Source organism: Ammospiza nelsoni, chromosome W, assembly GCF_027579445.1.
Source record: "Ammospiza nelsoni isolate bAmmNel1 chromosome W, bAmmNel1.pri, whole genome shotgun sequence".
Lineage (NCBI taxonomy): Eukaryota > Metazoa > Chordata > Aves > Passeriformes > Passerellidae > Ammospiza > Ammospiza nelsoni.
In genome coordinates, this window is record NC_080668.1 from 6,449,198 (window position 1) to 6,521,286 (window position 72,089).

Consider the following 72,089-nt stretch of genomic DNA (forward strand, 5'->3'; position numbering starts at 1 on the left):
TTAATATATTCATAATCTCCAGGCTGTATGTTATGTACTGGTCTATCTAACTCCCTGCTCCGGGTTCCAGCCACGTGTTTCTCAACTTCTCTGAGCTGTTTGCTTAAAGCCACCATGTAGGTGGCCAGTGTTACCTCCTCAATGTGGGTGGACATTCCCTTTTGTATTCCACAGGGTCTTCCATAGAGTATTTCAAAAGGGCTCAACTTTTCTTTAGCTCGAGGTTTAGTTCGAATTTGCTGAAGTGCCAGTGGAAGAGCTTGGGGCCAGGGTAGATTAACTTCCTGCCCCAGTCTTACAATCTGCTGCCTAATCAAATGCTTCATTTTCTCCACCTGGCTGCTCGACTGGGGGCGGTATGGGGTGTGAAGTTCCCAATCTATGCCCAGGTGGCTACTAATCTGTTGCACTATTTTGGAAATGAAATGTGATCCTCTATCCGAGGACATAGTGGCTGGAACTTCGAAGCGTGGTATTGTTTTTTGTAATAATACTCTGGTTACCTCTCAAGCTTTTACAGTTCTGGTGGGGAATGCTTCTGGCCACCCTGAAAATCTATCTGTCAACACCAGTAAATACCGATACCCCCCTTTCCTTGGAAGTTCTGAAAAGTGAATTTGCCACTGTTGTCCAGGCCCATGGCCTCTCCCAATCTGACCGAGTTTCAGCCTGGGGATATTTTTGGGGTTAGTCTGGAGGCAAAGATCACACTGTTGGGTCACTTGAGTAATAGTGGCATATAAATTCCTAGCAACAATTCTTTCAATCAAGTAGGTGTATAGGGCATCTATTTCCCAGTGTGTTTTCTGGTGTTCTTCCCTTACTAGTGACCACAATAAATGGGAAGGGATTACCAGCTTCTCTTCAATGGTAGCCCACCCTTCTTGGTTATACATCCCTCTTTGATCTTCAATCAATTTTCTATCTCTCTTATTATATTCTGGCTTACCTTCAAGGGAAATTTGTCCATCTGGAATTAGGGCTCTTTCAGTAGCTACCTCACCTTTTGCTGCTTCTTTTGCCTCTCTATCCACCAGCTCCTTTCCTTCTTCCAATTCTGAGCTCACGCTTTGTTGTGTCTTAATATGCATAATTGCTACCTTTTCAGGCAGCTGAACTGCTTCTAGCAGCTGGATTATCTCTTGTGCATGTTTGATGTTCTTTCCCTGTGAGGTCAACAGTCCCCTCTCTCTCCAGATGTCTCCATGTGCATGCACAACTCCAAATGCATACCTCGAGTCTGTATAAATGTTTACTCTCTTTCCTTTTGCCATTTCCAAGGCACGGGTCAGGGCAATTATCTCAGCCTTCTGTGCAGAGGTACCTGTTGGTAAGGGTCCAGATTCTATTACTTCTCTGCAGGTGGTCACTGCACACCCAGCATGTCGCTTCCCATTGGCAACGTAGCTGCTCCCATCAGTGAACCAGGTCTCTGCATTGTCCAAAGGAGTGTCCTTTAAGTCTGGGCAGCTGGAGTAGGTAGCTTCAATAGTCTCCAGGCAATCATGGTGTACTGCTTCTCCTTGATTTCCACTGAGAAAGGAAGCTGGGTTGACAATATTAGTCACCACTATCTCTACATCATCTTGCTCTACCATGATGGTCTAGTATTTCAGAAACCTCTGTGGTGAAAGCCAGTGGCCACCCTTTACATCCAGTACTGCAGACACTGTGTGGGATGTTACATCGCTTTGCAAGGGTTCCTCAGGGTGAGAGAGATAGACGAGAAACTTGGCTTCATGATCAGAAGGCTGGATTTATTAATTTATTATATAATACATTAAGACTATACTAGAAGGAATAGAGAGAAAAGTTCAGAAGCTGCTATGCTAAGAACAGAATAGGAATAGAAAACAAGGGAGCTCTCTGTGAATCTGTCCCAGGGAGCTTGGCTCTGATTGGCCCTTAATTGTAAACATGGAACATGGGCCAATCATAGGTGCACCCGCTACATTCCACAGCAGCAGATAACAATTGTTTACATTCTTCTTCTGGGGCCTCAGCTTCCCAGAAGAGGAAAAATCCCAAAGAAAGGATTTTTATGAAAAAATGTCTGTGACAGTGGGACACTAGCACAGTAACTTTTTGTCAGAGGGTAAACTTGCGTGCCTCTTGAATATTCAGCACAACTGCTGCTCCAGCTCTGAGGCAACCTGGTCATCCTTTGGCCATTGCATCTAGTTGCTTGGAAATGTAAGCAACTGCCCTCCGATATGGACCCAAGTCCTGAGCCAGTATTCCCAGGGCAATTCCCTGCCTTTCATGGGAAAATAGAAAGAATGGTTTAATTACATCTGGAAGTCCCAAAGCTGGAGCTGACATGAGGGCACTCTTTAGCTGGTGAAAGGCCTTTGTGGCTTCTTTTGTCCCCTGGAGATCTCTGTTTCCATCGGCAATAAGAGCATAGAGGGGTCTGACAAGCAGTCCATAATTATAAACCCACAGCCGGCACCACCCTGCCATGCCTAAGAAGGTTCGGAGTTCTTTTATTGTCTGGGGTTTTGGGGTTTGGCATATGGTTTCCTTGCGAGCCTGCCCTAAAGTCCGTTGCCCAGCACTGACCTCGTACCCCAGGTAGATTACTTTCTGTTTCACTACCTGAGCCTTTTTCTTTGATACTCTGTATCCTTGGAGTCCTAGGAAATTCAAAAGGCTTACCGTCCAGGCCACACATGCTTCCCTCGTCCGAGTGGCTACTAGAAGATCATCCACGTACTGCAAAAGTCTTCCTTCTTCCTGTGGAGCTTCCCAGGACTCCAGATCCTTTGCAAGTTGCTCCCCAAACAGAGTGGAGGAAGTTTTTGAAGCATTGGGGCAATCTCAACCATGTGAGCTGGGTTTTGCGCCCACTTTTAGGGCTTTCCCATTTGAATGCAAAAATTTTCTGGCTGGCTTCATGTATGGGGAGGCAAAAGAAGGAATCTTTTAGATCTAAAACAGTAAACCAGGTTAGCTCAGGTGTTAGCCAAGTTAATAAAATATATGGATTGGCTACTACCAGATACCAATCTTCTGTTACTTTATTGACAGCCCTCAAATTCTGTACTGTCAGGTATGACCCATCAGATTTCCGAACAGGTAAAATGGGAGTATTGAAATCAGATTGGCATTGTTTCAGTAACCATAACCACAGGAAATTTTCAATTATTGGGCTGATTCCTTCCCTGTCCTCTTTCTTTAGGGGATGCTGCTTAATTATCACTGGTTGTGTCCCCTCCTTGAGTTTTGTTACTATAGGGGAGGCATTTTTCGCCCTTCCCAGTACATCAGAGGCCCATACCCCGAGAAATACCTGACTTAGTATTTCTTCATCAATTTCTTCCTTGATTTCAATAGCTGTTAAGGTTAAACTTAATACCTCTATGTACTTTTGAGCATTCGCCTCCAGAGTAACCTCTCCATTTTTGAATGTAATGGTTGCTTGTAACTGCTCCAATAAATTTCTGCCTATAAGTGCCTTTGGTGAATTGGGCATGTACAAGAATTTATGAATACCCCATTGTTTTCCCAATTTATACCTCAAAGGATTTCAAAAATATGCCCTTTCAGACTAGCCAGTTGCCCCCTGCACTACAACATAATAATTTTCCACAGGTACTAAAGCTTTATTTAAAATTGAATATGTAGCTCCCGTATCAACCAAGAATTCCACCCTTTTCCCTTCTTCCCCCAGCCTCATTGTTATAACCAGTGGATCCTCTGGGGCAGAATCCCCCGGTCCTCCTCAGTTGTTTTGTACGTGTGCAGCCATTTGTTGGTCACCCCGTCTCCGTTCTGGGCATTGATCTTTCCAGTCACCAATTCTTTTGCAGATTGCACACTGGTTCCTGCCCAGCCGAGGTGGTCCTTGTCTGTGTGGTCCCTGGTTGTATTTTCTTTGCCTTTCCTCCTGTACCACTGCCACCAACCTTTTCATTCCTTGTTTATATCCTTCTTCCGGGTTACTGAACACCCTCCAGGCTTCCTCTAGCAAGGCTTTGAAATTTCTCTCTTCTGGTCCCTGAATTTTCTGAAGTTTACGTCTAATATCTCCAGCAGACTGCCCCAAAAATGAATTAACTAATTGATTTATCCCTATCTCACATCCTGGATCCAATGATGTATGATGACGCATACCATCCCCTAAACGCTCTTAAACTCAGATGGAGTCTCAGAAGGCCCCTGCTTAAGGGAGTATAAGACAGACCAATTTATGGGTTTTTGAATAGCTCTTTCCACCCCTGTTGCTATCTAATCTTGATAATCTGCTAATTTCTTTACCTCTGCTGATATATTAGGATTCCATTCTGGGTCTTGGAGGCAGAAATGTTCCTTTACATCTGGCTGCTTGCTCTTGCAATAATCCTCTGCCAAAGTCCCTGTTGTCTTTAAGATCAACTGTTTTTCCGTTTCAGTGAAAGCATCCAGTAGTAACTGGATGTCAGCCCAATCTGGGTTGTGTTACTTGATAGCATATCGTAGACGTTTGGCAGTAAGTATCGGATCAACACGATAATTCCTAGCAATCCTTTCCCATGCCTGTAAATCAAAAGTGGTAAATCGAACTTTAATCATTAATCTCCCTCCTTCTTGTCCCACTGCCTCTCGCAGAGGGGCCTGTAACACTACTTGCCTCTTAGTTCTAGATGCAACTGGACTGTTGGGGGGGGTTGGATTCTAGTGGATGTGCCTTCCCCACCTGAGTCCTCCTCCTTTTTAGGGAAGCTCCCTTCCTCTTCATCCTCATCTTCAACCTCCTCAACCTCCCTCCTCCTAGGAGGAGCTTTCATCCACTCAGATGTATCTCATTTTTGCTCCTCAGAATGATAGACCTTATCTGATCTCATACACCGTTGTCCTATACTACATGCTGAACAACAACATTTGATTTGGCCTCTCTTTGCCTTGTTTTCCTTTTCAAGGGCCAAGACCAGTGGATCTGAGGGCGGTCTGATCCCACAGTCCATTTGCCATTCTTGGTGATTTGTTAAAACAAAAAACATATCAGCATACAAAACCTCATCCCATTTACCTTCCTGTCTTAAAAACAACATTAACTGCAGTAAGGTATCATAATCTAAGTTTCCAGTGGGAGGCCACTTTGCTCCATCCTCTAACCTGTATAAGGGCCACCAGCATGTGCAATATTGGATTAGATCCTTTTTATTCTCAGATCCCCCCCTGCTGGTGACTTCCTTCCAGTGGGTCAAGATCCACCCCAAGGGGCTAGTCTGAGGGACTTCCTTCCTCTGGTTAGTTCCAGCTATCTCCTTCTCCTTGCCCTATCTCGCTTCCACCCAAACCTCTCTTCACAGAGCTTCACAGTAGTTTCCCAGTCTTCCTCTCACACATAGCTCCAGGTGGCAGGTATCAGATGTGACTTCCCACACACAAGCTTTAAGATCTTAGGTTCTGAATTAGCTTGATCAGGAAATTTTAATTTACACTCGGGGCATGTGCCCTGATGCTTATTAGAACAGCAATACCAGCGTTTCTGACAAACTCCGCACTGCAATAATACCCACGAAGCATGCCAGCCTCTTGATGCACCAAAGGCTCTCAGGAATTGCCCGCAGAGGCAGGCTATTCAGTTTATCACAGGGAACTCTAAATCCTCTACAGCAGGTTGTTCCCAGTCCAGACTTAGTACAGTACCAGCTGAAGTCCTGTAGAGGCCCTCCAAATGAACTCGTTCGTCTCTTCTATCTATCCAGTAATTCACAGGATTCACAAACTCCCAGGGGTTGAATTCAAACCACCGGGGCAGATGAACCCCTTGGCTTCGTCTAGCCACAGTAAAACCATGCCCAATCTACACCACAAATCACCACCTTTACTCAATGATCGTTGTCGTGGTTTGACCGGAAATGGAACATCTGGGATATGTTGTTTTATTACTACACCTGAGTGGGTGCCGTGATGAGAGAGAGAGAGACGGTGAATCTTGTTTCTTGAATCAGAAGGCTTGATTTATTAAGATATTATATATATACATTATAGTGATACTAAAAAGAATATAGAGAGAGGTTTGCAGAGCAGCTAGCTAAGCTAAGAAGAGATAGAACAGAAATCCGCAACAAAGTTGTGGCCAAGGACTCAGTCCCCTAGCTTAAACTGGTGATTGGCTCTTAATTATAAACATAGAAAATGAGCCAATCAAGGTGTTCCTGTTGCATTCCACAGCAGCTGATAATAATTGTTTACCTTCTCTTCGGGGGCCTCTGGCCTCCTGAAGACGCAGAAATCTGAAAGAAAGGATTTCTGTGAAGAAATGTCTGCGACATCTCACCTTTCTAAATTGTATAAAAATAAAAGACAAATGCTGATGTGGAATGAACAGGAAATTCCTTCACCTATAAAATACAGAATACTAACAATTCACTAAAACAATCCTACAATATAAGAAAATTGCAAAATACAATGTAAAGAGAATTTGAGTCCATGCAGCTGAGTTGCAGGAACAGTCCAAGAGCCGAAGTTGTTTCCCTTGGAATATCTGAGAGTCCTTTTGGTCCTGAAACAGACTTCTGCAAAAGAGTTCCATCAATAGTTATCAAAAACCATTGACAGTCTTAATACAATTTTAAACAATTTAAAACAATTTGTACAATTTTGAAATGTCCTTTCTGGCCTTTCAGTGCTTCAGCGCTTCAGAGCTGCTGCCCTCTATTTTCAATCTTTTTTGTTTAATTTTTTTTTTTTTTTTTGATCGAAAAGCAAAAGAGCAGCAGCCAGCTGAGCAGAGCAGTGCCAGAGAAGGAAAGGCCCTGGGGGTCCTGGCCCATACTGGACCAGGAACCCCAAAACTGGCTCACACAGGGGGACCCGGACCGGTAGGAAAAACCAGAATCCCCAAAAACATAAGGAGGCAAAGTGATGGCTCTGGCCCAGGAACCTCCTGGGCCCAGCATCCCAGGCCAAACTCATAAGGAAGGCTCTGCATTCCCGCAGGCCTGAACCCTGCTGCCAGCACAATGGCAGCACGGGTAGTGAGATGCTTCCTTTCCCCTAAACCACTGAGGCATGCCAGCAGCAGGGAAATAGAAGCTGCCCCGAGAATCTTCATCTCAGGTCTGGGAATGTTTGTTTCCCACAGGATCACGGCACCACCCCCACTGGGCTGGGGACCAAAGGCAAAACTTTTGGGAGCCCCCTCCCCCTCGCCGCTAGGGCACAAGAGGGGCGGCAGAGATGGCAGCCTCCATGGGACAGCAACCGAAACACCACCCCCAAAACCGCCGAGCTTGAAAGCCAGCAGCCGGACTGCCACAAGAGTCAGCTGGCGGGCAGCCCCCACTCCACTGAAGGAGAGACCAGCCTCCGGGGCCGCTTCCTGGGGCGGGCCCGGGGCTGGCGGGCCGGCCATGGGGGGCGCCGGGCCGGGGTGGGGGCCCGTGGGGCTGTGGGTGACGCTGGGGCTGGCCTGGAACGCGGCAGTGACTCTGGCCGAGGAGGAGCCGGCCGAGGAGGGAATCACGCTGATCGTGGTATCAGCTGCGGGCTGCTCCAAGGGTCCCGCAGGTTCAACGGCGTTTTCAGCCCCATCCTGAACAGGAACTGTCTCGGCTGGAGGAGGCGGGGACGCGCAGGAACACGCTGTTGCTGCGTCCCTTGGCTCTGAAAGCGGCGGCAGGCACGGCAGCATCGGAGCTTGGAGAAGCGGCGGAGCGTCGCTGTTGCTTAGCAACAGGTCAATCGGCGAAAGTGCTGGCTCTTCTGCCTTCTCCGACGCTGAGCCGGAAGCTGGAGACGCATCCTCGTCGCCTAGCAACAGCTCAGGGACCGGAAGTGCTTCTTCAGTCTCCAACGCAGGCTCTTGCAGGGGCGTGGAGGAAGCCTCAGAGACCGGTGCCGCCCCCATGTCTGAAGGCGGAGTCTGAGAGGCCGGCGCTGGCTTGAGCGGCCACTCCCATCCCCCCGGAGAGAGAGAAGGGGGGGAGGAGAAGGGTCCATCTGAGCATGCTCCAGAGAAAGAGTAAAAAAAACTTCTTCGCGCTGCGAAGTTTCGCCCCCCCCCGCCGTGAAGCAGGGGGGGCTGGGAAGAAAAATGTCCTCCCCCACCGCGTCTTCTGCCAAAGGTGGTGGAAACTGAGCTTGGCCATAACAGTTAGAGATCCATTGAAACCAAGCTGCTCTGCGTTTCAGAACAGGGAAAAGCTTTATAAATGCTGGGTAGATAGAAGGCAACACGCGTCCCTCAATGTAGACGCGCTGGATAATGGAGTCCATGCACTCCCAGACTAAAGCATCCAAAGCATACAGAATATCAGCAAAGAACCCAAAAAGCTTTGCCCATCTAAAGAACCCATAGATATCTGTTTTGACAAAAGGAAACCGTCTTCCCTGCACCAATATTTCCAGAGGGCTATGAGTTTTTCCTCTGAAGGGGAGAATTGAATCTCTTCTGGCAAGGCATGTGTCTGCCAAACGAACAGCCACAAGCTACGAAGGGCTGGTTCATCAGGGATAGAAAAGTGAACAGTACCTTTTGAAAGAGTCCAGCTTGCTCTGGCCAGCTCCACAGGTCTGCTGCTCTTTTCCATCATCTTTCCTGATGGTTTTCCAGAAGAAAGTTCTCTTTGTGGTCAGCCTTGGCTGTGAACACTGTCCAAATCAGGATCTTCGGTTCTTCAGCTCCTGGCTTGAATCCACTTTCTGAGGTCACTTCAAAGCAACCCTCAAATGCTACACATACAGGATTTTTACCCAGTGCAGCAATTTTGCTCCTCTGGTCTTATCAGATTAATTTTTGCTCTTACACGAGGGGTCACCAGATATTACTGGGCCTTTGTGGGCGCTGCTGGTGAGAGAGAGAGAGACGGTGAATCTTGTATCTTGATCAGAAGGCTGAATTTATTAATATATGATATAATACATTATAGTTATACTAAAAAGAATATAGAGAGAGGTTTGCAGAGCAGCTAGCTAAGCTAAGAAGAGATAGAAAAGAAATCCGCAACAAAGTTGTGGCCAAGGACTCAGTCCCCTAGCTTGAACTGGTGATTGGCTCTTAATTATAAACACAGAAAATGAGCCAATCAAGGTGTTCCTGTTGCATTCCCCAGCAGCTGATAATAATTGTTTACCTTCTCTTCGGGGGCCTCTGGCCTCCCGAAGACGCAGAAATCTGAAAGAAAGGATTTCTGTGAAGAAATGTCTGCGACATTGTTTTTTGCTGTAGTCACCAATGGGTGGTCGGATTTTAAGATGAGCACCTGGTTTGACCAGTGGGGTATTGTATCCGCCTCTTGAGACTACAAACCCAAGGAGTTAAAAGCAGGGCTCCTGTCCTTCAGAGGTCTCTTGGGATTTCTGGTGTGAAGGAGTTGGGAGTTGGGTCTCTCTCCCCCGGCCCAGTTGCTGGCTGGGCTGGGGGAGGGGAAAGCCACGTGGTCCATCTACGGCAAGCCGGACTCGGTGGAAGGGTGGAGGGAGCATTGAGCGACCTGTTTATCCCCCCCTTTTTGGAGACGGAGAGAATGCAGCCTGTGCTTGATCTGTTATCTTGAAACTTGATATCATGTGCCGGCAGCACGGCTGATAGGAGAAGGCGGGGGGGGGGGGGGGGGGGGGCAGCGTGCAGCCCAGCCGCCTGGGAGAGCTTTTAACCCTTGCAGATAATGAGAACTTCACGGAACATTACCTTTCCTAGGAAAGGGATAAGAGTGGAAGATGGAGGAAGAAACAGGCCAGAAAGGGGGTCTGGCAAAGAGAAAGAGAGATGTTGAAGGAATGGGGGAAGATGGAGTGGCAATTTTGCTGGACTCTTTTGTTGTAGATCCATGGACTGTTTCCTGGTGATACAGAGGCTGCATTGCAGGGGGAAGCGGAGGCTCGGAGCCAGGAGAGTTTGGTGTTGAGACCCCTCGGCCCCAGGGGGTATAGAAGAAATGGGGGGGACAAAGGTCCCAGAGATGAGACTGTGCTCTGCTTGGAACGAGACGAGGCATCCTTAAAAATTCTCCACCCTGAAAGCAGGCCTCTGCCCCATCCCATGCCTGGTGGTGAGAGCACCTTGGCATGGAAAGGAGATGTCACGAGATAGCAGGACTCCGGGCGGTGCTAACTGTGATAAGAAGTCCGTGGTACAAGGAAGGACTCCGTCTACTCTTCATAAGCTGAAGATTTGATTTTCTAAAGGGTGGTGCCAGACAGAGTGTGGATAATTTTGGGAAATGAATTGTACTGGGGATCTGGAGGAGGAGGGGGAAGTGTTTCTGTGTAGTTTTCATTTTCCTTGTGTTTTCTTTTTTTTTTGTTTGTGTGTAGTTTAGTAATTGTTTGTGTAGTTTAGTTAATAAACTTTTTTTTATGTTTAAGTTGGAGCCTGCTTTGCTTATTCCTGGTCACATCTCACAGCAGACATCAGGGAGGAGGTATACTCATGGGGGCTCTGGCTTTGCCAGGCCCAAACCATAACAATCGTCCTCACCCACGCTTCTCCACTACTTCCTCTGTTTTTCTGCCAGGCGTTCCCTGCCCCCACAGCCTGCCCCAGCCGGTGCTTCAGGCCTCACTCGGCCCCTCCAGTGGCGGGTAGAACACCCCCCCCCCCCGCACTGTAGATATACTCTCTTTTATACACCATACACTTATACACTTGCACGATTAGAAACACAGTGCACTAACCACACAATGCATTAACCATACAATGATACAGTGTCCGGACACCACACACGCACACACACACACATGCACAGGTTCACTTGACCCACCCCCCAGGGTCGCTAGCAGTCTGCTCTATTAGACAATGAACCCCCATCTCTAGCCCAGCTGCTCTATCAGCTGCATCCACAGGCTGAGCACCCAGATGTCTCTGAGTGACTTACTCAGCCATCCTATCTCTCTTTTCCCCCGGGGCCCCTCAGTACACACCATATCCTTCGCAGGCCAGCAGGTCCTTGTCTGTCCTCGCAGGAGGCGAGCTGAGAAGAGTGGAGCCCTGCCAGGAAAATCCTGGGGCACGCCTAGGAGTCCGTCTGTTCTCCCCTGCCTCTGTGGGGACAGAGACGGCTCTTCCTGGCTGGCTTCGCCAGAATGTGTTATGGAGAAAGCGAAAAGAACTCCACAACTTTGTGAAAGTTGTAAAGCTGGTATGTTTATTACAGTGCCAGACACATGCGGAGACTGCAGTCCTCAAAAGGCATGCGCACCTCTGGGAACTTCTGGTCCCTTTTTATCTCCCTCTCAAATGCATATGCATACAGTTTCACAATAGGGTCATACATATTCATTTTTACGAATTTCGCATGACATTTGCCTCTAGTTCTTCTTTATAAGAAAGAATTCCTAGGTCAAGCTGACTTGCTCTTAACAGCAGTTTCTGTCTCTCTTTATCTCTCCCTGTCTCCCCTGTCTCTCCCCCCCCTTATCTTTGTCTTCCATTGACACAGTTTTCCTTTTAGCCTTGGCCTTGCGGCCAGGCTGCACAGGCTAAAAGATGTACCTTTCTCCTAAATCAAAATGGATTTCTACTCTGGGGGATTTTTACTCTGTCTCACAAGGAGGAGACATGCTAAACAATTCTCGGAAAATGTAAACTAGTTTTGGGAAAAGTCTTAATATGCATAATTGTTTATGAATATGTAAGAGGCTGATGCAATAGAAATTATATATAAAGGGTGTTCCTGAAATAGCAGGTATGCTCTTGGTGGAATGCCAAGAGTCACCCGGTCATAAATCTTTCCTTTATTGTCTTTGTCTCCTATTGTCCTTTATTAAGCTTTTAAATTTTTCCAGGAGAGTGAACATTGTTTTTCAGATAGCCCAGCATCCTGTGTCTGCCCAATCCCAGCAGCTCCTGCTAAGGCTGCAGAGTTTTCTGTTACACTTTGTTTGCCATCTGGGGTGTGCCCGCCTCTGCCGTTGCAGCCACTGCTTTGTGGTTCCAGCTACAGCCCATTCTGCCGTCCAGAGGGGCACTGAGACTGGCTGATCCTGTGGGTTTGTAAAGGAAGCTCCTTTTTCATCTCTTCTGCCATCACACCTGCCATTACCCACTTGCAGAGAGGTAGCCGAGCTCGCACCACAGTGCCCCCTTCAGCCGTGGGGGAATCATTACACCTGCCCTGCCTGGCCTGGAGCCAACAGTTCCCTTGCCAGCTGTGACCATAACTACGCCAAAGGGGAAAGTGCTTGACAGTTGAGAGAAGGCTGTTAATGGGTTTCTGGTTTTGTTTGTTGTTGTGGTTGTTTGTTTGCCTTGTTATACATATATACTATAAAGAACTGTTATTCTGTTTCCCATATCTTTGCCTGAAAGCCCCATAATTTCAGAGTTATAATTATTTGGAGGGAAGGGGGTCATATTTTCCATTCCAAGGGAGCTTCCCGCCTTCCTTGGCAGACACTTCTCTTTCAAACTAGGACAGGGAGGCAACTCATTTTGGAGTGTTCACCCTTTAACTTGTCTTTAACCAAGACACAGAGCAAGTGCTACACTTGCTGAAGCCCTGCTTCCTGGAAAGTGTCCAGACATCACTCATTGATGAAAAGTAGAGAACAAACCTATTTTTTTTTCTGCTTTCTTTATGTGCACACAAACTTTTGCTTTTGCCTTTAGTAAACTGCTTTATCTCAACTTACAAGTTGTTTTCCATCTTATTTTCTCTCCCCTGTCCAGCTGGGGAGTGATAGAGGACTTGGTCTGCACCTGACGTCCAGCCAAGGTCAACATACAACAGAGGCCCAAGCATTTGGCCAGTTGATTCATTGGCTACTCTGATGTGGTAGTGACACTGTCGAGGCCGTCACAACACAAAGCAGAGACCACAAACAGTCTCAGTTGGCAACTGTTTATTAGTGAACATGGCTGACCTTTTATACACTTTACAATTGTTTGTGCTTCTTTCACCCTAAGTATTGGCTACAATAAATAAACATAACACTATTGTTGAAAAGTTACAGTGACATCAACTAACTTTCTAAAAATACTTCATCCAGCTGCAAGGTTCTCTTATCTTTCTTCTCTCAGTCTCCTTGGTTACAGCCTTGGAGAGAGCTCCTTATCACCTTCTTCTTACTTCTCAGCTTCTTCTCGCTCCTTTAGCTAACAGGCCCGCTGTTAGCCCTTTCTCCACAAATCCCCCTTTTTGTTTTATGAACTGTAAATACAGCTGCTATGGATTTTTGCAGGGCCCTTTGCAAAAATCCAAGCAGACAAGGGAAAGACAAAACAACAATCATAACCATCAACAAAATTCCCATTCTTAATAGAATTGTTACTATCCTTCATCCATCAATAAGTACTGATATATGGCCTTAGCCAGTGTCATCCACATGTTCTACTTCAGCTGCGGAACCATCCATCCTATCCTTTCCTGCGTGCTCCAGGTAAGGTTTAACACAGCGAGCAGAAACCCATCGAGGACCATTATCTGTCAAAACACAAGCATAACCCCTCCCCCAGGTTATTAGTTCCACTGGACCAGACCACATACCAGTAATTAAATCCTTGACCCATACCTTGACATTTCTATGGAAATCTGGTTGCTTAGAATTCAAAGAAGAAAAATGGTAGAAGATTGGAGATAACTGTGAGTCAGGTAGGCGACGCAAAAAGTTTAACACATAAATAGCTTTATCTAATCTCACTTGAGGTGACTCCTGTTGCATTCCCCCTTTTTGTTTTTGAACCTGACGTATAAGAAGTCCGTGAGCTCTTTCAATAATTGTTTGGCCCGTGGGGACATGTGGAATGCCTGTTGAATGCTCAATGCCCCAAGCACGAAAGAATGCTTGCATTTTCTGGGAACCATATGCTGGGCCGTTATCTGTTTTTATGTGACACGGAACACCTAGGACAGAAAAAGCATTATAAAAATGATGAATAGCATCACGAGTTTTTTCTCCCGTGAATGGTGAAGCAACCATTGCATGAGAAAAAGTATCAACTGTAACATGCACATACTTAAAGCGACCAAATTCTGGCATTTTAGTAACATCAGTTTGCCATTCCTCTAATGCGGAAAGACCCCTAGGGTTGGTACCATAATACTGAGTGACATGAGTCATGTTACAGCCAGGACAAGAAGAAAGAATTGATTTTGCTTCACCAGGAGACAATTTGAATTGCTGCTGTAAAGCTTGAGCACTCTGATGAAAAAATTGATGAGATAAAATTGCCTGCTGCAATACATTGGGTACAGTTTTGATTTCAGCAGCAGCTACTAAAGAATCTACATAGGCATTGCCTTCAACAAAAAATCCTGGTAATGATGTATGGCTACGAATGTGCATGATGAAGTAAGGATGTTTTCGAGCGCCAATAACTGTCCATAACTTCACTAACATGATAAACAATGGCTTCTCTTGAATATTATACAACACTGCTTGATCTAAATGCTTAACCAAATTGGCAACATAAATGGAATCAGCAATTATATTTACAGGACCAGGAAATAAAGTAAAAGCCAAAAGAACAGCAGAAAGTTCAACCGGTTGAGGAGATCCCTGCTGAACCATTGTCTCATATTCCCAGTGATCATCCTTTCTCCAAGCCACAGCCGCTTTTCCGGTTTTCCCAGATCCATCTGTAAAAACTGTTATACCTTCCACTGGAACAGGAGAATAAATTTGCTTGCCTTCAAAAGGAATCTCTTTAGTCAGTGTTAGAACAGGATGAGAAGGCAAATGCTATGTGATTTGGCCTGTAAAACAAGATAAGGCAGATTGCAATTCATGATTATTTTGAAAGCACCATTCAAAATACCACTGTTGTACAGGTATCACAATGGTCACAGGGTCCTGTCCCAAAATCTCATGACAACGCCTGCGACCCTTGATGATAATATCTGCAAAAAGCTCATAAAGTCCTGGAGCTGTTTTCCGAGATCTGAAAGATAAAAATATCCATTCCAGAATATGCAGTTGATCTTCCCAATTATCATTCCATTGACACAGTATTCCACATGGTATTTCATGGTCTTTCAAAATAAACAATTGAACACCTACAGAGGCATCTATCCTGTTAAAAAATTTGTGTGCTAGGGCTAATTCAACTTCTTCTAGGGTCTTTTTTGCTGCTGAGGTCAATTGCCTCTCATCAGTAGAGGAAGTGATGCCTGAGAGCAAATCAAACAATTGGCTGCATCTGATGATTAGTTATGCCTAAATATGATTGAATCAAACCTATTAAACCAACCAATTTCTGTACATCAGTAGCAGTTTTAACATCAATGTCTAACTTTACAGGTTGAGGCATAACTTGAGTGTTGGTTGCCAACATACCTAGGTATTTCCAAGGCTTGTGTTCCTGCACTTTCTCTGGAGCAATGATCAGACCAAAAGCTTTCAAATTTGTCACAGCACATTGTTTAAGAGCTGACAACTGTTGTTTGTTGTCAGATGCCAACAAGATATCATTCATGTAATGATAGCAGCAGCAGTTTTTAAATTGCTCCCGGACTTTTGACAAGGCCTGTGCCACAAACCATTGACAAATAGTTGGCGAATTTTTCATGCCTTGTGGGAGTACCTTCCATTGATATCTTTTATCAGGTTCAGCATGATATATAGAAGGCACCCTAAAAGTGAATTTTTCTTTGTCCTGCTCAGCCAATGGAATAGTGAAGAAGCAATCTTTCAGATAAATGATGACTACTTCCCATTCCTGTGGAATCATCGTAGGTGTAGGAAGGCCTGGTTATAAAGCTCCCATTGTTGCCATTACAGCATTTATCTGCCGTAAATCATGTAAAAGTCTCCATTTTCCCGATTTCTTTTTTATTACAAAAACAGGGGTATTCCAGGGACTGAATGATTCCTCAATATGTCCTGCTTGCAATTGTTCTGTAACTAATTCTTGCAGGGCAGTAAGCTTTTCAGTAGTCAGGGGCCACTGGCGAACCCAGACAGGCTTATCTGTCAACCATGTCAGGGCCACAACTGGACGTTCATTGCCCTGCATCACAGTGGCCCCCATTAAAAATCCGTAGTAATTTTGACGCCCCATTGAGATAAACAATCTCGTCCCCACAAACTTTGAGGAGCATTGGCAACATAGGGTCTGATGTTAGCTTGTTGGCCATCAGGATGTTTCACATTAATTACAATGGCTGACAGGCCACCTGTTGTAGCACCACCCAACCCCAGGAGTCCAAAACTTGCACGAGTGAGAGGCCACGATTGAGGCCAGCAAAGTCGCGAGAGTATTGTGACATCTGCTCCAGTGTCAATCAAACCTGTTACTGATATAGTTCCTGGATGACATCCACTGGCGGTGAGAGTGCATGTCTTTTCTGGATGGCTCTCTGTTACTTTCTCAGTCCAGAACACTTGAGGTACTCCTGTCGATCCAAAGCTTCCTGTGCCGCGACTTCGGTCCACTGTATTTGGAACAGAACTCACAAAAGGTACAATTTGAGCAATGCAAGTTCCTTTCTGAATAGTGACAGGAGGGTCATCAATGGATACCATAGCATGAATCTGCCCTAAATAATCAGCATCAATAAGCCCTAGATGCACATGAATACCTCTAAGTGTAGTACTTGATCTCCCTATCAAAAATCACTCAATCCCTGTCCTATCGGACCATAGGCATCAAGGGGCACTTTACATATTTCTTTTGTTAGAATGGTTACTGTGTCAGCTGTGAGTATATCAATGCCTGCGGACCTGCTTGTTGCCCCTGAGTATTGTTCGCAAATGGGTAGCTTTGCAGGGCTGGGAAGGCCCGCATTTGCTGTTGTGGTGGTTGTTGTTGTTGGGGTATTTTTTTCCCCACGAGCCCCCTCGCGGTCCTCTTTGGGTTTCCCGGCAATCGCTGACCATTTGCATGATATTTACTCCTGCATTGTTTAGCATAGTGCCCAGATTTAGCACAACGGTTGCATACAACATCGTTGCTTGCACTTGGCCTAAAATGTTGTTTTCCGGACAGTACACTGTGACTTTATGTGCCCCTGTTGTCCACAATTATAACACTTTGCTGAAGGTCTTAACACTGCAGCAAGAGCTGCCATTTTATGCTCAACAGAACCAACTTTCGAGCAAGCAGTAACCATTTCAGACAAGGTAGGTTCCCCAGGTAAAGTGTCAATAATCTTTCTGCAGTCTGGGTTTGCATTTTCTTTAGCCAATTGTACACACAATTTGTCTCGCAAAGTTTCATCATCTACCTATTTCTCAATAGCCGCAGCAAGTTTTTCTGCAAACTGCAAAAATGGTTCTCTCGTCCCTTGTTGTATAGTGACATATTTCTGTTTTGGAGCTGCCATTTCCATTGTTTTAGTTAAGGCACTCATGTCAATTTTCTGAGCTTGCACCAAAATCGAAGGATCCCACCTTGCCTGTAAATCTGGATTGGCAAAAGGCCCAGTGCCCAGTAGGGCATCAACACCCACAGCATGACGAGGGTTGTGTTGAGGCAACTGCATATTTGTTAAAGCGGTGGGCTCAGCCACTCGTCTCCAAGTTTCTTGAAATACACCATATTGTACTGGCTGGAATAGAATTGTAGCAAGATGTGTGATGTCATAAGGTGCAAGCAAATCTGCATTACTTACACGTATTAATTGCATTACCTCTGAGGAATTAATACCATACTGAGCTACTTGCGATTGGAGGTCTTGCACAACCCTCCAGGCAAAGACGTGATAACTGTCATTCTGTCCTGTTGCAGGAGCTGCTTTGAAAACTGGAAAAGCCATAGGGTTATCACAAGCAACATTTGCATTGGCACTGTTCTCCTGAGGTACTCTTGGAGCACCCAACCTTTCTATGATGTCCCAATTCTTTTCTTCAACTGCTTTCCTCCTAACAAATTCCCAAAACTCCTGAGGGTGTCGAGGAAGCACAGTTACTTGACATGGAGGCAAAGTCCATGGGGCAGTAAGGCTAGAGCTCTTAGGAGGTAAAGGGGCCAGAGCTCCTTGCCCCAACTCAGGTGTTACTGCGGGCGACTCATCACTTGATTCGCTGTTGCTGTCACTGTCAGGTAATGGAGGATATGGCCTTGCAGGTTGTTCAAGCCACTCAGAAGGGAGTGGGGGGGCGGACGGCTGGACAAGAGAGGAGGGAAGGGGGGGCAGATGGCTGGGTTTCTCTCTCCACTAAAGACATTTCAGCTAACTGGCGTAGCGGTGTAGTATATGCAGGCACCATTGCCAGCTGCTGCGCAGGTGTGAGATAAGGAGGCTTAGGGGTCTGATAAGAAGAGACTAGGGCAGGTTGCCCAGAAGTTTTGGCAGCTTTCCCAGAAGCCTTGGCAGCTTTCCCATAAACTTTGGCCCCCAGCCCAGAAGCTCTGGCAGCCTTCCCAGAAGCTTTGGCAGCTTTCCCAGAAGCTCTGGCAGCATGCCAGGTAACTTCCATGGCACCTGGACTTGCTTCAGCAAGTTCCCCATCAGAGGCCCCCTCTGCCTCAGCCCCCCCCCCCGTCAGGTTCTGTTATCAGCCCCAACTCTTCGTCCGCATCTTGCTCTGTTTGTTCTCGCTCTGTTTTTCATTCCTTTAATGCCTCAAAGAGCGAGTCCCAAGTAACTGCTAGATCAACAACTGTTTTATCTCCCGCTCGAATGACTTGCCAAAGTCTGTCCCCGACTTTTTTCCATGCCTTAACACTAAATGCTGTGTCGGAACCAGTGCCAAAATTCTGTGATTTAGCACTCAGCAATATATTGCGCAGCGCATAGTCTGACGTATCATTCCCCTTATTTCTTAACAAAACTTTCCATGTAGACAGAACATTTTCTTCCTCTTTAGATAAATTATGTCCCATTATTACTAGTTGGTGGCTCACCTACTTCCAGGTGCCTTGATTGGAGGGAATCAGGTCCGGACATCCCTGTGGCTTCCATGTTTTGAGGAGAAAAGAAGAAACCTCACAACTTTATAAAAGTTGTAAAGCCCGGTATGTTTATTTACGACGCACGCTGGACGCAAGTCCTCCAACAAGGCATGCGTACTTCTGAAGACCTCGGGTCTTCTTTTATCCCCCTTCCAAATGCATATGCATACAGTTTCACAATAAGTTCATACATATTCATTCCGTGTGACATTTAGCACCAGTTCTTCTTTATCAAAGGAATTTCTAAGTCGGGGGCAAATCGACCTTGTGGTCTTTTCTGTTTTTCTTTCTCTGTCTCCTTGCTGTCTCGGCATGCGAGTTTTTCCTTCAGCTTTGGCCTCACAGACTTTTCACCTCTCTTAGACACTTCACCTAATTCAGAATGGATCTTTACTCTGTCTCATCCACCTGCCACTCTCAGTTGCACCAACACCGCCTCCCCCACTACGTCCCAGTGGGTCACGGTTGCCAATTGCTAGGACCCTGTATGGGCCCCCACCGACTATGTTCTTATCAAGTCGGGGATCACCAAATGTCGCAGTCGAGGCGGTCATGACAGAAAGCAGAGACCACAAGCAGTCTCAGTTGGCAACACTTTATTAGTGAACATGGCTGATCTTTTATACATTTTCCAATTGTTTACCCTTCTTCTACCTTAACTATTGGCCACAATAAGTCAATACCATGCTGTCGCAGACATTTCTCCACAGAAATCCTTTCTTTCAGATTTCTGCGTCTTCGGGAGGCCAGAGGCCCCCGAAGAGAAGGTAAACAATTATTATCAGCTGCTGTGGAATGCAATAGGATTCACCTTGATTGGCTCATTTTCTATGTTTATAATTAAGGGCCAATCATCAGTTCAAGCCAGGGGACTGAGTCCTTGGCCACAACTTTGTTGTAGGTTCTTTTCTATCTCTTCTTAGCTTAGCTAGCTGCTCTGCAAACCTCTCTCTATATTCTTTTTAGTATCACTATAATGTATATATATAATATCTTAATAAATCAAGCCTTCTGATTCAAGAAACAAGATTCACCGTCTCTCTCTCACCAGCAGCGCCCCACGCAGGACGCAGTAATATCTGGTGACCCCTCGTGTAAGAGCAAAGATTAAATTGATAAGACCAGAGGAGCAAAATTGCTGCACTGGGTAAAAATCCTGTATGTGTGGCATTTGAGGGTTGCTCTGAAGTGATCAGAAAGTGGATTCAAGCCAGGAACTGAAGAACTGAAGATTTGGAAAGTGTTCACAGCCAAGGCTGACCACAAGAGAACCTTTCTTCTGGAAAACCATCAGGAAAGATGATGGAAAAGAGCAGCAGACCTGTGGAGCTGGCCAGAGCAAGCTGGACTCTTTCAGAAGGTACTGTTCAATTTTCTATCCCTGATGAACCAGCCCTTCATAGCTTGTGGCTGTTTTTATGGCAGACCCATGCCTTGCCAGAAGAGATTCAATTCTCCCCTTCAGAGGAAAAACTCATAGCCCTCTGGAAATATTGGTGCAGAGAAGATGGCTTCTTTTTGTCAAAACAGATATCTATGGGTTCTTTAGATGGGCAAAGCTTTTTGGGTTCTTTGCTGATATTCTGTATGCTTTGGATGCTTTTTTCTGGGAGTGCATGGACTCCATTATCCAGCGCGTCTACATTGAGGGACGCGTGTTGCCTTCTATCTACCCAGCATTTATAAAGCTTTTCCCTGTCCTGAAACGCAGAGCAGCTTGTTTTCAATGGATCTCTAACTGTTATGGCCAAGCTCCGTTTCCACCACCCTTGGCAGAAGATGCGGTGGGGGAGGACATTTTTCTTCCCAGCCCCCCCTGCTTCACGGCGGGGGGGGGCGAAACTTCGCAGCGCGAAGAAGTTTTTTTTACTCTTTCTCCGGAGCATGCTCAGATGGAGTGTTCTCCTTCCCCCCCTTCTCTCTCTCCGGGGGGATGGGAGCGGCCGCTCAAGCCAGCGCTGGCCTCTCAGACTCCGCCTTCAGACATGGGGGCAGCACCGGTCTCCGAGGTTTCCTCCACGCCCCTGCCAGAGCCGTCACTCCAGGAGATCCCGCCCCCGCCAGAGCCTGCGTCGGAGAAGGCAGAAGAGCCAGCACTTTCGCCGATTGACCTGTTGCTAAGCAACAGCGACGCTCCGCTGCTTCTCCAAGCTCCGATGCTGCCCGTGCCATGCCTGCCGCCGCTTTCAGAGCCAAGGGACGCAGCAACAGCGTGTTCCCGCGCGTCCCCGCCTCCTCCAGCCGAGACAGTTCCTGTTCAGGATGGGGCTGAAAACGCCGTTGAACCTGCGGGACCCTCGGAGCAGCCCGCGGCTGATCCCACGATCAGCGTCATTCCCTCCTCGGCCGGCTCCTCTGCGGCCAGAGTCACTGCCGCGTTCCAGGCCAGCCCCAGCGTCACCCACAGCCCCACGGGCCCCCACCCCGGCCCGGCGCCCCCCATGGCCGGCCCGCCAGCCCCGGGCCCGCCCCAGGAAGCGGCCCCGGAGGCTGGTCTCTCCTTCGGTGGAGCGGGGGCTGCCCGCCAGCTGACTCTTGTGGCAGTCCGGCTGCCGGCTTTCAAGCTCGGCGGTTTTGGGGGTGGTGTTTCGGTTGCTGTCCCATGGAGGCTGCCATCTCTGCCGCCCCTCTTGTGCCCTAGCGGCGAGGGGGAGGGGGCTCCCAAAAGTTTTGCCTTTGGTCCCCAGCCCAGTGGGGGTGGTGCCGTGATGCTGTGGGAAACAAACATTCCCAGACCCGAGATGAAGATTCTCGGGGCAGCTTCTATTTCCCTGCTGCTGGCATGCCTCAGTGGTTTAGGGGAAAGGAAGCATCTCACTACCCGTGCTGCCATTGTGCTGGCAGCAGGGTTCAGGCCTGCGGGAATGCAGAGCCTTCCTCATGGGTTTGGCCTGGGCCGTTTGGCTCAGGAAATTCCTGGGCCGGGCCCACTGCAAGGCCTCCTTATATTTTTGGGGATTTTGGTTTGTCCTACCGGTCCGGGTCCCCCTGTGTGAGCCAGTTTTGGGGTTCCTGGTCCAGCATGGGCCAGGGCCTTTCCTTCTCTGGCACTGCTCTGCTCACCTGGCTGCTGCTCTTTTGCTTTTCGATTAAAAAAAAAAAAAAAAAAATTAAAAATTAAATAAAAAAGATTGAAAATAGAGGGCAGCAGCTCTGAAGCGCTGAAGCACTGAAAGCACTGAAGGGCCAGAAAAGGACATTCTAAAAATTGTTTAAATTGTTTCAAATTGTTTAAATTGTGTTATGCTGTTTCAGGACAAAAAGGACTCTAAGGACTCTCAGATGTCCAAAAGAAACAACTTCAGCTGATGGACTGTTCCTGAAACTCAGCTGCATGGACTTGAATTGTCTTTTCATTGTTTCTTGCAATTTTCTTATATTGTAGGATTGTTTTAGTGAATTGTTAGTATTCTATATTTTGCAGGTGAAGGAATTTCCTGTTCATTCCACATCAGCATTTTTCTTTTATTTTATACAATTTAGAAAGGTGAGATGTCGCAGACATTTCTCCACAGAAATCCTTTCTTTCAGATTTCTGCGTCTTCGGGAGGCCAGAGGCCCCCGAAGAGAAGGTAAACAATTATTATCAGCTGCTGTGGAATGCAATAGGATTCACCTTGATTGGCTCATTTTCTATGTTTATAATTAAGGGCCAATCATCAGTTCAAGCCAGGGGACCGAGTCCTTGGCCACAACTTTGTTGTGGGTTCTTTCTATCTATTCTTAGCTTAGCTAGCAGCTCTGCAAACCTCTCTCCTTATTCTTTTTAGTATAACTATAATGTATTATATCATATATTAATAAATCAAGCCTTCTGATTCAAGAAACAAGATTCACCGTCTCTCTATCACCAGCAGCGACCCACACAGGTCGCAGTAATAACCATGCTATTGGTGAAAAGTTATAGTGACTTCACCTAACTTTCTAAAAATGCTTCGTCCAGCTGCAAAGTGCTCTTATCTTTCTTCTCTCGATCTCCTTGGTTACAGCCTTGGAGAGAGCTCCTTATCAGCTTCTTCTTACTTCTCGGCTTCTTCTCACTCCTTTAGCTAACAGGCCCACTGTTAGCCCCTTCCACAGCAGCTGATCCAGGGGAGGGTGAGGGGGGAGCAAAGGGCCCAGGGAGAAACAAAAGGGCCGATGACCCAGCCTGTTCTTCACTTTGCGTCTTCTGTGACTTCATTTTTGCTAATTGCTGTGCAGGTATAAGATACTTTGGTTTAGTACTCAGTTCAACTAACTGCTGAGCAAGCAAAGTATACACAGGTTTAATATAGTCTTTTGGAGATGAATACCTAGGAACAATGTTAGCCTGCCGTTTGATTCTCACTACAGCAAACCCTGGGGGAACCTCCACAGCAGCTGCAGCAGCCTCCTCAGATGGAGATTCATCAACAGGCTCAGCTTCATCTTCCTCCTGTTCCTCTCCTTCACTTTCTTGCTCTAATTCCTGTTCCTCCAACTCCTCCCCTCTATCTTGTTCTGCTTTCCATTCCTTCAACGCCTCATACAACAGTCTGCAGGTAGTAGCCAAATCGACAACCGTCTCATCCCCCTTAGATATCACTTCCCATAGTCTCTTCCCAACCTTTTTCCATGCCCGGACACTGAAGGCAGTGTTGGCATCAGCTTCAAAGTCCTTTTATTTACACCATATCAGTAAACTACGAAGAGCATAATCAGAAGCTTGAACTTTTTTTCTTTTCAATAAAGCTTTCCACGTGGACAAAGCAGTCTTTTCCTCGTTTGATAAATTATTTCCCAATTTTTTTCCCAATCGCTCACGGTGATGGTGGTCACAGGGGTCTTAGGATGAGGGAAGAGACGTAGAACTGACTCCATGTTACAGAAGGCTTGATTTATTATTTTATAATATATATTACATTAAAACTATATTAAAAGAATAGAAGGAAAAGTTCTCATCAGAAGGCTAGTCTAAGAATAGAAAAGAATGAATAACAAAAGGTCTGTGGCTCAGACAGAGAGAGAGCCAACTCTGCCGTGATTGGCCATTAATTCCAAACATCCACACGAGACCAATCACGGATCCACCTGTTGCATTCCACAGCAGCAGACAATCATTGTTTACATTTTGTTCCTGGAGCCTCTCAGCTTCTCAGAAGGAAAAATTCTAAGGAAGGATTTTTAATGAAAAGATGTCTGCGACAGCTCACCTCGAATCAGACATCTGAATTAGGTCCGGACCTCCACAACGTCCTTGCTGCCTTCACTCATTATTAGGATACCCTTCAACTTTTTCTCTTTCCTTTTTTACAGTCCAGTCGCAATCACGGCAGGCGCCCACCAGATGTCGCTAAAGAGCGTGACACAGCATAAAGCACCAAGACTCCATCAGAAGGTTGTATAAGAGCGATTTTATTATAGGAACATGCTGCCTTTATAGTTTTTCAGGATATTTACATTTACTTAACAGACACATACACTGCTCATTGGTCATAAGAAAGAAACAAAGTTCTCAATAGGTGAATAAGGAGCCATGTCATTCTGTGAGTCAACTAAAGTTCATGTCTTTTAACTTTCTCTCTTTCATCACGTTGTCATGGTGATAGCCTTGGTGTCTTCCTAGAGAGAGATACGGGGCTTTCCTTATCTTCAGGAAGCCTTTGCTAGCTCACAAGAACAGCACGAAAATGTCTTTCCTACAGAAAATCTTGAGTCCTTGCAAATGTTAAACACCTTTTACATCGTTATCTTTAAGCAGGTAGTTAAGTCTGTTTATCTGTTTTTGCTGCCTTTATATAAAAAGTTCTGAAATTGAATGCAGAGAATGTGAGTCTCTGCAAGTCCTATAGAATGAGAAAATATACAGTAACATCTCTTGTTGCTCTAGAGCACTTAGGAGAACTCACCTCTCCTGCTCCAAGGAACAGCACTTGCTGCTCTGCAAGTGGTTTACCAGTAGCTTTCTGTGCTCCCTGCAGTCCTACCAAGGCCACTGAATCTGTCCCTGAAAAAGCAATGCAAATCTAAGGTGAGTTGAACATATCTACATGGCAGATCATGGTTTTAGGCAAAACTTCTGCAAATACATAAAGGATCATAAACAAAGGGTATACCTTGAATATCATCATTGAAGGTACAATATTTCTCTATGTGTTTTCTTAAAAACCAAAAAGCATTTTGTTTTCCAAAGTCTTTAAATTGGATAAGTGTGTTCTGGCCATATTGAGATAGAGTTGAAATTTTCCAGAGAAAAAATTCATTTTGATTTAGGTGAAATGTACATCTTTGAACTAAGTCTGTAGCTTGCAAACATAGCTGTTTGGTCTGACTGCCTGTTCTGGCAAAAAACCTATGCTCTAAAGAAACTGCTTCAGCCGAAGGACAGAGATAAGGAAGGCCCCTTGAACTCTGAAACAAACTGAGAGGCTGCAGGAGACAGGGCAGGATGACCCAGGAGTTCTTTCTGTACTTTCTGTTAAAAAAACTAGCTGCAAGTGTAACGCGAAATCAGTAAAATTAATATTTATGAACCTGTTGGGAAATTCCAAGCATATGGATTAGTAAGGAAGATAAAAAGAGATCTGGAGTTCCCAGACGCACACATGTCCTTTTAAGGAGAGCCATGCCCACATGCGTGCAGCGCTGTAATAAACATACCGGCTTTATAACTTTCACAAAAGTTGTGGAGTTTGTTGGTTTTTTTCCCACAGTTCATTATGGCAAACCAGCCAGGAGACTTTCTGTCCTCGAAGGGGCAAGAGGAAAAAAGTACCCCTTGGCACGCCCTGGGGATGTTCCTTGGAGGGGCTCCGCTGGTCTCGGCTTGCATCCTGCTGGTGTGCAGATAAGTGGTATGTATCGAGGGGCCCTGGGGGAGAGAGAGAGAGATAGGATTGCTGAGTAATTCACTCAGAGATGTCTGAGTGTGCAGCCTCATTCCTGTGCCTGCAGGCAGCCCATCCGATAGAGCGGTTGTACTAGAAATGGGCGTTCATTGTTCTATAGGGTGACTGCTAGCAACTCCAGTGGTGAGTTGAGTGAACCCGTGTGTGTTTATGGTGTCCAGACATGTGTTTGTAATCGTGTGAGTGCGTGGTGCACGAAAGAGAGCGAACAAGTGAGTGTACCCACGGTGCGGGGGGAGGAGATCTACCCACATCTGAAGCGGCCAGATGAGGCCTGAGACGCCAGCTGGGGGAGGCTGTGGGGGCAGAGACCACCCTGCAGAGAAGTGGAAAAAGTAAAGAAACTTGGGTGAGGACATCTATTGTGTTTAAAGGTGGTGATTTGTGTAGATTGTGCACATTTTAACTGTGACTAGACAAACTCAGGAGGTTCCTCTGCCCCAGTGGTTTGGACTTGATCCCTAGAATTTTACTGTGTGCTGTTATTTTGATTGTGTCCGGAGTGTGTGAGGATCAGAGAAATCTGATGTGGGTAAATGCTGAAGTATTGTATGCTGAGTTGTGTTGAGAAAAGTGGGGACTTTGAGAGATACCCCCTTTCCCGGTGAGTTTGTGTAGTTCCTCCCCCGCATTACGGTAATTTGATTCTCAGGATTTTATGGTTGTGTTTGTGGAGATTTTAGGATTTTGTTTGCAACAAGTGTAGCATTTTACGCAGAAGAACTACAGTATGGTGATTTATGTTTAACTGTGGTAAAACAAATTAAAGGAATTCCAGGAATTCCCCTCCCACAGCAATTCAAGCTCTGACTCTTGTGAATTTGAGATGGGGGGGGGGTGTCTGTGTTTGTGGGCATATCAGAGTTTTTGTTGTAACAGGCACAGCCTTTTGCAAGGCAGTAAAGTGAGTGTCAGTGGAAAAAATGCTTTAATTAGATTGTGCTGGAAGAGAACTGGAAAAGACTGAGATTTTGTAAAACAGAGTTTAGATAGAGGAGACAAATGAGTTTCTATAAAGGGGTTTTATCAGACTTCAGCTGGTAATATAGTAAGTCTGGACTGAAAACAACCTGCTGTAAAGGTTAAGTGATAAACGCTGAAGTGATAAATGGAATAGCCTGCAGGCGATTCCCAGGAGTTTTTGGTGCATTGAGAGACTGGCACCTTGTGTGCAATGCAGAGTTTGTGAGAGGCGCTGGTATTGCTGTTCCATGCCCCAAGTGTAAATTGAAGGTTCCTGATCAAGCCGATTCAGAACCTGAGATCGTAAAGCTTATGTGTGGAGGATTTCATCTGATACCTGCCACCTGGAGGTCTGTGTGTGAGAAAAACTGAGAAAAGACAACGTGAGGCTTGGGTGGAAGCAAGATAGTATAAGGAGAAGGAGATAATGAGAACTAACCAGAGCAAAGAGGTTCCCGAACTAGCCCCTCTGGGAGGGGCTCACTGGGAGAAAGCTGGCAGTAGGGGCGGCTCGGAAAATAAAAAGATTTATAATACCTTATTGCAGTAAATGCTGTTTTAAGATGGGAAAGCAAATAAGATGAGATCTCATATGCTCATATGTTTTTCACCTTAAAGAATCACCCAGAATGGCAGAGTAACTGTGGGTTCAGAGCTCCCTCTGACCCACTGGTGCTAGCTCTTGAAAAAGAAAACAAAGCAAAGAGAAGGCAAATCAAATGTGTTGTTAAGCATGCAGTGTAAGACAGCAATGTATGAAATCAGACAAAGTTTATCATGCTGAAATTCAAAACCAAGTTCATATGATTTGTTAAAGGCTCCTCTTAAGGTAAGGGAGGATAAAGAGGACCTCCCCAAAAGGGAAGAGGACTTAGGCTCCAAAGGTATACACACTCACACCCATCCCCTCCTGGCAGTCCAATTTCATCCAGAACTAGGAGGTAACAGACCCTCTGTGAGAGGCAGTGAGACCAGAAGAAAGGAAAAGGGTAGAATTTTGATTGATACAGGGGCCATATATTCAGTTTTAAATAAAGCTTTAGTACTTGTGGAGAATGATCATATCATAGTGTGGGGAACAACTGGCCAGTCTGTGAGAAGGCATACTTTTGCAAACCTTTAAAGTAACATGTGTATTTACAAGTTTTTGTATATGCCCAATTCGCTAAACATTCTAAAATAGGGAGGTTACTATGTAGGTAAATGATCCAAAGTATATAAAGGTGTTAGGCTTAACATTACCAGCCATTGAAACTGAGAAGGAAATTAGTAAAGAGATATTAGGACAAGTGTTTTTGGGGGTATGGGCCCCTGATGTACCAGGGAGGGTGAAGCATGCCCCCCCCCGCATAGTAATCAAGCTTAAGGAAGGGACACAACCACTGAGAATTAAGCAGTACCCCCTGAAAAAGAAGATAGGCAAGAAATCAGCCCAATAATTGATAGTACAGGATTGAGGGCTGTCAATAAGATAACAAAGAATTTATATCCTGTGGTAGCAAATCCATATACTTTACTAACTTGTTTAACACCTGAAGTAACCTGGTTTACTGTTTTAGATCTGAAAGATGCTTTCTTTTGCCTCCCTATCCACAAAGCCAGCCAGAAAATTTTTTGCATTAAAATAGGAATGCCCTAAAAGCGGCCGCAAAACCCAGCTCACATGGTCTATGTGTCTCAAGGCTTCAAAAATTCCCCCACTCTGTTTGGAGAACAACTTGCAAAGATCCAGAGTCCTGGGAAACTCCACAGGAAGAAGGAGGAAGCCTTTAAAATTTATTAGGACTCCAGGGATACAGAGTACTAAAGAAAAAAGCACAGGTAGTGAAACAGAAGTTTATCCACCTGGGGTACAAGGTTACTGCTGGGCAACGGACTTTAGGGCAGGCTCACAAGGAAACATTATAAAAGAACTCTGAATTTTCTTAGGCATATCAGGGTAGTGCCAGCTGTGGGTTCATAATTACGGACTGTTTGTCAGAGAGAAATCTCCAGCAGACAAAGGAAGCCACACAGGCATTTCACCAGCTAAAGAGTGCCCTCATGTCAGCTCCAGCTTTGGGACTTCCAGATGTATGTAAACCATTCTTTCTATTCTCCCATGAAAAACAGGGAATTTCCCTGGGAATACTGGCTCAGGACTTGAGTCCATACTGGAGGGAAGTTGCTTACATTTCCAAGCAACTAGATGCAACAGCCAAAGGATGACCAGGTTGCCTCAGAGCTGTAGCACCAGGTGTGCTGAATATTCAAGAGGCACGCAAGTTTACCCTGGGACAGAAAATTACTGTGTTAGTGTCCCACACAGTGTCTGCAGTACTGGAAGTAAAGGGCGGCCACTGGCTTTCACCACAGAGGTTTCTGAAATACCAGGCCATCATGGTAGAACAAGATGATGTAGAGATAGTGGTAACTAATATTGTCAACCCAGCTTCTTTATCTCAGTGGAAATCAAAGAGAAGCAGTATACCACGATTGCCTGGAGACCATTGAAGCTACTTACTCCAGCCTCCAGCCACCCAGACTTGAAGTACACTCCTTTGGACGATGCAGAGATGGGAGTAGCTATGTTGCCAGTAGAAAGTGACATGCTGGGTACGCAGTGACTACATGCAGAGAAGTAACAGAATTCAGACCCTTACCAACAGGCAGCTCTGCACAGAAAGTTGAGATAATTGCACTGACTCATGTCTTGGAAATGGGAAAATGAAAGAGAATAAACATCTATACAGACTCGAGGTATGCATTTGGAGTTGTGCATGCACATGGAGACATCTGGAGAGAGAGAGGACTGCTGACCTCACAAGGAAAGAACATTAAACATGCACAAAGATAATCCGGCAGCTGGGAGCAGTTCAACTGCCTGAAAAGGTAGCAACTATGCATATTAAGGCACACAAGAGAGTGAGCTCAGAATTTGAGGAAGGAAATGAGCTGGCAGATGGAGAGGCAAAGGAAGCAGTGAAAGGTGAAGTAATTATGGACAAATTTCCCTTGAAGGTAAGACAGAATATAATAATAATACTAATCAAAAGGGACGTACAACCAAGAGGGGTGGGCTACCATTGAAAGGGAGCTGGTAATCACTTCCCATTTGTGCGGTCACTAGTATGGGAGGAGCACCAGAAAACACACTAGGGCCTAACTACTTAAAAACTTTTATAAAGTGTAGCTCCTTTCCCAGAATGGCCAAGGCTGCCAGTGTTACAGAGGACATCAAAATGAAGTGTTGACTTTTAACTAATAGTTTCCACAGGCTTTCTAGAACACATATCTGATTGAAAGAATCGTTGCCAGGAATTTATATGCCACTATTACTCAAGTGAACTGACAGTGTGATCTTGCCTCCAGACTAACCCCAAGAATACCCCCAGACCAAAACTAGGTCAGATAGGGAAGGGTCATGGACCTGGACAGCAGTGGTAAATTGACTTTTCAGAACTCCCAAGGAAAGGGGGGTGTCAGTATTTATGAGTATTGACAAATACGTTTTCAGGGTGGCCAGAAGTGTTCTCCACCAGAACTGTCAAGGCTTGAGAGGTGATAAGAGTAAACAATACTGCTTTCAGAGTTCCAGCCACAATACCTACATGGTGGCTTTAAGTAGACAGCTCAGAGAAAATTAAAAACATGTGGCTGGAACTCAGAGCAGGAAGCTAAGTGAATCAGTACATAACACAGCCTAGGAATTATGTATACTTTAAGTCACTTACAGAAAAGACTTTGGAACCACAGTAAGAAAGACCATTCCATGTGCTTCTCACCACCATCACCACCATCAAGTTTAAGAGGCAGAATGCCCGGATCCACCACACTCGAATGAAGCGCCCCAGAAGCCCCTTGGAAATTGACACCAAGAGACAATGAACTGGGACTGAAACTTATTTGAGCAAAATAAGTGTATTGCGGGGGTGGGGCAGGGGGCGTAGTTTGTAATTTTATTTATAGAATTGTTTTGTGTATAATTGTAATTGAAATCCTGGAATACCTCTATCCAAAACAATGCTGAATGCCCTTGTTCCCAGGTTTTAATCAGTATACTGGATCTATGAGACAGCTGGCCACTGCAGCAGGTGGCCTAGCAAAATTGAAACAGCCTTTACAGTCATCTCTATTGGTATTAGGAACTAGTCAGTGGCAGATTCAAAAGTACTGCCAAAGTGAGAAAAGGCGGGGGACCAAGACCACAAGTTAATAATAGAAGCGCTTAGTACGGTTCAAGATAATGTGTCTTTAGCTTTCAGTTGCATACAAGCACAGTTATGGATGCAGGCAATAGCAGCTTTGATCATACAGGAAGGGGGTGAAAGTAATTTTCCAGCTGAAATTTGGAAGATTGTCTGGGATTATGTGATTGATTTTAAAAGGAAGTTTCAATCCTGGTAAACTATGGTAAATGTCACCTATGATCCTGCTTCTAATGTGGCCACTGCCTTTGTGCTTACCATACGTAATGCCACTGTTTACGTTATCCACCCCATCATTGCACTAGGATTAAATAATGAAAAACCGGTGCTCTACCCTTCCGAACATAGGGTGTGGGCATGAAAGGTGAATGAAAAGTGGCAAACAATAAACTTAGAATCTTGTGTTATTAGGGAACAACTAGGAAGCAATACTATTAATGCTCAAGATGTGTGTCTAGACACCGAACAAAGTATTTGCCACTTTGAGATTCATCCAGGCACTAATCACTGTGCCTGTATATACTGGTAGAGGTGTATGCTTGAGAAACTTCCTTATCAAATGTACAGGGTAAAGCATTAAGGCACACTTATTGTCGTAGGGATTTGTATTAAGTAAAAGAATTTACTTATTTCTTTTAGGAATGGGAGGAATGAGACAGAATGGAAATTTTCCAGAGTAGAAACTGATTTTGATTTAGGTGAAATGTACATCTTTGAATTAAGTCTGTAGCTTGCAAACATAGCTGCTTGGTCTGACTGCCTGTTCTCGCAAAAAGCCTATCCTCTAAGAAACTGCTTCAGCCAAAGGAAAGAGATAAAGAAGAGCCCCTTGAACTCTGAAACAGACAGAGAGGCTGCAGGAGACAGGGCAGGCTAACCCAGGAGGTCTTTCTGTACTTTCTGACAAAAATCTAACTACAAGTGTAACACAAAATCAGTAAAATGAATATTTATGAACCTGTTGGGAAATTCCAAGCATATGGATTAGTAAGGAAGATAGAAAGAGATCTGGGGTTCCCAGATGCATGCATGTCCTTTTAAGAGGAATGATCCTGACATGCGTCCAGTGCTGTAATAAACATACCGGCTTTATAACTTTCATAAAAGTTGTGTAGTTTGTTTCTTTTTCCACAATTCAATACCTATAGGACATGGCAAATATTGCTATCACTAGCTACAAAGAAATATAATCCTTTTAAAACAAATTCTGCATGTAATAATTATCTTTGGAAACAGGATGTCTTCAGGCCTTTCACTGCTTAAAACGGTTCCATTTCCATTCTGTGCATATTTAACAAATAACTACAAGCAGCATGTTCTAAATCACAGAGAAAATCACTACAGAGCCAAAAATGCACTCATGTATTTTGACTTTTAGTTCTATCTTTATTCCTTAAATGACTGTTTCTAGGACAGTGCATTAGGGGGGGGTTTCGTGCCAGCAGTTTTGCCATACTTCCATGCAGAATATTCAGTGTCATATCTGTCTGTAATGGCTTACATAAATTCCTCAATTAGGTCATCATAGACCTGTGAGCGATTCCTTTTTTGGTATAGGCCTATATAAAATGGATCTTTTAAGAGTGTCTGAAAATGAATAAATCAAAGAGAGCAGTAGGATGAATCACTTCCTCAGTAAATGTTTTCCAGAATTCACAGTAACATATTTCACACCAAAAGATACTGCTTTTATATAACCACTCTAACTGCCTCAAGTATATATCAATGTTCAGTAATTTCAGCTAGCACTTGAGGTTGGTGATGGCTGCTTTTAAAACAGAACAAATCATTACTATGAACAAACTGCTTTAATAAATCTGATTCACATTTCCAGCTTCTTAAAGTCAGGTCAACCTGACTGTCCATTTTAATGTCCCAGCATTCAAATTACTTCCAAATGCACCATTTCACTGCCAAATTAACTGGTGTTTTTCAATCACTGATATGTAACTGTACAGTGGATTCCAAATCATTTACCCTTACATAAAATAGTTGGTTTTGTACTGAATAAAAATGCTCAAATAAAAATTTTCTCTTATGGTACTAAATACTCAAATACTTTTCATAGTGATAACTTAGGGCAGGTCAAGTTCAGTCAAACTCACTGTATTATCAGTTCCAATGTTGATGCACACAGGCAAGCATTTATCTGGATGTATTCCTGCACAGGCTGTATACAAACAGTTTTCCTACTGGAATTCCTATCCCATACACAAGACCCAATATTATTTCTCCATCAGTAATGACAACAGCCTGAAAACAAAAGCAGGTAAAATTATAATCATTGTAATTTATAAAGTTTAGAGCAATACCAGTTGAGGGGTTTTTACTGGGGAAAAAATCAGGTATGCTTGCACAGTCAAACAAAGAATAGATTACAAGGAATATTTCAGTTGAAGCAATAATGCTTAAATGATAGAATCTGCTATGCTCTTTTTTCTTTGCTGAAATCAACTACCCAAATCCTTGAAAGCTAAGTGAGAAGGATCCATGCTGCTGTGTGGACCTGCAGCTTGTAACTTGGGTTTATGATTTCCACTTGTAAATCCAGACATCAAAAATTTGTACAATTCTATGATGATATAAAGTATCAATCACCTCATCTCCCCTTGTGGTTCTCAATCCCACTGGCTGATACAGGATTTAACAGGAAAATTTGTGTTTTCCACCTACTAATGTGTCCTAATCCAAAGACAAGATCACCTTTCCTACTGCTATGTAACACAGTAAGCAAGACCCAGAGTGCATCCCTTAACTTTATGAAGTAAAATAAAAAGTTTGGCAAGTGTAGTTCTCATCATCATTGTTTACTCAATCCATAAACCTCATATTCAGGATAAAATGTTGCTCTTCAAGATATGCATTATCTTCATTAGCTATATTTTGCCATCATGGTCAAACAGCCAAGGATGCATTATTAAGTATTTACATTTCCATCAAATACTAATAAATCTTAAGAAGCTCAACTAGGATTAAAGAACAACTAGAAAAATAATTATATAGTGGTAGTATCTTAACATCATTCTCTGGCCAGTTGTTCACAATTGACCTTACATGGCCTCTGTCTGAGATAGAGATAAATAAGCCTCTGAAAGAAAAAAAAGTAAAAACATTTTATAGGTGGCAATTAGAATTTTCCCCTTGCTTTGTAAAGCTAAATGTAAAATTGAAAGCATTGTAATAATGGATATAAATTACTCAAAGGAGAATTTCTAATACAAGTGCCTATTTGGCTACTTTGACACTCTAAAATAAGAACACAGAGAAAATACTTTTCATTATGCTACCTGGATTTTACACTATTACAGATATTCACCTTTAGAACTCCTCTAGGGCAAAACACCTCTGGTGTTATCAGACATTATATGAAAAGGGAACATGATCCTAAAGTGTGGCTTTACCTTAATGAATCTCTGTTCATTACATTACACAAGATGAGGGGAGAGAAAAGAAAGGAAAGACAGGGATTGAGCATACTGTCTTCTCCAAGACCAAGAGAACACTGCTTCCCACTGCTGAGTGCTCCTTCATAGGAACATGGGAGGAGAGGCAAAGGAGCAGAAAGGAGCAGAGGTGAAGTGTCTGTATTTCTTCTGCTCGAGTAAGCCCTCTTGCTAGGAGAAAAGGCAGCATGAAAAGCTCAGCAGAGGTGGTAACCGATAAATTACCAACACTTGGAAAGTGCTGGTTCTTGGAAAGAAAGGAAGTTGAATACCAACCCTAGTTCCAATCCATGCTGCTGTTTCTTGTACAGACAACTTCTAGAGGGGGACGGTTTTCAAACTGGTCTTTAATACATACAGAGACATGGAAGAGGAAAGGAAGTATGTGAGAACTAAGAGTACATCTTTGACATCCCCTGCCTCACATCAAGAACAAAACCATGCGTTTCTTACTGTTTTTATCATAGCATCCATGTCCTCATGGCAGCAAAGGATTAGCCCTTCTTCCACACAGCATCCAAACTCTCAAGCAAAAGGACTCTAGAAATATACTTTGAATTGTGGTGAGAATATAATGGAAATGAGCTGAAATGACTGCCAGTCTGAACTGGTTTCCTCAACAGAGATAATAACCTGAAGAGATGTTTTAAAGTCACTGCTGAACCCAGACCAGATCCCAACCAAGCTATATTTACTGTGTCAGAATAACTGAAATCTGACTCCCAGTAGCACAGCTTTAATACAGGGGCTATCTGCATCCAATGGAATCTGCTGAGCTACCATGAGTCAAGCCTGTCTCTTCCTGCTTTGCCAACATCTGTCCTCACCCACTGCTCACTGGCCTCTGCTCCTGCATTTAAGATGTCATGCCGTGCTGCTCTGCAGAGCATTGTGAAAATTTCTCCAGCACTGGGCCCCTTTGCTACCAGCACAAAAACATTGGTCACAGTTCCAATCCTGCCAGAACCATGATTAGCCTGAGTTTCCTCCAGCAAATCTGCTGTACAGGGATGCAGGCACTCATGTTTCTGCCTCTGTGCAGGCTGTGTGCAGGATTGCACAGGAGAATATACCTAATGAATCTACCTGAAGTTACCCTTCCTGAACAGAGGGTGAGATCAGATGACCTCCAGAAATCCCTTTCAATCTACACTTTCCTCCAAATGTTCTGTCCTGACACAGATCCTCAGACTCACAGATGTGATTTGGAGTTGGAGAAAGCCACAGCACTCTCCTCAGAATTAAAGAGCTGTACTGCATCTAGGAAGAGCTGGAAATGGGGCTGAAGCCCTGCACTTGTAGTATTTAGTGACACATTATCACTTCTGTTTTCAAATGTTCTGTTTTCCAATATAAACTGGGTCTTGAGATATTATTTAATCAACTTTTACTGCCCTGAATTGGCACAAATCTTGTGTAGTTGAATCCAAAGAAAAATGAAATTTCCAAACTTCAGGCAAGTATACAGAGAAAATTATAACAAAAGTAGCAGCAATATAGATCTATTGTTCTTACTTTGGTCTCCTGAAGATGTGTCCATACTGGGAGCAGGCAAGGCCTACTGTTGGTGTGTATGCAATTGGCATTAACTGTTCAATATAATCTTGTAATACTCTATAGAATAACTTTTAATTTCTCTCTTGGATTCCCATTATGTAGATATACCTAAAATTAGCATAAAGAAAAAAAAAAAAAACAAAACAAAACAACCCAACCATTTATTGTTTCACATTTATTCTTATAAAACGATGTGAAAAATGCCAAAGCAAAATCCACACTTGCTTAATATTATTTCTTCATGGAATTCCTGCTTTCACTCAAGTCAGGCTTTAAGCACTAAGCAAAAGTTGGAAAAGAGAGAGTAGCAGTACTAAACAGCTGAAATAAAAATACTGGATGTGACATACCATGCATGCTAACAAGTTAATGTGCAAACATGCATTATGATAAAAGATAACTCATGGATTTGTTACAGGATACAGCTGGGAGTCTCATTACTGCTAAAAAAAAATTAACAATTAAAGTCTTTCACCCCAAAAATGTAAGGTCCTAACAGGTCTTGCTAATCCTAACATTAACACAGTTATAAAACAAATTAACTTCTTACAAAAAGTTAATATTGAAGGATTTACCTAGGTGTGTAAATTAAATCTGCATTTTTGCAAATTTACCTACCAGTCTACATGTACCAAATCATATTCAGTCTTGCTGACCCGACAGCAAAGATAATGAATTAGCAATTCTTCTTAGGTTACAGCAACCAGTACGGATTACATGACTGTTTCAGATCAGCAAGTGATATGATGTGGATTTAAGTAATCTTTGCATTTTCATGAGAACAAAAGCTTATTGATATGGTCCAGTAAGCCTCAAACCATTCCGGTGTTTCTCTTGCCTTTAGGAGACTGCTTAAGATTACATGCAGATATGCAAAGGCTTATATGGAAACAGTAACAGGATGCTAAAAATATGTTATTCTAAAAAAAAAAAGGAAATAAAACCCAAAACAAATCGAAATCCTTCACATTCTTTTTATTTCTAACCAAAGTAGTAGGTTAAAGAAAAAAAGGACTAGTATAGAAAAAAATTACACATTATGAGACTCAAAATTCTAACCCTGTGATTCCTTTCTAACATTAACTGCTATATATGATAAACACTGTTTTTCATAACTATTAAACTCTTGATTTACCTTCATTCTAACATCTTTTATCAGCATGGGCTAGCTGTTCCTTCCTTTCCTCCAATAGTTCTATGCTCAAACAACCTGCCAAACAAATTTATATATTCCAGAAATACATATTACAGATTACAGCAAGATATGCAGCTTTGTTACTGGCTAATTTGCACACATTCTTTTTCGTTACCTTATGACTATGGAATATGAGAAAAAAGCTCCCCAACCACATTTAGCCACATGATGAATGCATGATTGATTAAAGCAGTTTTCTGAGCAAAAGTGAAAAATAACCTCTGACAAAAACCCAGTGGAGGCACAAAAACTTTGGTTATCCCCATACAGTATTTTTCAGCAATTTCCATTTATTGTATGACAAAACAAGGTCAGAGGAGTGCTTACTTTTCCAAGGGGTCTGTCTGTCATTTTTGAAAAATTCTTATGGAAAAGTAAGGCTTGAATGTCTTGTGTCTCTATTTTAGGAGGCAGAAGTCTTTGCAACTCAAGCATTTGTCGTTCATGTAATGTAAAGGCCATACCCTGCAAACAAGAGAGGTGAGAAGTAGCAGTTCTTCCTCTAGCATTTCTCTGTGTAGTGTATTTCAGTTTGACACTTCTGACTATCCACTGCATTCTTTTCTCGTTGCAGGTGCCACAGCAAGCAGAGTTTTGTCAGGAAAATTAATCCACAAACATCAGAGGTTTATGTCCAAAAAGGAGACAGACGAGTCCTTTTACTTTATTAGAATAAAGGGAGAGGCCATAGGGCATTCTCCTGGGGTCTCTCAAATTTTTGGAGGATGCAGTCTCCTTTTCATCCTAATTTCCCGGTCACGTTTCCCTTCTCTCTTTCCCCATTGGCTGAGGTACTTGAGAGGTAGAGACTTCCCGGAACTCCTGATACCAAAGACTTCCCTCTAATGTATAACCTTCCCTTTTAATTTTTTAGTCTTATGGAATTTAGGGGTTTTCCCCATTGTTTCTTTCATCTTTCAATATCCAATTTCATTTATCAGCAAACCTACAATTTATTTGTAAAAGCAAATATCTTTTTCCATTCATCAACCAGTGGGATTCTTCCCATTGTTTCTTTCAACTCAGTGCTACTTTTATCTACCAGCAGACCCACAGCTTGTTTGTAAAGACAAATCCATCATTGCTCTCAGTTTGGATATATTTGTCTCTGCTGGGGTTCTCCTCATCTTCTTTCGGTATCCCTTTTGAGCACAACTTTTCCACAACCCTGAGACCTTATGCCCTTTGCCAGATTTCATTTTCCTCTGTGAAACTGGAGAACAACTAAGCAATCCCACTGCAGACAAAGGTTTAAAAGGAAAATAGCAGCTGCTTGAATTGCTTCATAGGAACATAAGGTTGACCAAGAACATGTGGACCATCCAGTCTGGTCCATACAATCATGGACAATAATATTTAGTTCACAAAGGTTTATATGAATGCCTCTGTTGGTTGCTTTTTTCTACATATTTTCAGTAATCCAAACAGATCCCAAATTATTGAACTGTCCTAATACTTCTATTGAGATCACAATTCAACCAAAATCCTTCATTTTTACTTAAAGCTTGAACTAATCTATTTGTCTGCTACCAAAACACCTCATTTGTAACAAATTAGGTTTCTGAACAGTTAAACCACAAAAATATCCCATCATGTCCATTTTTCTCTGTTTCAAGGTAAACGAAGAGTTTAATTTTATTGTTATTTAAATATTCTAAATTATTTAACAATGACATTCAATAAAACTGGCTTTTCACTTAGAACACAAAAAAGCCTGCCGTGAGCTACCTGCTAAGTGGAGACTGACAGGCATCTTCATGGAGCAGTTAATTCCTAGGTGTAACTTTGCAAAATGTTAACTGATTCAAGTCGAGATTCACAGCCAACCTATCTCAAAGTGTTGACCCCATTTCCAACAACAATTAAACCCACTTTAAGTTTGCCACTTCAAAAGAGCAATGATAAACTTTCCTTGTCACACTATCCAACTGGGGCAGTTCAGTGAATGATTAATATTTGTGATGCAGGAGCCAAAAACTCAGGAAAGCCTTTGCTGTGTCAAGGTTGTGCATCAATCTGTGAGCAAAAGGAGAATCTGATAGGAAAATGTCTGATAGTTGTAATGTTTTAAAAGAGATGGAAACAAGAAACATCAGTTCTGCTCACAAACAACACTTCCTTAGCTTACTAAAGCAGTTAGATTAAAAAAACAAGATCGCATTTAACTTTCCCCACCCTGGAAGCATAATCTTACTGTTAAGTTGAAAAAAAAAGGTTTAAAAAAGCTTTCTAAGGTTTGTTTTGCACCTTTGTCATGGTTTGACGCTGGCACAATGCCAGTGTCCCAATGAAAATACATTCTCCCTAGTGTCTGCTGTGAGATGTGACCAGAAATAGAGCAAAGCAGGCTCCAGCTTAGGAATAAAGGAAAGAATTTTATTAACTTGCAATATGAAAAAAAAGGAACACACAGAACTCAGAATGAAAACCTTCCAAAAACATTCCTCCTCCCATTCCTCCTCCTCCCCAATTTCCACCCCCACATGAAATAGAACCTTAGATTCTCAATCCAGTTACCACCCCTCAGATAATAAATTCTCAGTTCGTCACCATCCTTCAGATAATAAATTCTCGGTTCATCAAGAAGAGAGGAGTCCCTCCTGTACCATAGGCTTCCCCAGGAAACAAAGTTGAAACTTCTTGTGTTTCCATGTCACACGTGGCACCACCCAGAGAACATTTGCCATCCTGATATCTTCCTTCCATGTACAGTGCTCTCACCACTGCACATGGACCAGAGCTGATTCTAGGGTTCCCCTTTTAAGGATGCTTTGCCAAATTCTAAAAAAGCAACAGTCTCTCACTTTCAGGACACCAGTCCCCCCCAAATGCACCCCCTGGGGCCGAGGGGTCTCGAGAACAGACATCTTCTTCACTGAAGATCGAGGGCACCACCACCCTCCGCATCCGTCGTCTCTGTTCATGCCACTCCACATAATATCACTGCACTCTCTTGGCTCCAAGCCATTGCCTCCCCCCAAATGCAGTCTCTGTGTTACAGGAAAACAAAAGTTCTGTCCACAGCTTTACAAGAAAAGTTCAGACAAAGGCCATTCCATCATCTCCTCCCACCTAGGATTCTTCTCAACTCTTCTGACATCTTTCACTTGCTCAAACCTTCACCACACTTGCCCATTTCCTTCCATTTTATGTTTGTCTCTCTCCTAGGAGGGTTTAATGTTCTGCAAATTTTCATTGTCCAAGAAAAGGGTTTAAATCTCAGGCTCTGCCTGCCCAGAACTCCCATGGCTACCCTGCTGGGCACCTTCTTGGGCACCTTCTTGCTGCACCCCCCCCCTTCTCCTTCTTGGCCGACCATGCTGCCAACACATGATATCGAATTTCAAGGTGGCACAAGCACAGGCACAGGCTCTCTCCCTCTCTCTCCCGGGGTGGGGGGGCTGCCCAATACCTCTCAGTGTTCCTCAACCCTTTCATCCTGCAATGGCCTTCACCTCCCTTCTCTGTCCAAGGCTCCAGCCTACCTCAACCACGGCCACATGGCTTCCCCTCCCCCACCCAGCCGGCAGCTGGGCAGGGGAGCTGTGACCTCCTTCACCCACCGGAACCAAGAGAGCATTCCCTTGGGAGTTCTCTGCTTTAAACTGCCTGTGTTCTCAGAGGCGTTTCCACATCCTCAGTGGCATCACCAAGGGCCAATATTAAAATCTGAGCACTGATTGGTTTGATCACAACCTCCCAAAAAACTCACTTCCTTATCAAACCAGGACAGCCTTGCAATTACATTCCAAATTCCTCCTGCAATCAGAAAAGTTACAAGAAAAAGATTAGTATTACCTCACTGTAGAATAAAAGATAAATCCATATTTTCATCTCTGCTTATGTTTGAATAGACTTTCACTGGTATTTGTAGAAAGCATACCCATTAGCAAAAAATCTCTTAATTTAGAGTCTATACTGTGTAATTCAGCACATTTGAATGGTTTCTAACCAATATAATTATTCATTAGGAAAAACATAATTAAGAAAATTAGTATTTTTACATATTTTTTCTAATTGCGTATTTAAATCCCATTTAATATCTGTTGTTTTGATTATGCTGATTTAAGAAGTCCACTTGCTTTTCTGCACTAATTCTATACTATGCTCTAAAGTAATAAAATATTTGAAGAGCTAGAAAGCAAGAAAAAGAACACAAAAACCCTGTGTTTTGCAAAAAAATTTTGTTAATAATTTCTTTCAAAAACCTAAGAATTTAACCCTAAAATAGAATTGGTTTTATTTCTATTTTTGCATTTCTGACAACATTTCACATAAGAAATTAGACATTAAATACTGTACTCAATTTATCCTTTTTTCTGCTAGTAGTTGCGAGTCATTCACAAACCATCGTTTTCTTTCCTCATTTAAGTGATATTCTCAATTATTCTTACAATAGTGTCGGTAAATAAATACCAGGTGACAGTTTATTCTTGAACTTTTTAACCATTGCTGTTGTTTATTTTTTCCTGTGTGTAACACCCACTTTAGCTATATGATTCTTTTTTCTGAAACCAAGTTGAATAATCAAAAATTTCCATGGACAACACCACCAGGTAACAGCACCAGCTGAAAAAAAACCCAAAACCACACAGTAAATGACATTTTCCCCCCTATATTGCAAAGGACCTACTTTAGTTTCACGGCTGCATACTTCACAAGAAATATTGATTCTCTGGGAATATAAATGCATCTTCCAAAGTTGCATAGAAGTGAACCATGGAAACACACATCTCAGCTACCTTCCCCCTTCCCTTAATTACCCACTAATTTGTTAAAATCAGCAGTTTATGTCTTTTTGAAACAACCATTTCTCAACACATACTATACTTGCAGTGCAAGCGATTTAGGATACAAATCTGAGTACAGGTAGTAAACAACCATAATATTTTTATGGATACTTTAGGTACTACAAAAACAAAAATTATGCCAAAAGATTTGACATATTAAAAAGGAAAAAAGCTTAGTCTCTGTGATGGTGTTCACAGGGGTTCTTGGATGAGGGAAGAGACGAGAATCTGATTTTATGTTTCAGAAGGCTTGATTTATTATTTTATGATATATATTACATTAAAACTATACTAAAAGAATAGAAGAAAAGGTTTCATCAAAAGGCTAGCTAAGAATAGAATAGCAAAGAATGTTAACAAAGGTTTGCGGCTCGGCTCTCTGTCCGAGCCAGCTGGGCTGTGATTGGCCATTAATTACAAACAACTCTATGCAACCAATCACAGATCTACCTGTTGCATTCCACAGCAGCAGATAATTATTGTTTACATTTTGTTCTTGAGGCCTCTCAGCTTCTCAGGAGGAAAAATCCTAAGGAAAGGATTTTCCATAAAAGATGTCTGCGACATGTCTCTTTTCAGAGAAGAAGACAAATAAACACTGGTCAGTAAACCACCAATGTTACTAGCTTAAGGCATGTCAAAGACTAGAATCCCTTCAGTGGTACCATACTGGCTCCACTGAAATTTTACTGTAAACTAGCTGAAATATCTCACTTGCAAAACCTACATACTCACCATTAGAAACTTCCAAGTGCCTTAAAAAAAAAGTCTACCCAATTTCTGATTTCCACTATTAGCATGACACTAGGACATGGTTTTTCCTTAATTTCCCTGTACAGTGAAACCAGTGTCCTTAAAGTATCTGGGTCCTTAATATCCAATGAGCCCTGATGTGGAAGGGGCTCACAGCTGGTCTGTGAGTCAGAAAGAGTTAGTTGAAGAAGAGAAGCTGATAAGAGTTGCCTTTGTCCCTGAAAGAAGTTCTATCAAGGCTGTCGGCATGGAAACGGAGGAGAAGAAGAGATAAATGAGGGGTCTGCAGTTAGATTTTGGTGGAAAACAGTGGTGGAGATCGCCTTGCTCCAATGAACATTATGCTGATTTATTGTGGCCAATGAATAGGCATAAACTTTGTGAAAAGGTATAAAAAGACACCATTCTGCAAAAATAAAGGAGAAGCCTTCTCAAATACATGGTGTTCTTCTGTTTGTTATGACCGTCTCAACAGCGACACCCTGAGGTTAATACTAAGCAGAACAGCTACCCATCTTTATTCAGTCTATTCATATTTTCTTTTTCCTTGTCTTTAGGACACCTGGATTTGGGATAATGTTTTTGAACTGAAAGAGGGTAGATTTAGACTAGACATGAGAAAGAATTTTTTTATTACGAGGGCAATGAAACACTAGCACAAGTTACCCAGAGAGTTGGTAGATGCCCAATTCCTGCAAACATTCAAGGTCAGGTTGGACGGGACTCTGAGCAACCTGGTCTAGTGGAAGGTGTGCCTGGCTCATGGCAGGGAGGAATGGGTTAGATGACCTTTAAAGGCCCTTTCCAACCAAAACCATTCTATGATTATCAGTGTATCTAGAGTTACAATAACATGAAACATGGTGAATTTGAAAGTGGTACTAAGTAATTCCAGATGTTTTTTTACATGACAATTACATCTTACCACATTAAGATGCTTTAGTTTCTGCCCAGGCCTAACTCAGACATCTGAATGCCATCAGCTTCCATTTAATCCTAGTTCCAACTAGAACAGAACTATAAAAAGACCCCTACACTTGCTGTATTGCAATTCATTATCTTTGTCCACAACCAACAGCTGCCTCTTGTTTTGGATTTGAGATTGCAGCTTCGTACAGCACCTCACAGGATGGAGATTTTCCTTAAACTAGTGTGCCTGAAAGCTGCAGTATTACAAATTTCCTAGCCTTTTCCCTCATTTTATAAATCATAGTGCAGTTTGACAGAACCAGTAAGCAAATCTCAGTAAATCAGGAGACACTCAGAAATTCTTATCAGCTGGATAGATGTTTTCAAAGGTACTTAAAAAGTATTGATGACCCACTGGTAGGGGACATGATGTTTATTGTAAATTCTCATCAGGTTGAACAAAGACACCAAACACAAGTCAGGGAACTCTTATCTCTTTATTGTACAGTCACCATAATTACAGCAAACAGCCCACTGTTTAGACTCAAAATATGTTGGACAACAAGCCCTTAATTTTGTACAGTACACTTCAATAAGTTCTCAACTCCCATAACAAACTCCTCAAAAGTGCTGGCTCACAAGCCACAACACACTTCCACAATCTCCCCATTCCCACAACAAACTTCAGCATGGAGTATGGGGTAGAATATGCAAGCCATGCTTTACCCAGGCAAAGCAAGGGGGAGAGAAATATAGACAGAAAAGGGAGAAAGAGAACAAAAAATACCACCAGTCCTTAGATCCCACATTGGTCCTGCCACATGGATGGTCCAGAGCTAGGGTTGTGAGACAAAGAAGGCAAGAGAGGAAAAGGATGGTGAGGGGACAGAATACACTTCCTTTTAAAGTTAACCTGGTGCACACCTGTTGTGGTTTAGGAATTGTCTTCCTCAATTTAGTACTAAAAAGAAAACCATAAGCCACTCCCCTGTCCCCTCAGGTGGGAGACCCAAAAGGCAAAGATTGGCGTTGAGATAAGAACAATTTACTGGAAACAGCAATGAGATAAGAAAACAAACAGTAACAGCAACAATACTAATAACAAAAGTGTGCAAAGAGATTTACATGCAAAATGCTCACCAATCCTGGGACAATGAAACAATGATGGATGGCCTCCCTCCACCTACCATGCTTTCTCCACCAGAAAAGGAACACCTTTCTTCTTGGTCTTCTTGGAAGCAGTCCTTGCTTCCTCCCTCCCCCACCTCCCCCCCCCCCCCCCCCCGCTTCCCCCCAGAATATAACATAAGGTGGTATAAAATAACTATGTCTTTGTAGCAAACCCCATGGGGCTGGGTAAGGCCCCATGGAGAATTGAACAATAGGAACTGCTGAGACAGCAAAATAAGTTCCTGTCTCTCTGACCCCTGCCCCAAAGCTTATCTCTGTAACCCTATAGGCTATGTTACCTAACCCTTACTATTGGTCAAGTTTGGATTCCCCTTAACCCTATAAAAGAGGCCTACTTTAGCCTATTTGACAGAAGAGGAGTTGTTGCTGGGACCCTTCACAGGCTCCCCCAACAAAACCATCACTGTGGAACCACTAGGACCTCCTTCTCCTCTGTCGACCATCTGCTGCAGCCTCAAGCCAAGGGCTGCCTACGTAGCAAGCTAAGAGCTGAGATCCTAAGAGAGCTGATACCACTATAGAGCTGGCAATCACCAAGCTTGCTAAAGGGGGTAGCACGCAGAGTCGGCCTCGAGCTAGCCTAGCTTTTGGGCACCCTGTCTCCCTGAGGACTGGGCTCCTGGGCTATCTTGTACTGCTTGATTATAAGGCCAGAATAGAGGCTTTATTATACGTGGCGCTCTGACTCGACGACGTGGACCCCCCCCATAGGAGGCGAAACTCGTTGATTGAGCAGCGGACCCCCCTGGGGATACTGTATCCCCCTGGGGTTACTGTACTGCCATCCAGACGCCGCTCCTCCTGTGAAGAGGCCTCTCCGTTTTAGTGTCAGTCCGACACTCAAAATTTACATCTGAACGACAAAAATTCCGAGGAGAACTGACGGAAGCAGACGCCTTCCAGCAGAATTCTGGACCTCAACTCGGCTGAAGAAGCATAAGTATCAAATCAGCTACTATTGCGCGCATTTTTTCTGGGTCCTAAACTCCTTTTTCGTTTTTTTTTTTTTTCCTTTTTTTTTCTCGTTTTTTTTCTGCTGGAAGGGCTAAATTAACATGGGTTCAATTTTTAGTACTTTAAAACCAACTAAAATCGAGAGAGAAATATACTTACTAATCTTGGAAATCTTATCTTCTAATAACTTTTCCTTTTCTACCGGCAAGCTCTCTAAAAATAACCTTAAAAATTTCAGAAGATGGATTCTTTCGCAATACCCTGAAACTGATCAAGAAACGATCACTGAAAATTTGTTTTGGGACAAAATTGGAAACAAAATATATAACTCACAAACTAACCAGGACTTTTCTGTAACTAAGTATTTACCTTTATTTCATATAATAACTAAAACCATTGATAAATCTAACAGAGAAAAAACCTTATCTCTAGCAACAGACACTTCCTTTCAAATGCTAATTACACTGATAATGATTCTCAGGAATGTAGCTCGCATGCCTCGCAATGCCAGGGTCCTAAAATTCCCCTCTCCTCTGCCTCTCCCAAGGCAGAAGCTGTGCCTTCCACCCCAGCTCCCAAACCCACCTCCCCCTCGTCTGCGGGATATGTGCCGCCCGATGCCCCACATACTGCCTTATCTACAACTGCAACCATCCCCTCTTCTCCCGGCTCGGCTTCCCCCTCGCCTCCGGTCCCAGCCCCCCCCTCTTCTTGCCCCTGCTGCCCTCCTCCCTGCCGCGGACCCACCCCCGCGCTGGCTCTGTCCACCCTCGCCGCGGACCCTCCCACCCCCCCTCCTGCTCCCCCCACAGTGACTCAGTCTCTCCCCGCTGCATAGTCCCCCGCCCCCGCTCGTCCCTACCTCTGCCAACGGTACCCCCACTCACCCCCCCCCGCTGCACCCTGCCTGCCACAGCAGAGGGTCCCCACACATAGCATCATATCTCAGTCCCAGCGCACCACCCCATACCCGCGGCACCTCAGACTGGTCCCACTGCCTCCTCACCCTCACTCCCCCCATGCCCACACCCCCCGTCCTCCCAGCCCCCCTGCCCCTGAAGCGATACGCGGAATAAATAGACTCCACAACCAGAGATAGTTATGAAGTGGGTATGTATGTCGGCGCCCGGCACAAGCGAGATAGCTCTCGTGAAAAACTTGTACCCCGAGCTTCAGTCTGACCCACATCTTTATTCACAAAGGTGTTCCATATGCAATAGTTTGCACAACTTTTTCATGCATATTCAATCCCTGGCCCCGCCTGTCCTCGCCTCGTATGCTAAATAGTTCCATGCCCTTCTGGGCATGCGTGGTTCGCTGTGGTGGTCGCACGGGGGTCTTTTGGTGGTCTCTGAGGCTGAAGGTTGTGGTCTTCCTCCTGGCTGAACTTTTGAACTTTTCCCTTTGCACGTGCGCCCTTGGTCTCTTGGTGCTTATCTGAGTATGTCTGTGGCTTTGATTAGCTTGGAGCCAGAGGAGCTCCTTTATCTGGGTTCCCTTGGTCTCCTCTGGTATTGTTCTTTATGCAAGAAGCTTCAGAAATTTGCATTTCCTATGCCCTTTGTACCATGGCAGGGGTTTCTTAAGTTGAAGGGTTAAAATTCAACACATAGTTCTACAGGCTAAACTTTAAATGCTTAATTCATATTGCTAATTCAAGTGCATTCCAAAAATCTCTATTTCACCCCCACCCCCAGTCCCCCCAACCCGCCACCCACCCTCAATGTCACCCGAATGGAATCCCAGAGACCCCCCACGGTGCTACCCCCCCACCCAGTCCTGTGCATGCTGTGCTGCCATCCCAGCTCCAATGGCGCCTCCCCCTGGCCAGGTTATGCCATGTGCCCCCCACAGCCACCAAAACCCTTGAAAAACACCGCCTCTAAATGCCGCAAAAAGCATAGGACATGGATTGCCCCTCCCCCCCCCCCCTCAGTCCACCTCAGAGGAACAGAGCACTTGCGGTGACTCTTACTCTGATACAATGCATATTGATCCATGGGCTCTCATCAAGATAGAGGCAACTAAGGCTGGTGATTGGGAACTGGCACAGAAAATTAATGCTTTCCCTGTAGAGTATAGACAGGGAAGAAATGGTGGGGAATCTACTATAAAGACATGGAAGCCAAACTCAAATAAGGAACTAGTGCAATTAAGAAATATAGACAAAGAACATGGCAGAGGCTGACATATTTTTAGAAATTTCTTAGAAGCCATGTTCTTTGCACATGTCTTACTTCCCCATGATATAAAAAATATTTCACACGGCCTCCTGTCCCCAGCAGAATATATGTTATGGGACAGGCATTGGAAAAAACAATTAAAAACATTATCAGATTCATATTCTGCAGATGCTGATAAGACAAATTTTACAGTAGAACAACTGACCGGGGAAGGTGATTTACAGAAACCGGGGGACCAATTGGAAACTGAATAAAGAAGAACCGCAAGATGTCGCACTTGCAGCAAAAACCTCTTTACTTCTCATGCATGATGAGACAATGACAACAATGCATTTTTCTATTATTAAACAAGGGATAGATGAAAGTTTTATCAAATTTGTGGACAGACTTAGAGATGCTCTGGAGAAACAGATAGAGAGAACAGAGGCAAGGAAGGAACTCTTATGTAAGCTTGCCTTGAGTAACTCAAATGAATGATGCAAAGCCATTTTGAGGTCTCTACCCGTGGATACAGACCCCACTATAGAGCAAATGCTAGAATGCTGTACACGTCACATGTCCACTGAAAATACAGTGGCCCAAGCAGTTGCTAAGGGTATTGCTGAAGGAGTTTCTGGTGCATATGCAGTCGTAGCTTCTAAAGACCATGCTAAATGTTATCACTGTGTGGATCTCGGACATTACATAAAGGACTGCCCAGAGAGACCACCTCCCTGATACCACCGTAACACAAATCAAAGACCCCAGAATCAGCAGCGTTACCAGCAGCATCCGGGAAACGCCTTGTGCAGCCCGGTGGAGCCCCGGGCTATGACAACAAATCAAAGGCCACCCAGACCCAACCACGGACCACCCCAGGAGGTTCCGGACCACAAGAAGAGGATCCAACACACTAAGCGATACAGATGGGAACCCGCAGCCAATTGGTAACTGCTTTGTCCATTGACTTTAATAATGAGAATGTTCACCGTGTTCCCACAGGCAAATATGGGCCAAAAGGTGGTCCTTCAGACATTTTAATTATAGGTGACTCTCTTAATAGCCCAAAGGAAATCTTTGTTGTTCCAGATGTGCTGACAGAGCAGCCGGGACAAGAGATTCTTGTCCAGGTATATTGCATGGACTTACCATTTTTTCTTTCTAAGGGAACTCCAATCGCACAAGCCTTTTTACTCCCAAAGAATCACAGGGAACAGATTCCTCTTAACCCTACAGCAATGTGGGCACAAGTCATGGGACCAACCAAGCCTACCATCGAGTGCGGCCTTACCTGCAGAGGGGAGAAGATCCACCTACCGGGGATGCTGGACACCGGTGCTGACATGACAATCATCACCCACTCAGAATGGCCAGCACACTGGCATCTACAACCGGTTGCAGGCATGATTTCGGGGATTGGTGGAGCTACAGTATCCATGAGAAGCAAGAACAACATCCTCGTCGAAGGGCCTGAAAGCAAGCTGGCAACCATCCGTCCATTCGTGGTAAGGGCCCCCATCACCCTTTGGGGCAGAGATGTTCTATCCCAGTGGGGAGCTTCCCTACGTATCCCCACTCAGGATTTCTAACTGGGGCCACTGAAGCACATGCACTGCCAGATACACCTCGTCTCACCTGGAAACGCCACAAGGCAATCTGGATCGAGCAGTAGCCCCTCTCTAAAGCCAAGCTGCGTGCCCTAAACACCCTCGTGGAAGAACAGCTCAAAAAAGGCCACATAGTAGAGTCCGACAGCCCTTGGAACTCTCCAGTCTTCCTTCTACCAAAGCCTGGGACAAACAGGTGGAGGCTCCTCCATGACCTTAGCAGAATCAATGAGTTCGTCGAGGACATGGGCCCCCTCCAGCCTATCCTCACCTCCCCATCAATGCTGCCTAGAGACTGGACACTTGCTATCATAGACATTAAGGACTGTTTCTTCAGCATTCTTCTGCACCCTGAGGATGCTTCATGGTTTGCTTTCCCCATTCCCTCTCTTAACAAAGAGGCTCCGCTCAAAAGATATCATTGGTGTTATCTTCCCCAAGGACTAAAAAACAGCCCCACTATTTGCCAGTGGTACGTGGCTCACATCTTGTCTCCCGTTCGGAAATCATTTCCAGACGCTATTATCTATCACTATGTGGATAATATCCTGGTTTGTGCTTCAGATAAAGCTTACTTGGACAAAACAGGTAAAAAGACTATTGAAACCATAGAAAAGGCAGGAATGTAGATTTGTGAGGATAAAATACTGTACACTGAGCCATGGACTTACCTTGGAGTCCAGATCCGGGAAAGGACCATCGTACCCCAGCAGCTCACCATAAACAACGACCCAAAAACCCTGAGAGACTTACACAGCCTGTGCAGATCCATCAAATGGGTGCGTCCACTGCTAGGAATTACAACAGAGGACCTTGCTCCCCTGTTCAATCTTTCGTGGGCCTAAAGACCTGGACTCTCCCTGCACTCTCACAGCAGAGGCCAGAGGTGCCATCACCAAAGTCCAGGAAGCCCTGTCTTCACGCAAAGCCCATCACTTTGCGCCCAGCCTGTCTTTCCAGTTTGTCATCCTGGGAAAAGCACCTCGATTCCATGGACTGGTTTTCCAATGGGACTCCCAGCTTCAAGACCCTTTGTTGATACTGGAATGGATCTTTACAAATAGCCAGCCTACAAAGACACTTACCACATACCAGGAGGTCATAGCACATTTAATAAAAATAGCTAGAACTCGACTCCACTCTCTTTCAGGGTGTGAGTTCACATGCATATACTTGCCAATAACCCTTAAATACTTTGAGGATTTGATCAAGACAAATGCGAGTCTCCAGTTTGCTCTGGACAGTTATACGGGCTGAACTTCAGCAGAGATCCCACAACACAAACTTTTTAACCCTGATGGAACCTTTCATTTGATTCCAAAACTAATCCAAAGTAGAAAACCTCTTAAAGCTCTAACCCTCCTTACCAATGGCTCAGGGTCTTCCCACAAGTCAGTGGAAAGACCCCCAAACACAAAAATGGGAATCTGACATAGAAATAGTGGAGGGATCTCCACAGATTGCAGAATTAGCAGCTGTTGTCAGAGCCTTTTAAAAATTTAAAAATGAGCCTTTCAATCTGGTCACAGATTCAGTTTATGTTGCTGGGATCGCTATGAGAGCAGAACATGCTCTTCTCAAAGAGGTCTCTAACCCAAAGTTGTACCAACCGCTCTCTAAATTAATACACCTTATCTCCCACAGAAAGCAACCTTACCATATAATGCATGTGAGGTCTCACACGGACCTCCCAGGTTTTGTTGCAGACGGGAACAGGAAAGCAGATGCATTAGCAATGGCAGCAGAAACTGCTAATGTTCCTAACATCTTTACCCAGGCAAAGCTGTCACACGCATTTTTTCATCAAAATGTACCTGCCCTTATGAGAGTGTTCAAGCTCTCAAAGGATCAGGCAAAGGCTACTGTTGGTACATGTCCGAACTGTCAAAACTATCAGATACCATCTATGGGGATGGCAGTCAATCCCCGAGGTCTGAATAGCTGCCAGCTATGGCAGACAGCTGTAACTCACTTGGCACCTTTTGGAAGGTCAAAGTATGTGCATGTATTGGTCAACACGTTTTCGGAAGCAGTATTTGCATCATCACATCCAGGAGAAACTACACAGCACACAATAAAACACTTTCTCCTTGCCTTTGCCACCTTGGGAGTACCAAAGGAGATTAAAACAGATAATGGACCTGCCTATACCTCCCGCAAGTTAAAGGAGTTCTTCAATGAATGGGGCATAGCACACAAGACCGGCATACCTGCAAACCCCACAGGACAATCCCTTGTGGAAAGGACTCATCAAACCCTCAAAAGAGTCCTCGATCAACAGAACAGAGACACGAGAATCATATCTCCAGTGGAAAGACTTTGCAAGGCTCTCTATGTAATCAGCTTCCTGAACTGTACAGCATCAGAGCCTGACCCACCAATACTTTGCCACTTTGCAAATACCACCCAAACAAAGCTCACTGAAAAACCACCAGTGCTCGTGAAGGACCCTGAAACACCAAATTTCTGCGTCTTACCAGTTGATTACCTGGGGTAGAGGATATGCGTGCGTGCTACTGCCATCTGGTCCAAGGTGGTACCCAGGAAAAAACATAAAACCATACCTAGTCACTGCAAACACTACTCCTGCAAATGGGGACAAGAACTCTCATTAATCAAACACAAGACCACCTCAAAACCAAACCAGCTCGGCCTGGAGATGAAGATGTCACTGAATACCCACAAACACAAGAGCAGACCGCCCCATCACAAGACAGCTGACAAAACTGAAAGCTAAATAACATTCTGCTGCATCAAGCCATAGATAGCCTTAACACAAAAGTGTTCTCTGAATTATGTGTTGTTACACCTATTTTTTTGTATCTCAAAAAACCCAATTATTCCCTCTTCCTAACCTTTTAAAACTCCTTAACCATCTACCCACTCCTCCTCCCTTAGTGTAGCTTGGAAACTAAAAGAAAAAAGGGGGGGAGGAGGGGAACAGAGAAAATAACAAGGGAGAAAACCCTCTCATCATAAAGATAATAAATTCTGCTTGTATTCCCTATCAGAAGCCCTATTCCTGCCCAAAGATGAAAAATATCTCCATTGGTCCTGTCCTCACTGCTGCCTCGATGCTCTTCACCGTACCGCATGCCTTCGGCTGGATTAGCACACAGCCTAGCCATAATGTTTGGGTAACCTTAGCAAAAACATTAAAACAGGACAACATGTTCTTGTCCATGGGAAGCATTGATAACCCACTTTCTACATGTCTAGTAGGAATTCCCTTTGTCGCAGACGACTGGCCTGTCTATAACTCTGAGGTTCTCTGCACCACAGGTAAGAGACCCAATGAGGCGGATAGTTGGGACGAGTGGACAAAAATTCTGCCAGATGCTCAAGAGGAACCCCAAGAATTGGATCTGTTGGGATCCTCCAAGGCAACATAATGTGTCAAATTTTACTTTAGACGTCCAAAAAACAATTGGCCAGAAATTGACCAGAACAAAACCACATATTGAAAAGATATATCACCAATTAACAAAGCCTATAACTCTCACCATTGGTGCAATTACACGGCTCGTGTGATTTCTGTGTCCTCTCTCAATCCCAAAGTATTACCCAAGGGAACGTTTCTCATCTGTGGTGACAGAGTATGAGCTGGGATCCCCTCCCGACTCCAGGGAGGTCCCTGTACCCTTGGAAAACTTTCTACCCTTACTCCGAACATCACCCTGTTACATAATTTGAAAAAAGAAAGTGAATCAAAATGCCATTAAAGGTCCTACACTGAATTTTATGAAAATTGTGATCCTAAATTATACGATTGGAACAAACCTAAAAAGATTCCTGTCTCCCTGTTTTTACCCTGGGGAGCTGCAGCTAGAGCCCTCAGTGAAATCAATCACCTTGGGTGCTGGTTCAGTAAACAAGCTAACGCTACATCTGCAGCCCTGAGTGATCTCTTGAAGGAAGAAGAAACCACAAGACAGGCTTCTCTCCAAAATTGAGCAGCAATAGACTTCCTGCTGCTTGCCCATGGACACGGCTGTGAAGACTTCAAAGGGGTGTGCTGATTCAACCTCTCTTCATGCTCGGAATCCATCCATGCAAACATCCAGAAACTGAAAGAACTCATGAAGGACTTGAAAATAGAAAAAACCCCAGACTGGGTCAATGACCTTTTCAGTCAATGGGGATTAACAGGATGGGTTGCATCTTTGGTTAAGGGAATGTTGTGGATTCTCCTTGTAGTTGTTATTGTGTTAGCTATGTTCTCGTGCCTTGTTCAGTGTTTCAAAAGAACTATAGCGAATGCCTTTTTTGTAAAAACAGAAAGTGGAGTTGTAGCAAACCCCATGGGGCTGGGTAAGGCCCCATGGAGAATTGAACAATAGGAACTGCTGAGACAGCAAAATAAGTTCCTGTCTCTCCGACCCCCACCCCAAAGCTTATCTCTGTAACCCTATAGGCTATGTTACCTAACCCTTACTATTGGTCAAGTTTGGATCCCCCTTAACCCTATAAAAGAGGCCTACTTTAGCCCATTCGACAGAAGAAGAGCTGTCGCTGGGACCCTTCACAGACTCCCCCAATAAAACCATTGCTGTTGAACTGCCAGGACCTCCTTCTCCTCTGTCGACCATCTGCTGCAGCCTCAAGCCAAGGGCTACCTACGTAGCAAGCTAAGAGCTGAGATCCTAAGAGAGCTGATACCACTATAGAGCTGGCAATCCCCAAGCTTGCTAAAGGGGGTAGCACGCAGCATCAGCCTTGAGCTATGAGGCAAAGTGAAAATTTTCCAGGATAGAAATCCATTTTAATTTAGGTGAAATGTACATTTTTGAGTTGAGTCTGTGGTTAGAAACCATAGTTATTTAGCCAGACTGCAAGGCCTAAGCTCAGTGAAGTTACTTCAGTGAAGGACAGAGATAAAGGGGAGGAGACAGAAGATGATAGAGAGAGACAGGGACTGCTGTAAGGGCAAGTCAACCTGACCTTGGAATTTTTTCTGATAAAAAGGAACTAGCGGTAAATGTCACACGAAAGCCATAAAAATTAATATGTATGAACCTATTGTGAAACTGTATGCATATGTATTCAAGAGAGAGATAAAAAGAGACCTGAAGTTCTCAGAGGTACACATGCCTTTTTTGAGGAGAGCAATCTCCGCATGTGTCCAGCACTGTAATAAACATACCAGCTTTACATCTTTGACAAAGTTGTGAAGTTTTCTTCTTTTCTCCGCAAAACAGCTAGCCTAGCTTTTGGGCACCCTGTCTCCCTGAGGACTGGGCTCCTGGGCTACCTTGCACTGCTTGATAATAAGGCCAGAATAGAGGCTTTATTATATGTCTTGGCCACACTCCCTCCCACTGGTCTGGGCTGGAACCAGGACAATGCCTCTTACATAGACTAGGCTCTGTTTTGTTCACACCTGCAGAGCTAGCCCTTTAAGTCCTTCTCCAGGAAGTGAGTCCCGGGGAGGACTGAGCATGAGTCTCCAGGCAGAGCAGGAAGTGAATAGTGCTGCCCCACCTCCACAGGACCTTCTCTTCCAATCATGTCTTTTGTGTCATAACAGTCAGAATGTTTGAGACAAAACACACATCTTCTACAAGATCCCAGCACTTATTTAAGGGCCAAATTCCCTTTGGTTTCCACTAGGATTAAATGCCTAGAAGCATACTGTAATAAATTGTGTTTAAGTCACCTGAATCACTTTTTGGTTTTCTTTGACTTACTGTGCTAGGCATTCTTTCTCTGAGTGTTATGTACTGACTTTCACATAGATTAGTTTCCTTAATCCTTTATACAGCTCAAAAAAAAAAAAAAAAAACAACCACCAGGTGCCCTTTCTAAGATAGTACAGGCAAAGTAGGAAGCACATTTAAGAGAAAATCCAGCCTACTTCAAACACCACAAATGAATTAATTAATCCACATGGACAAATTTATTGCAACAAAACCTATGTACTGCTGTGGGGAAGAAAATAAAGATGAGTAAAATTAAGTGTTGACAGGTTTTTTTTAGATAAGACAAGCTCACATTGAATCACCACATACTGTGCCTTTAATCCAAAAAACTATCTGGCACTGGGATCTCACTAACAACAACAACAACACAAAGCAAGTGGAGCTATAAATACCAGCAGATAAAAATTCTAGTTGCCTATTTTGTGTGAAGGTAAACAGGAAACCTGAATCCTGCAAGCATGATCTTTACAGCACCACAGAATAATACTGAGAGGTTTCTAAGTACAGAAGTACTAGTGGTGATAACTTTTTCCCCACCTACAAAGTCTTGCAGGCATATATGAGGGGATACTTTTAACTGATAGCATAAATGCTCTCAAGCATTCTGAAAACCCGTACAGTTTATAACAAAAGCCCTATTCAAAGCCCCTGATAAAAATCTAAATACAGAATATGTTCAACCATGCCACTGTTTGGAAAATGAGTTAGCTTACTTCACAGGGAAAATTTAATAAATGGTTTTCATGTAGGTTCTAATAATTGTTAGAACATATTCAGCAGTATATCATAGCCTTTGAAGTAGCATCATAAACATCTTGAAAATAGAGGAGATTTTACATTGGATTGTGGTCTGCTTCTCTTAACTCTGCTGCCTTTTGCTAAATCAAAGTTCACTATTGTAGAAGATGCCTCCACTGCAAATTAATAAAGTTCATTCATATGAATCAAAGGTGTCTGCTGTCTCAGCCATATATTCAAAGTTTCTCTGTGTTCATGAGAACAGTGTAGAATATGGAAATCTCCCTTGATTTCTTTCATCCTTCATTTTTTAAAACTTAATTTTATATCTTAATTCTCCCAGAAACAGCAGATTATATAAATGTTAGAGTGTATGGCTGACACAGAACAGCAATCTACTCCCTGCTGAACTGTGAAATGACCCAGACCTTCACCAGGTTACTCAGCCTTTAAAGACCACCATGTCTCCATGGACAAAGATACCACCACTTCTTGTACCACCTCTGTATATGTGGAACTAGATGTAAATCACTTTGGCTGTTGAACCAGATTTAGCTAACCCAGAGTAGCTCTCATTTACTAATTTTTTCCTGAAAAAAAAAGCGAAAAAGAAAGCCATGACACACTAGCAACAAAAGTCATCCAGCCTCTCTAGGGTTTGTTTCCAAGCATCAGTGGTTATGGTAAAACTGTACATTGCAAATCATGTGCATCATAACTGTAATGGTTCAGCTACACCATACACCATCTATGAATATCTTAGAGCCATTTCATTAAACTGTTATTTTTCTAAGTGAGCAGATGCCATTGCTTTTGTTCTCCTTTAATGACAATACTACAATTAAAAAAGAAACAATAAATAAATAAAGACAGCTTCCTTCCTTTTTTCCACCCATCATGCCAACAGCTCATGGGTTCTGAGCAGAACAGCAGATCTAATTTAAATGAGGTGCAATACTACCTACCAGCTTTGGCATTTACAGTGTTTTTTCAAACAGATGGTAAAAGCTAGCTACATATTAAACAGCTTAATCTTTCTACATTTAATTCCCTTTAAAAGCTTGCAGATCTCAAAGAAGTCGATAAAAGCTGCAGATGCACAGGCATGCAACCTCCAGCCAAGAAGCCCTCCACCTCCAAACCAGTTGGGCAGGACACAAAATCAGTGGTGGGACTTTTGGGCTGGGTGTGGGCATGTTTGTACACATTGTTTCCATCAGTTTTCTGCCTTTTAGGATCTTTCTTCAAGACTGATCAGAAACTGTTGGTAGTACATCTCATGCACTGCATTTCTTAGTGACATGACAATTACCTTGTGCATTACATCTCCACATCCTGTTTATCTTGGTTTGCCCAAGAAGGCAGACGGGCATTGTGTACTCTACACGCTGGTTGCTTAACCAAACTAACACAATCTAAAAAGTATTAAAATAAAGGAAATCAAATGTGTCAAAAATGAGCATGGTGAGAAAGGGCAGAGGAAGGGGAAGGTAATATCTGCTTTTAATCTTCAAGTTCATACAATCTTTTCTTCACATTCTCTTCTCCTATCCTATTGATTTTGTCCAACTAGCTTTAGGTTAGTTTTTTTTTCATTAGGTTTGTTTATTCCAAACTGGAAACACACTGTTTGGCTATTTGCCAGAACATCAATTTGAGAGGCCTAGTCAGTACAGGAGTATGATATTAAAGAATTAAATAATCAAACAATGTTGAGGAACAGAGTCATGGAAAAAAGGGTAATAGAATCAACTGTACAAAATACAGTCAGGTACTTAGTAACAGGAACTGATGCCACAAGGTAGAAAAATCACCAACTAAAACGCAGAAAGCATCACAAATTATTCATTCACAAATTTTCTGCAAGCACACAGAAAGCAAACATAAAAAATAATGTCACAGGTCACATATTTCCAGTGAAGATAAAGACATACTGATACCACTCTACATGGCAGAATGGACAGTGCCATGATCAGGGATCATCTACTCATGCATCACATGTTCTGTGTTGGAAGAAATCCTAGCCCTTCAGACAGAATCTGAAGCATAACCACAATATAAATAGCAATTTAATTGCCAGTAGTAAACAAATTAGATTTTCCTAACAGTATTCTAAGCACCCAACAAGCTTAAAATGCTGCCTTGGCATAGCAGGTATCTCCAGAAGAATAAAAGGTCCTGAAGCCAATTAACTGAAATTTGAATCCCTGTCACAGAACTGAAATCAAACATAATGGAAGATTGTAAACATACATGGATGCCAGCAGTACAGTTACAGTTGGTTCTGCAATTGTTTGGCTGCAACAGCAAGGGCATTACTGATATAGCTCATGACTTGTTCTGAGCTACCCTGACAATAAACACTTGAAAGCTGACCTTCAAACATAAAATCCCAAATCAGTTGATGGAGGCACAGTGTACGCCTAAAAAAGGAAGGTAAGGATGGGAAAGAAAATTAAAAAACAAAGTGTAAGAGAAAAACCTACTCCAGTGGCAAAGAATAAGAGGAGATTCATTTCCACAAGGAGAATGGGTAATTTGTTAGTGATGCTGCCATCTTGCAGTTATTTTAGGGCCCACACATTAAAGGAGAGCAAATGTTCTGTAGAGTTGATAGGGTCTTTAAAAACAAAACATAAGCAAATAAAACACGAGTCATAAAATTATGATCTCAGCAACCTGCCAGCAAGAGATAAACCCCTTTATCTGTGCCTGTATGTAGATTACATATATATGTATTTATGCACATGAGACACTGTGAGCAAGAAAAGCACAAGGGGTATTTTGTGTTTAATCATGGATTTATTTCTCTGCTGAATTTCCAAAATATATTTCTATACAGATACTGCATCCAGTATCAAGCAGTATTAATACGTTAGGTCGTTGGTTGGAGACAGGTATGACAGAAATTACCAGTGACCATGGGACGAACAGCTTGGTTTATTGTTAAGCACCCACTTTTATAGGGGGGGTTCAAAATTCCCATGCTTGGACAACAGATTGGTCGGGGGTCTCAGCACCGCCCAGCTCTCTGGCCAATGATATGTCTGCATTCAGGATCGAATAAGATTGGCTGAGGTCCCCTGGTTGAGTTCAAATCCATCCTGTCATTGTTCACCCAGGGACTTGTTTATTTCTTTTCTATGATGAACTAGGCTTAGCCAAATTTGATTTCTGTTTATTGCCAGATTTATCTGTCCAGCTACAGACCAGCAGTGCTGTGACACAGTACCACTTCACAAGCTTACAAATCCATTCAAACAGACGTCAGCCTTAATAACAGACTGATACAACTGAGATGAACAAATGTGTAAAGGTTTTTCCTCTCACAAGTATAATTTCTTGGAGACATTAAAAACAAAAAAAATCAACTGCTATTAACAAGCAAACGATAAGAAATGACCTGTTGTTTTTGTTTCTGAATATGGTTGCATAATCAGCACTTGAAAAAGCTTACAGGGCTTGAAATAATTTCCAATGGCATGTCAAAGTGTTTATAGCTCAGAAAAGTCTCGAGATAATCTGATCTTGACAAATCACGCCAATCTACTCTTTTCTCCTTACCTGACACAGCAATCCAAATTTTACTTTTGCAGTCAGCCAGTCTCCAACTTCTATAGTTATCTCTCTCTCTCTAGCAACCTGCATTCATGCAATATCAAGGCATCTCGCTATCCTACACTGTATAAGAAACAGCAAGAAACATGACTGCAGATCTGTAGTTTGTCTTCTTCCCTTTCTTTTCAGGACACTTTGGTGCCATGCTTGCCAAAAAGACTCACCGGAACAATTCTCCCCATAGTTACAGGCAGAACTTTCAATTTTGAAAATAAAGGGGGGAGACAGAAAAGTTTTTCTGTGGAGAGGAAAGAGTCCAGCTTCCATAGCTCAATTGTTCAGGAAATGCCCTGTCAGAGGCAGTTAGATTTGTCACCTTTCTTGGCCATTTTAGACATCTTGGATCAGCTACCAAAAGCCCTCATCTCATTTCTTACTGGTTTTAATTTACACACTAATTGTTTCAAGATTCCTGAAGTCTACTACTACTCTGGAAAAAAAAAAGATTGGGGATGGGGGTTGTGGAAACACGAACATTTTTGTGAAGGGAAAAAAAAAAAGAAGCTAATTTCTCAGGAGAAATTCATCCCAATGTATGGAATTAACATAACTCTACCTCCCAGCTAGCTCCACTCAAGGCTTAAGTTTAGATGCTCTCTGTCTGACACTCTGCACAGGGATGTTTCTTAGTGATTGTCCTGGTTTGAGAAGAAGTGAGTTTTTTGGGATGCTGTGGTCAAACCAATAGGTGCTCAGATTTGAATATTGGCACCTGGTGATGCCACTGAAGACATAGATACGCCTCTGAGAACACAGGGGGTTAAAAGCAGAGAACTCCCAGAAGGAAGCTCTCTTGAGTTCTGTCAATGAAAAAGGTCAGACGTCCTCTGACCAGCTGCGGGCTTGGCAGGGGAGGGGAAGCCATGCGGCCAGGTGAGGTAGGCTGGGCCTTAGAGAAGGGAGGTGAAGGCCCCTACAAGATAGAAGGGTGGAGGAACACTGAGAAGCATCGAGCAGCCACCCCCGCCCCCAGGAGAGAGAGAGAGAGAGCTAGTGTCTGTGCTTGTGCCACCTTGAAATTTAATAACACAGCCAGCCGAGAAAGAGAAGGTGGAAGTGCAGCGAGAAAGTGCCCAGCAGGGCAGCGTAGGAGTTCTAGACAAGCAGAGCCTAAAATTTTTAACCCTTTTCTTGAATGATAAAAACCGTACAAATGCTGATCCTCCTAGAGTTGAATGAGAAGAGAGATAAAGATGAAATAAGAAAAAATGGACCACAAAAGAAGTTGAGAAAAATCTTAAGTAAGAGAGATAATAGAGTAGCCTTTAGCTAGACTTTTCTTGTATAGCCATAGACAGAACCATTTTTCCTGTGACACAGAGACTGCATTTAGGGGGAGGCAATGGCTCAATGCAGTGATGTTATGTGAAAGTGTGTGAACAAAGACAACAAGTGAGGAGAGTAGTAGTGCCCTCCGTCTTCAAAGAAAAAGACCTCTGTTCTCGAGATCCCTCAGCCCCAGGGGGTGAATTTGAAAAAGACTAGTGTCCCAAAAGTAAGAGACTGTACTTTTTCTTTATAACTAAGTGAAGCATCCTTAAAAAGAGAACCCTAGAAGCAGCTCTAAATCCATGCACAGTAGTGAGAGCACTGTACATAGAAAAAAAATGTCACAATAGCAAATGATCTCCAGGCAGTGCCATGTGTGACACAGAAACACAAGAAGTTTCAACTGTGTTTCCAGAAGAAGCCTATAGTACAAAAAAAGACTCATCTCTTCTTGATGAACTGAAAATTGATTATCTAAAAAGTAGTGATAGACTGAGAGTTGATGATCTGAAGAGTAGATGTATTAAAAATTTAGTGGGGGGAGGAAGAATGTTTTTAGAAAGTTTTCAGTCTAAGTTCTGTGTGTGTTTCTTTTTACATATAGTTGTAAATTAATAAAGTTTTTTTTCTTTATTTCTAAGTTAAAGCCTGCTTTGCTCTATTTCTGATCACATCTCACAGCAAACACCAAAAAGAGTATATTTTCATAAGAGCACTAGCATTGCGCCAGTGTCAAACCATGACAGTGATATAGCTTGGTCCCAAATCCCAGTCTTCCAGGAAAAAGCCAGAACTAGAACAGAGGGGCTAATACTTTATCACTTGCAAGACTAAATTCAGAATTAACTTTTGCAATCTATCAAATAAGACTCTCTATCTGTTAAAGCTTTACTTTAATTTAACCAGTCCAAAACACAAGCCAGTAATGAGCAACAATCAGCAATTCTTCATTTGGCACAAGGAAGCAGTGGTATTGATTGTGCAAGCCACAGCAAACCAGAGGAAGCACAGACTAATAGAAGCAGGCATTATTGGAAGTCCTTGTACAGTAGTTGCCCAAGTAGTAGACTTGAAATGGTCGCCAGCTTCTCCATCTTCTGTACTTTTTTTTGGTTGTGGCCCAGTGTACCTCCTGGAGGTGGTTTAACCCTGGAACAAGGTCCATTTTATGATTACCAGATGAAGATAAGGTATTTGAAAATGACACACTAGTAACCTTGTTTGTTCATAGATTTAACATCAGTGGATTGCCTTTTTCTTTTGAATGTGTGCTGCACGTGCCATTGCACACGGAGCCGCAACTACTCTTAGTTGGGAGAACATTTTCTTTTTTATGTTGCACCTGGGAAAAGAAAATAATTCAGATACAGAGGCCGTGGAACTAACATTCATATTTGTTGGCCATTTGTTGTAAAAGAAATAAGTACAGGCTAGATAAGACTCTTTTCTCTAACACCACAAAAATAACAACCCAACATTGCCTTGTGGCAGCCAGGAGAAAGAAAAAGAAGGAGGACTACAACAAGAGCACACAAGTGAGTGGAGACAACATACAGAGATACTAATGAGAGCTAGCATTATGTTGCAGGCAGCAGTCAGCCAGCAACTGGCACCAGTGCAAATACCAGGGAGGATAGAATGACTTGGGCTAGTGCAGCAAAAAAAATTTAAGCTGAGTTTCTCCAATAGCTTTCTGACAAAGAAACATTGTGGTGTGAACAACAGAAAAGAAAGAAACTATGTCTATTAGCATATTAAAACTGGATTCGAAGAAAATGTCAAATAAAAATGGCAAAAACAAAAGCCAAAAAAACCCCCCCAAAAAATAAAAACCCAAAACCACTGAACTTTAGATTCCGAGCTTAGATTTTTACAATTCCAAACCTAAAAAAACCAGGGTTATTTTCAGAGAGAATACATCTTTTTAAACAAAGGATATATCCCTAACAAAATAATTGTTAGCACCACATAAAAGCTTAGTTCTTAATTTCACCAGGTGATAACTCTCAAACCAATTTTATTCAACTATTAATTGCAAAGTCATTGGAGCAGAAATTATAATTTTTTACATGCTTGTATAAAACAGTAGCACAAGGAACATGTACTGGACTCATCTCTCAACATTATTTCACGAAAACAGAGAGACAATAGCAATCACAGGAAGACCTTGTATAGGACTATGGTCTGTATGGAGACACATTAAGATGGCAGGCCAGAAAGGACAGATGTACACAGTTTGTATGTAATATCATGCAGAATTCTGACACAAGAAGAAGAAGAAAACCAGATCCCTTTAGCAAAAGGCCTATACAGTCAGTGGAGGAAGGCAGAGATCCCAGATCAGCATGGAAGGGAACCCCTCTCCCTCTCAGCTGGTGTGGGTGGGGAACCACCACATCTGCTGCTCCATCATCTCCCATCCCAGATATATGTTCACATCCAAGACATACACAAGGACAGGAAAGCAGGTATGATACATTTTTAATGAATGAGACAGTACATGGTTTGAATTTTTAATTTCTTCCAGATGGAAGCAAAAATTGGATTCAGGAACTGTCTTGGTTTGAAAAGACAGATGTCTGCTAAGGAAAGCAGTAGCCTCCCTTGAAATGGAAAATGTAAACCCCCTCTCTCCAAATTATTGTAATTTTGAACTTAAGGGGCTCTCAGGCAAAGATGTGGTGTCAGGACCCAGGACATCCCTTTGGCGGTTCTGAGCAGTCAAGACCCCTGCCAGGGGTCTCAGAGACCCTGGCACAGAGCCCAAAAGGCCTGTGGTTTTGATTATGACCTGTGGAGCAAGTTACTAACCTTAGATGAAGTTCTGCAAGCCATGACAAATTAAGTAGAATGATAGTGAAATTATCACGAGGTGAAAAAGTAGATTTGGGGTTTTTTAGAATGTAGGTTCAGGGGGCAAGATGGAAGGATCTAGGTGTGTCCTGCCTTTCTCCTTCTTTTTCTTGGCCTCCATCTTCTGCTGTGATGTTGGCACTTTTAGATTGGTTTAGAGCAGAAGCTCACTGTCTAACATAGGTGATAGGTATTGGAAAGTAATTGTAAGCATTGTATACGTACTTTTTAGTATAGAGACACAACACTGCCCCGGGGGCAGAGAGAATGCCTTGGACTGTCTTGCTGAGCTGACCTCAGCAGGACAGGAGAAAGAATTTTATAGATAAGATACAATAAACAACCTAAAGACTGAGAAATGAAGAGCCCTGACTCCTTCTTCAAGCACCGGGCTGGGAAAAGAGACTTTTTAACATTTCTCAGGGTCACTCTGACAAGCTAGAGACCCCAACAGTATGGGAGTAGGAATAACAATTCTTTATTAGGAAAAAAAAAATACAGTAATACAAAACAACACTAACAGAGTCAGAATACAACCTGACACTCTGTTGGTAGCAGTCTGATTAAATGGTGGCTGCAGTCCTCCTGAAGTAACAAATACAGTTCTGTTGAAGCAGTGATCCTGTAGAAGGGTGTTGTTTTCCTCTGAAGGTATGGTGGTGGTATAGATGGGCCTGGTCTTCCTCTGGGAATCCAGTGAAGAACACAGCTGCTCATCTGGGGAGTCAGTGGGAAAAGGGTGTCCTGGTGTCCCAAAAGCTCAGGTTATATCCAGGTGGGAATGCTTGGCTCCTCCCCCTGGGCAGGGCATCTCACAATGGGATGATGTGATTTTATCAGTCATCCAGTGAGACTCAATGACCCATTAACAGAAGATATTTCCCGGAGGGAGGATTGGTTGTTGAAGAGATAAAGAAAAACCGCCCCACCTGGTTTCAACAGGTGGCCCAAATAACAGAAGATAACTGCCCCACCTCTAACAGATGGCAATAGAATACACACCCCCAGCTACATCTTGCAACCTAAGACAGGAACAAAATTTCATTATCTTAAATATAGCCTGAATACTTTAGAATACCTTTCTATAATCAAATTTACACATAATTAGCTTTTAAGATGGCAGACTGTTGCAAGTTACAATTTGAGGATTTTCTTCCAAGCATTAAAAATATGCAAACATTTAATATTTGTCATCATTGCTTATACCTGAGTTTCTCTTCTACCCCATTATAAAGCATACAGAGAAGCAGGTCTGACATTCATCAGGATTCCTTTCTCTCATGCTTTATTTATTTGTTTAGACTTAGCAATTTGAAAAAGTTCCACTTAAAGCCCATGTGTTTAGTTTTTTGGTGGTAAATAACAAATTTACGATGTGGAAACAGGAAAAATGGAAGCCTTGCCAGCCCTACAAATATTGCCTTTTAGATGGTAATTCCTACCTAAACCAGAAAGCAGTGGACTAAGCACAGATGGTCTGGCAGAAATCAGGGCAGCTGAAAATAAAGATAAGATAAGGAAAATTAATTTTGGGCCACTGTCATGGTTTGACACTGGCACAATGCCAGTGGCCCCATGAGAATACCCTCTCCCTGGTGTCTGCTGTGAGATGTGACCAGGAATAAGTAAAGCAGGCTCCTACTTAGAAATAAAGAAAACTTTAGTAACTAAACTACAAGAAAAGGAAAAAAACCAAGGAAAATGAAAACCTTACAAAAGCACTTTCCTCCTCCCCGCCCCCCCACCAAATTTCCCAATGCAATACATTCCCCCAAATCACCAACTCTCAGTCCGGCACCACCCTTTAGAATACTCAATCTTCAGTTCATCAAGAGGAGAGGAGTCCTTCTTGTACCATAGGCTTCCCCTGGAAACACCGTTGAAACCTCGTGTGTTTCCATGTCACTCAGCACTGCCTGGAAAATCCTTTGCCATCGTGACATCTTCCTTCCATGCCCAGTGCTCTCACCACTGTGCATGGACCACTGTGCTGCTTCTAGGGTTGTCTTTCAGGGATGCCTTGTCTCACTCCAAAAAAGGCTCAGTCTCTCCTTCGGGACATCGGTCCCCCCCAAATTTTTTCACCCCCTGGGGCTGAGGGGTACCCCCACTGAACCCTCCTGGTTCTGAGGCACTACCTCCCCCTAAATGCAGTCTCTGTGTCACAGGAAAAAAAACAATGGTTCAGTCTATGGCCACACAAGAAAAGTCCAGCCAAAAGGCCACTCCATCATCTCTCCCCCCACTCAAGAGTCTTCTTCACTTCCCTCGTGCCTCATCCCCTCTTATCTCATCTCTTATCTCTCTTCTCATTCAGCTTCAGGAGGATCAGCATTTGCAAGGTTTCTATCATGCAAGAAAAGGGTTAAAAATTTCAGTCTTTTCCTGTCCAGAGCTCCAGAACTCCCATGCTGCCCTGCCTGCCGGGCACCTTCTCTCTGCACCCCCCTTCTCCTCCTGGGCCGGCCGCTATCAAATTCAGATGCCGGCTCTCCCTCTCTCTCTTCCCTGGAGGAAGGAGGGGGGGTGGCTGGCTGCATGATGTCTCTTGGTGCTCCTCCACCCTTCCATCCTCAAGGGCCTCTTCACCTCCCATCTCTGTCCAGGCCCAGGCCTACCACATGGCTGCCCCTCCCCCGCCCAGCAGCAGCAGCTGGACAGAGGAGGGAGATCCAACTTCTTTCCCGCCAAAGTCCCAAGAGAGCTTCCCAGGGGAGCAGCTCTGGTTTTTCAACCCCTGTCTGTTCTCAGAGGCGTGTCCGAACCTCAGTGACTGCACCAGGTGCCAATATTAAAATCTGAACACCTATTGGTGGCCACAGCATATCCAAAAAAAAAAACCTACTTCCTGTCAATGTCTCAAACCACGACAGCCACAAATCAACCAGCCTTCAGGAATGGAAAATTTAGTCTTAACTGTTTTTAATTCTGATTGCTCATTGGCCGCTGTTACACAGTTGCAGATCCATTGCTCATGCTCTTGAGGCTAAAAATGGTCTGTGATTAGTTTCACAGCAAACCTCTGCTCACATCCCGTAAGTCTGGTCTTAGGGTGGCTTCCATCTGTCATGAACAAATACCTTAAAGAATTAAAAAGTAGGACAAACACCACACCTTATCTTAAATAAATTTAAAATACTTAATTGCATTTAGTGAGCATTTAGAAGCAAACAAGATTGTGGCCCAGATTTCTCCTAACTTGATCAGTTAAGTCTCTAATTAATGAGACAGAGAAAAAAAAAAAGACTTTTCAGTGGTGATTCAAACTTTACTTTCTTCTCTCCTCTGAAGTGCCACACTGGCACCTAAAATTATTCTCTTTGTGAATGTATCTCAGGTCCATAAAGCAAGTGGGAGAATCAGGCTTCATTTTCCACTCAGTCCCTCTGTTTAGAGCTAAGAGGTATGATCCAGTTAATTTATAACCAGCATAAAACCTGACTGGTTACTCAGTCCTGAGCTCTCCTTCCTCTGCTCTTCTAATTGTTTCTTATTACAGCTGAGTTTTTAGGTCCTGTCCAACCCTGGCTTCAGTAGGTGTCTCAGATAGTGAAGTCCTGCTAAGCACAACCTGTTAAGGTACCCCAGACAGGCTCCCAGCTGCAGGCAAACTTAACAAGCAGCTCAGCTCTTTAAGTGAGATGAGCTCTTTGGTGAATTCAGCTCTTTAGCGATTTCAGCTGTTTGCTTGCTAAATGCCTCAGCAGATGCAGCGATGAGAGAGGAGAAGAGCTGTGTGAGGTTCCACAGGTGTGTCTTTATTGGCAGCCTTGGCAAAGGGTGACAGTGACAGCTCTTCTGCTGAGCTGGGCAGAGGCAGGTGTTTATATAGGGTATGTGGGTTTTGGGAAACAGTCCAGTAGTAAGGGTCGAAGTGGATATGACCTATAGTCTTACAGAGAGATAACGAAGGTCCGAGGCGGAAGAGGGGTCTCTTGGTCCAGTCATCATGACTAGGCATTTAGGCAACTGATCACCAGGGAGGCCTTGCAGGCCCTGTGCCTGCTACAACTCCACTTTCTGTATTTAGAAAAAAGGAGTTCCCTACAGTCCTTTTAAAGCAATGTAAAAGGCACGAGAACATAGCTAATACAATGACAATTGTGAGGAAAATCCACAAAATTCCCTTAACCAAAGATGCAACCCATCCTGTTAATCCCCATCGACCAAAAACATAATTGACCCAGTCTCGGTTGTTTTCTACTTTCAAGTCCTTCATGAGTTCCTTCATTTTCTGTATGTTTGTGTGCATGGATTCCGAGTGTGAAGAGAAATTGAAGCAGCATATTGTGACAGTGGTCACAGGGGTTTTCAGGATGAGGGAAGAGACGTAGATCTGACTCCATATTTCAGAAGGCTTGATTTATTATTTTATGATATATATATTACATTATAACTATAGTAAAAAGAATAGAAGGAAAAGTCTCATCTCAGAAGGCTAGCTAAGCTAAGAATAGAATGGAATGAAAACAAAGGTCTGTGGCTCGGACAGAGAGAGAGAGCCAGCTCTGCCGTGAGTGGTCACTAATTCCAAACATCCACACGAGACCAATCACGGATCCACCTGTTGCATTCCACAGCAGCAGATAACTATTGTTTACATTTTGTTCCTGGAGCCTCTCAGCTTCTCAGGAAGAAAAAATCTTAAGAAAGGTTTTTCATAAAAAGATGTCTACGGCAGCACATCCCTTTGAAGTCTTGGCAGCCATGTTCGTGGACAAGCAGTAGGAAGTCAATTGCTGCTCGATTTTGAAGTGATGCATGTCTTGTTGTTTCCTCATCCTTTAAAAGATCACTCAGGGCAGCAGATGTAGTGTTGGCTTGCTTACTAAGCAAGCACCCTAGGTGATTTATCTCACCAAGGGCTTTGGCTGCAGCTACCCATGGTAGGAAGAGGGAGACAGCAACCCTTTTTGGTTTATTCCAATTGTATAATTGGGGATCGCAATTTTCATCAAATTCCATGTAGGATCTTTTGTGGCGTTTTAATTTGCTTTCTTTTTTCCAATTATGTAACAAGGTGATATTTGGCATGAGGGTAGAAAGTTTTCCAAGGGTACAGGAACCTCCCTGGAGATGCGAGGGAATCCCAGCCCATACTTGGTCACCACTGATGAGAAACGTTCCCTTGGGTAATACTTTGGGGTGGAGAGAGGATACAGAGATCATGTGAGCAGTGTAATTACACCAATCTGGATAGTTATAGGCTTTGTTAATGGGTGATACGTCTTTTCGGTATGTGTTTTTGTCTTGGTCAATTTCTGGCCAATTATTCTTCAGACGCCTGAAGTAAAATTTTACACAGTGTGTTGCTTTGGAGGATCCTAGCAGGTCCAAATCTTGGGGTTCCTCTCTAGAGCATTGGGCAACATTTTTGTCCACTAGTCCCAGGTATCTACCAGGTTGGGTCTCTTACCTGTTGTGCGGAGGAGCTCTGAATTATAGATGCACCAGTTATCTGCTACAAAGGGAATCCCTACCAGAAATGTGGAAAGTGGGTTATCAATGCTTCCCATGGATGAGCACATGTTATCCTGTTTTAATGTCCTTGCTAAGGTTACCCAAACATTATGGCTAGGCTGTGGGCTAATCCAGCTGAAGGCATATGGTACAGTGAGGAGCATCCAGGCAGCAGTAAGGACAGCACCAATGGAGATATTTTTCATCTTTGGACAGGGATGGGGTGTCTGATAGGGAATATAAGCAAAATTTGTTATCTTTATGGTGGGAGGGGAGGGTTAGGGTTTTCTCCCTTGTTCCTTTCCTCCGTTCCTTCCCCTCCCCCCCTTTTTTTTCTCTAAAAGCTAAGGATGAGGGAGTAGGTATAAGGTTAGGGGTTCTTGGTAAGAGTTGAGAAAGGGGAATAATAGGTTTTTTTAGGGTAACAAGGGGTAATAACATGTAATTCAGAGAACAATTTGTGTGCAGGCTGTGTCCGGCTTATGGCTTGACTGATGCAGCAGAATGTTTTTCAGCTTTCTGTTTTGTTTGCTGTCGTGTGATGGGATGGTCTTCTGTATGTGGACATTCGGCAGCGCCTTCATCTCCAGGCAGAACTGGTCTGGCTTTGAGGAGGTCTTGTATTTGACTCAGGGGAATTCTTGTCAGTGTTTGTGGGAGTGGTGTTTGCAGTGCCCAGGTATGGTTTTATGTTTTTTCCTGGGTACCATCTTGGGCCAGATGGCAGTAGAACATACGCATACCCTCTACCCCAAGTAATCAACTGCAAAGGCCCAGAAATTTGATGTGTTTCTGGGTCTTTCACTAGCACAGGTGGTTTCTCAGTGAGCTTTGCTTGGATGGTATTTGCAAAGTGGCGAAGTATTTGGGGGTCAGGCTCCGATGTTGTACAAATTATGAAGTTGATGATGTAGAGAGCCTTGCAGAGTCTTTCAACAGGAGATATGATTTTTGTTTCTCTTCGCTGCTGATTGAGGACTCTTTTGAGGATTTGATGTGTGTTACAGGGCTTGCAAGGGTCTTTCAGGGGTGAAGAGATAGACGAGAATCTTGACCTCATGTTCAGAAGGCTGGATTTATTATTTTATGCTATATATTACATTAAGACTATAGTAAAAGGAATAGAGAGAAAAGTCTCAGAAGCTTGCTATGCTAAGAATAGAAAAGGAATGAATAAACAAAGGAGCTCTCTCTGATTCTGTCCCAGAGACAGCTCGGTCTTTGATTGGCCCTTAATTGTAAACATCCAACATGGGCCAATCACAGGTGCACCTGTTGCATTCCACAGCAGCAGATAACCATTGTTTACATTCTTTTTCTGGGGCCTCAGCTTCCCAGAAGGAAAAATCCTAAAGAAAGGATTTTTATGAAAAGATGTCGGTGACAGATGTGTCCTCTCTACAAGGGATTGTCCTGTGGGATTTGCAGGTATGCCTTTCTGGTGTTCTATTCTCCACTCACTGAAGAACTCTTTTAACCTGCGAGCGGTATAGGTAGGTCCATTATCTGTTTTGATCTTTTTTGGTACTCCCAGGGTAGCAAAGGCAAGGAGGAAATGCTTAATGGTGTGCTGTGTAGTCTCTCCTGGATGAGCTGATGCAAATATTGATCCAGAAAATGTATCAACTGATACCTGCACATATTTAGACCTTCTAAAAGGTGGGAATTGATTTACGTTTGTCTACCACCGCTGGCAGCTGTTCAGACCTCAGGGATTGACTCTCGTCCCCATAGATGCTATCTGGTAATTTTGGCAGTTCAAGCATGTGGCAACAATAGCTTTTGCTTGATCTTTCGAGAGTTTGAACATTCCAATAAGGGCAGGTACATTTTGATGATAAAATGTGTGTGAGAACTTTGCCTGGGCAAAGATGTCAGGGACGTTAGCAGTTTTTATTGCTATGGCCAATGCGTCCCTTTTCCTGTTCCCTTCTGCGATGATACCTGGGAGGTCAGTGTGTGACCGCACATGCATTATATGCTAAAGTTGCTTTCTGTGGGAGATTAGGTGTATTAATTTAGAGAGCAGTTGGTACAACTTTGGATTGGAAACCTCTTTGAGAAGAGCATGTTTTGCCCTCATAGCTATACCAGCAACATACGCTGAATCTGTGACCAGATTAAAGGGTTCGTCTTTGAATTTTTCAAAGGCTCTGATGTCACCATGATATTTTCTGAAAAATCCCTTCGCCAGGATTTCTTCTCCTGAGAAGATGAGAAGCCTCAGCTTCTCCATGTTGTACTCCTCTGGAATGTGATTTGGAGAGCTTCTTTATCCAACATGTGATTGTTTTTAATTAATGACCAATCACAGCCAGCTGTGTCAGACTGTCTGAATCTGTCACGCGTTTTTATTATTCATTCTTGTCTAGCCTTCTGATGTATCCTTTCTCTTTCTTTAGTACAGTTTTAGTATATAATTTCTTATAATATAATATCAAAATATAATAAATCAGCCTTCTGAGAACATGGAGTCAATTCTCATCTCTCACCTCGTCCTGGGGACCCTCACAACACCACAACACTCTGACAACAGCTGCTAACTCTGCAATCTGTGGAGATCCCTCTACTATCTGGATATCAGATTCCCATTCTTGGGTCTTAGGATCCTCCCAGGTCATTACAGACTTCTGCGATGACCCTGAGCCATCTGTAAAAATTGTTAGAGCTTTGAGAGGTGTTTTACTTTGGACTAATTTTGGGGTCAGATTAAAGGCTGAATGAAAAAGTTTATGTTTTGGGATATGGATGGAAATTTGGCCTCTATAGCTATCTAGGGAGAATTGGAGATTTTCATTGGTCTGGAGCAAATGCTCCAGGTCCCCAGAGGTCAGTGGCAAGTATATGCATGTGAACTCACACCCTGCAAGAGAGCAGAGGCGAGTTCTGTCCTTTTTTATTAGATGTGCCATGATTTCTTGGAAGGTGGTAATTGTCTTTGAAGGTTGGTTGTTTGTAAAGACCCATTCAAGTATCAATAAAGGGTCTCAAAGTTGAGGATCCCACTGTAAAATTGGTCCATAGAACCAGGGTGCTTTTCCCAGAATGACAAACTGGAAAGGCAGGCTGGGCTCAAACCGCTGGGCTTGGCATGAAGACAGGGCTT

At 43.4% G+C, this 72,089-nt stretch overlaps 1 pseudogene; it reads right to left on the reverse strand.

Annotated features, from left to right (window-relative positions):
* Positions 1 to 23,993: 23,993 nt before the first annotated feature.
* Positions 23,994 to 39,887, reverse strand: LOC132086102 (NAD-dependent malic enzyme, mitochondrial-like; annotated as a pseudogene).
* Positions 39,888 to 72,089: the final 32,202 nt, after the last annotated feature.